The sequence below is a fragment of the Podarcis raffonei genome, chromosome 7 (assembly GCF_027172205.1).
Source record: "Podarcis raffonei isolate rPodRaf1 chromosome 7, rPodRaf1.pri, whole genome shotgun sequence".
NCBI classification, from domain to species: domain Eukaryota; kingdom Metazoa; phylum Chordata; class Lepidosauria; order Squamata; family Lacertidae; genus Podarcis; species Podarcis raffonei.
The window spans coordinates 45,967,259-46,039,347 of record NC_070608.1 but is presented as its reverse complement, the minus strand read 5'-3'; the positions used below and the strand labels follow the sequence as shown (position 1 = coordinate 46,039,347).

General features: G+C 40.1%; 2 protein-coding genes across 4 annotated transcripts in view; one reads left to right on the top strand and one right to left on the bottom strand.

Moving 5' to 3' along the window:
- The window catches only part of ABHD3 (abhydrolase domain containing 3, phospholipase), a 14,112-nt gene extending 842 nt beyond the window's left edge, over positions 1 to 13,270 (bottom strand). The window contains exons 1-8 of one of the 2 annotated variants that reach the window (XM_053396412.1): positions 12,324 to 13,270; positions 10,891 to 11,054; positions 8,621 to 8,803; positions 7,416 to 7,461; positions 2,964 to 3,076; positions 1,135 to 1,308; positions 907 to 955; positions 653 to 818 (exon numbers count right to left, since the gene is read on the bottom strand). In XM_053396412.1, coding sequence (XP_053252387.1) covers positions 653 to 818; positions 907 to 955; positions 1,135 to 1,308; positions 2,964 to 3,076; positions 7,416 to 7,461; positions 8,621 to 8,803; positions 10,891 to 11,054; positions 12,324 to 12,470 — 1,042 coding nt within the window. In that variant the 5' untranslated portion in view covers positions 12,471 to 13,270. Of the gene's footprint in view, positions 1 to 652; positions 819 to 906; positions 956 to 1,134; positions 1,309 to 2,963; positions 3,077 to 7,415; positions 7,462 to 8,620; positions 10,411 to 10,890; positions 11,055 to 12,323 lie in introns of those variants that run through there. The other variant, XM_053396413.1, reaches the window with a different exon arrangement.
- A 4,792-nt stretch (positions 13,271 to 18,062) lies between these two features.
- On the top strand, positions 18,063 to 60,240 carry MIB1 (MIB E3 ubiquitin protein ligase 1). 2 transcript variants are annotated; one of them, XM_053396411.1, is made up of 22 exons: positions 18,063 to 18,547; positions 21,146 to 21,317; positions 21,603 to 21,732; positions 24,557 to 24,661; positions 27,016 to 27,082; positions 27,785 to 27,989; positions 28,310 to 28,493; positions 29,846 to 29,990; positions 31,217 to 31,350; positions 32,239 to 32,346; positions 33,729 to 33,926; positions 35,705 to 35,856; positions 45,869 to 46,001; positions 47,883 to 47,969; positions 49,277 to 49,438; positions 50,690 to 50,871; positions 53,313 to 53,505; positions 54,477 to 54,555; positions 55,033 to 55,146; positions 55,333 to 55,433; positions 56,635 to 56,660; positions 57,442 to 57,595. In XM_053396411.1, the coding sequence occupies exons 1-22, from the start codon at positions 18,319 to 18,321 to the stop codon at positions 57,470 to 57,472; spliced, it is 2,937 nt and encodes a 978-aa protein (XP_053252386.1). In that variant the 5' UTR covers positions 18,063 to 18,318; the 3' UTR covers positions 57,473 to 57,595. The 2 variants fall into 2 exon arrangements, with proteins under 2 accessions (XP_053252386.1, XP_053252385.1); XM_053396410.1 differs by lacking the exon at positions 56,635 to 56,660 and having other exon boundaries at positions 57,442 to 60,240.
- Positions 60,241 to 72,089: the final 11,849 nt, after the last annotated feature.

The window sequence follows — 72,089 nt, the reverse complement described above, 5'->3', positions numbered from 1 at the left end:
CAAAGTATAAGCTCCCATCCCAACATTTCTCTCTCATAACTATCATTCAGTCTATAACACAATGAATGTTTTTGGTGAAGTACAGTTCTGCTGTCAACAGAATGCAGCTTTAAAAGATCAATTTTATGAAGACCAGTTTTGGCAATATAAGTTTTAACTGAGCTATGATGTACAAAAGTCTGGGGTTCTGGGTTGCTAAAGGTTATATTTTCATTTTACATAATTAAAAATAGAGCCAGCCAGAGATGTTACACAGTAACAAAAAATCAAGAATTATGACACATGCTTTATGTAAGGCTTCTTTTTCTGACTATGAAGTCAGAGGACCTTCTCGCTAGTGACGCCCTCCCTTCAGATGTCAAGGAGATAAAGAATTATACAACTTTTAGAAGACACCTGAAGGCAGCCCTGTATCGGGAGGTTTTTAAGGCTTGATGTTTTTATTACATTTTTAGATATTTTGTAAGCCACCCATAATTATTATTATATACCCTTTATTGGTGCAATATTTGGCGACTTGTGCATTGAGTGGAACACCATAAGAAAATTACACTCCACACCCAGTTCTGTACTAACTTCTCATTCTGTTTCGGACACAACTCAATCGCAGAGGTCAACCAACAGCATCTTCTTAAAAGGGGAAAAAACTTACCATGGTTTGGTGAGAAGACATCATCCATAGCATTTAAGCACAACACTGGAATTCCAATTCTCTTCAGTCTACGGCATGGACTAGCATCTGCATAGTAATCCTCAATTGTAGGGTAGCCAAACATGACTGAGGTGAACTGCTTATCAAATTCCCTAATGGTCTTAGCCTGAAGTACAGAATTCAAGTAAAGGATTTATGTAAGTGTTAGTAAAAATAAAAACACGAAGTGAAATACAAATGGCTAACCCTCATACCTTCATGACAAGGTTCATATTGAACAGCTTATCAAACATTTCCCGGTGTCTGTAAAATAAATAGAGATCTGAGAGTAACCACATGAGCAAAAATAGCCGAAGATGACAGCTTTCACTTGGGTACTGCTTCCTTCAACACACCATAACATATTTGACATGACTGGCAATGAACCTGAATTGCATGCTAATATATTATGGTCTTTCACAATGGATGTGAGGTTGACTCACCTAATAATTGAAGATTGTAGACAGCTGGTTAAGTAGTAATTAAAGAGAAACCAGTTCACTGGCTTTTCCAGTGAGTCTGCAGATTCAAAAACATTCCATCCTGCTGAAAAAATTGCAGCTGCCTTCAGTGGTGTTTCTCTGCCAGTTTTGCCCAAATAATTTAAAAGGAGCATGCTACAAACAAGAGATAAACAAATAGGTAAAAAGAATAAATCACAAATGAAAATACCTCAGTCCTAAACATTTGTAGTAGGAGATGAAGCGCTGAAACTAGTCAAGGCAATACTAGCCATCATGTGCATGGCATTGTGGGGCCAAACATTTTAATATGCTTCCATCATGGCTTATGATAAGGATAATAACCTTGAAACTTTCAACCAACTAAATGAAAAGTTTACCTGAACTCACTGGATTGATATCTGACTCAATCTGAAGAAAGCTGTCGTGGGTATTAGCGTATGTGTGTTTTTCCCTGAGTGCTTTGGATATATTATTGCAGTATTTCTTGCCCAAACTCTGTTTGGTAGTCAACAATATTATACCCACAAGTAGGGACCTATGGAAAAAACCTCATGGAAATGGAGATGCAATTTCTGCCTACTTCCTGCTCCTCCCACAGTTTGCCACACTATACTCCACACTCTCCCCAATATCTCCACCACCTCAGGATCAATTTTTCAAAGGCACTGGGGTTACAGTGTAAAGGAACAGGAAGGACAGCCCATTCTACAGGCAAAAGATAGATCACAGCCAATCAGGGGTTTTTGTTGTTGTTGTTGCTTCTAACATTAGTGTCAGAAGCAATTTTTGTCATTCCTCTGGGGCCATTTTATGTGTAAGGTTGTGTATACAATATAGACTGTATGTGGCAAACATTTTTGCTTCCCTATGATGTCTGAAAAGGTCTTGTAAAAGTTTTTAGTGTTAGCTGGGCTGGTGCCGCTCTTTTGAAGAACGACAAAGACTGGATAAGGATAAATGTGTTCCAGTTTACAGCTGATGGTTCATATCCACAATAAAACAGATAAAAATGGAGGGGAAGAAAACATTTCTTTGCTGCCTCCCTTTTATACAAATCTTTTATACAAGTTTTATACAAATTCTTTAATAAACAAACAGACTAGTGTACAAGGCTTTTGATTATGTGTTTATGTCTTAGAAGTCTCCTACTAACAATAACCAAATCCCTAAGGAATATAAACAGTTACACAGAGCTGACTGCCTCAGGTAAGCAGCAAAGCATCTCTCCCTCATGGTACTATAACCCTATGAAAATGACTTGTAAACCAACTGCCATAATCAAACCCAGACAAGAAGGAATGTGACTGGCCCAATACAATAAACGGTATCACAAAATGTAGGTCACATCCCATGATTCTGAAGACTGGTTACATTAATCATATTAATCATATCCTACAATCACACAAGACGTATATAATAATAAAATACTGATTACTATCCTGCAGATGCCTTTAATTCAGGTCTGAGGTTTATAAATAAAATGCTGCTTAAATGTTCAAACATAGCTCCCACTAGTCATATGTGCCAATTATTATCACTTGTTTTCTGAGAGCTACCATCAGTTCCAGCAAATAAACTTGTTATGGTAAACAAAAGCATATGATGTGGAAGGTTCAATGAGAAAAATCACTCTTCCCCTGTAAAACTCTCTTTCAAGAAGAAGTAGAAACATGATGGAAAATTAGACTTAGTACATTTCCCATGGAGTCTGTGCTGTGTATGCAGAATCTTTATTGAGGGCCTTTGCAAATTGGTTTCTAATGACCACAGAGTTACACTACTGGGATTTATGTTGCATAAATACTTACCCTCCCATAGAAACACCTGCTGCCATCAACGGAGCTGAGGAGTACAAGTTGTGTACATAATGAATAACGGTTTCCAAATCCTCTGTATTAGCAGCACAGTAAGTCCTTGGGGTCTGTAAGAAACCAAAAGTGGGAAAGAGTACAATAAACATTTGTTTTGCCTTTCAGCCAAGGCCAACGCAGCACCAGGTTGGTTGATACAGCAATATAATACAAAAAGATTAACACACGAGCCAATGACATTTGTAGAAGTTATGATATTCAATGAGGTAAGATTTCAAGTGCATTCACTTTTAGTATTAATAGCAGCACTACTAAAATTTTACAAACTCCCTCTCCCCGCTACACTATAACTTTTGCAAAGCAATTAAATCCTACTAAGCTCACAATATGTTAAGGAAATGTATTCTACAAAAGATGTGCATTTGTAATTAGGCTTAGGAGCCCAGTTACAAATCAGTGCACACAGTTAGATGCAATAACTGTTGCACTGGTGTCCAAAGTTGATTGAGAGTACCGTAACAGCGTACAGAAGCATAGCAACACTGGCAAGAGCCATCTTCACTAAAACCATTGTGCACAAAGTTCTTGCACAGTGCGGAATTGTACAGAAAAGGAGCATGTGGGTAACTCATCTGTACCACTTCCTAAAGGCACTTTGTACCACAACCTAGGATAAACCAATAAAAGCTTTCAGCTGGATCGCTGCTGCCATAGCAAGGTAGCATAGACCTGCCCCACTTGACCTGTGGAACAATGAAGTTGTAAGGGTGCTGACGCCTACTGCTTGATATCCCATGATGACTTATTATAATGGTCATATAACATGATTTAATATTTAAACAATGTGCTTTTTTCTTTAAAGCTCAAAATATTGCAAACAGTCCTCTTTAGGCAAACTTTTAAAGCAAGCCACCATTATTATTCTTACTATGCAGATGGCGGGGTGAAGCTTAAGAGGTATTAGATCCTAAAATAACAAAGAATCTTGTGGCATCTGAAAGGCAAGCAAGTTTATTATGCTGTGTTTTCAAAGAATTTAGAGCTTAGACATTAAGAGGGAAACACAGGCTTCCATACACTACAGGAGGCACTTGAACATCCGGGGGGAATAGAGCATGGATACCCCTTCCACACCCACAAATTCTCCCCTATAAATGCCAGAAGTGTTTAATTTTTGGGCTCTGCCTGAAACAAACAAACAAACAAAAAATGAGTCAAGCTGAAGCGAAGCCGATAGGAGAGGTGCATGCAGGTGGATAATATGCAGATTCAGGGCTGATTAACTGCCTCTTCCTCTTTAGTTTAGCAAATGCTGGGTTGGGACACTCAAGCCTAAGCAGTGAGTCCACGGCTTAGCTGAAAATTGAAATGAAGACCTACTGCTAATAATTGGCATTCGATGGGTTAAACCCACACCACTACTTGTTGTCTCCATTGCTCTGCCTTCTTTTCCCTCTGACTCCATCCATCACAGTCCATTTCAAGATGAACTACAAAATCAACAAAATTTGGAATATTTCGGCACAGCATTTTCTTTTTAAGGGTAGTTTACGTACAATCTATCTAAAAGGGAACTGTGCTCAGTGCAGATGTGTGCGCAGAACAGCCTCTGACTCCTAAGTAAAAGGGAGGAACCTTGATTTTCAATGCAATGACTCTTCAGACTGGCCCCATTAGATGTTTTAGGCTGAACTCTACACTTGCAATTTAATACTCGCTTACTGAACTCAATGGGAGTTCTGCCTGCCGGATAACATTAATAAAACAGCAAGGCTTACTTCTGAGTACACATGTATATGATGGCACTGCTGTTTTCTTCCACAAGCTAAACTCCCAGGTAGCAGAGATGTTAAAATTTCAGCTTCCTTTAAATTATTTAATTAGAAAAAAACTCTTAATTTGCTTGGCAATATGCAGTGCAATTCTAAGCATGTTACCCCAGAATTTCCATTTGGTTAAATGGGGTTGATCACCAGGAAAGTGTGCCTTAAGCCACAGTCCTCTGCATGCTTAACTAGAAGCAAGCCACACTGAACAGAGTAAACGTGAGTAGCATTGCACCATTAATCTTCTGGTATTTTATTTGTAATTTGGTTCTTTAAAAATGCATTGTTTGCCAAAAGGAGGGAGTTTATTTGTGCTCTGAGGATTAAGATAACTTACTTGCATGTGCCTGTGCTTGTCTTAACTCATTTCTTGTTTATCGCTTCAGAACCATTATGACTGGATTTTATATCATTATGCTAAAAATTCTACACTGGACGAGTTACAACTGCAGCTGTTTATAGGGGAAAACAGCCTTTTATTGCTAAAACAGGCAAAGCCGATTACATGGCATTTCACAAAGTACAGCTAAACAAAAGATCTTTTCACTTCATCTGAAATATAATCAAAAAGGGCTTGGTGTGCCACAAAACTGCTTTGTACATTCATCTCCAGAAGTATGCTGAAAATGGATTCTCACATTTCTTTCATTAAGAGAATGTATTATTCATACTTTGAAACTAGCACGTTAAATGTGTAAAACTCTACACTGTGTTTCACATGCAGAAATCCTCTCCAGAGGCTGGCAACAGCTGTTATATGACAAGACCAAGACCTTAATCATTTATATAATTTCTCACTGACTCCTCATTTTTTGGGGGGGAAACTTCTCCATCTTCTTAGTTGCTACTGGGGGAAAGATAAATAAATTTATTTCACTTTATTTATTAAATTGCTATACCACTCTTCATCTGAGAATCACAGGGCTGTTTACAGTATATCAAGCCCGCATCTTAAGTGCATTTAACTTGTGCACATTCAGCTTTACACACATGGCAAAAAAGGGATGGAAAAGAAGTTCTGGGGGGAATGACTTTGGCAATCTCATCCACCATTGAACCATTGAACCCAATGGGTTTGGACTAGACACAATTTTGGCTTTAGGCGCAATCCCCAGAACATAACTCCCACATAAATTGTGGGTTTATTGTATGAAAACACAAAAATACATAAATCTGAGGTGGTAGTAAAAGAGACATCTTTCAAAAAGGATATGGAGCAGCAATGGTACGTGAGCTTGACCCTTTTATCATCCCCCTCTACAACCTCAGCCCACAGCACCTTGTAGCTTGCAGGGATAGGAAGGATGCACTGAATGTGCATCTCCACGCCTTCTGGGGAGGCAGATTAAATGAAGGAAGGAAGAAGGACCGTGTGGACTTATAGGGTACCTTAAATCCTCGCAAACCCTAAAATTGTTTGGTCACTGATCCGAACAAGTAGGGAAGGCTGCTTCTGCATCTCCACATGCTGCCTTCAAACCTACTTCCAGAGCTGGCTTTAGGTTTTGGGGTGTTGCAAAAGTTGCCCTTGATGAGCTTCTCCTTACGCTTGAGTGAGTATCTCATCTCTTAGAAAGCCAATGGGTAAGTGAACATGTAGGCCATAGTGAGGAGCAGCAGTCTCTGTTTGTTCACCCACCTGCCCTCTCCCCCTCTGGAGAGAAGTGGGATTGGGTCCACTGGCCCGTTCGTCACCAACAGTGACCAAGGAGCTGCTCCCTGTTGTCACCACTACTTGCACACTTTGGGTGTGTGAGTGAGTGAGGAGCGATGGAAGCAAGAATGTGCGGACTGGCCCTCCGTACAGCTGCCTTGAGGAGAGAAAGCAAGCAACAGCAGTAGCTCCTCCTCCTCTTTCCTACCATCACCATTTAAGTAAGCAAGCAATCAAGCAACAAGAGAAAGTGACAAGGAGCAGCTTCCATCCTCTCCTTCTGTGAAGCGAGCAGGAAGAGTGGCAAGGTCAGGGATCAACTTTGGGCCCTTTTCAGCATAGATCTGAAGCCTGGCAGCTGCCTGAACATGCCAGACCTTGACACTAGCCTCATCTTGCCCCCAGCAAAACAACCACCAGGCCTTACAACTCAACACCACCTATTGCAGTAAGTGATAGGTAGAAGTGCTTCTACATTCCGCTTCTTCCTCCTCCTGTCAAGACTCTCGCAAAGGGCCAGCCTGGAACTAGTGTCTCCTTTGGCAGCTGTCCATGCCTACTTATGGGGGTTCGCTGCACAAACCTCCAGTAATGTTTCAATTGAATCTACAAATCTGGAAGTCCTTATTTTGTTTTCCAAGTTAGATAAATTTCTATGTAGGTAAATCATTTAGTAGATTAATTAAACGCAATTAAAACATGAAAAATTACTGATTAATTTAATGAATGAGTGAATGAATGAATGTAGATTCCTTATTTATATGACATTTACTTACTGTTTTATTTTCTTATTTTTGCATTGTATGAGATAAAGAGGCACAATTGTCAATGAGGAACAAACCCTCCCAGAGATGGAATTAACCATAAATTGCTTATGAAGTGTTGCATGCTTGCAGGTATTCGCACCCATGCTATATGCTAACATTATGGTTGCTCAGTATTCTTACTTAATTTAAGAGCAATTCTTACCAAGAGATTTTCACCAGCAATTCCTCGATAGTTTAAAACCACACACCTTTAAAAAAACAGAAGAGCACCGTTTACCAGAACTGTTAACCTGTGTGTTTTTGGATGTGAAGATCCGTACATTTCAAAGCTGCTCCAGTTTAAAAATATAGAGTTGCCAATTATTCAAAACAGGGACATCAACATACACATTGTTTTGCACAAACGTATGACATATAAACAGGGAGTGTGTTAACGTGGCGGGAGGGTGAGTAAAATGGCAATGCTTCCTCACTGTTGAAAGGAATGTTGGTATGGAATTGGGATGTAATAGTCTCTGCCTCTACTGAAACAATCCTTTGAAACAATTCCCATCCCCAGGTGGGGAAGGGCAAGTTCCCCTCACTGGTGAAAGAAACCTTTTTCTCTCCCTCTCCCCTTTCCTTTCTCTCACTGTGATGGATTTGGCTTGGTGGACATTCATCACAGAGCTTACATCCTCTGAGACCAATTCCTTCCCTCCACATAAGCTTATGCCTGTGTGGTGATAGCTTGGACCATTGAGGGCAATGTGAATACACCACCCTCTGCACACACACACACACACACACACACACACACACACACCTGCCCTGTCTTCCACACTCCTGTATTTAGTTTCTGGGGTGTCTGAACTACACAAGCAGAGGTATTGGTTGATACTGACCTTTCCCTAAGTGTTTCACATACATAACCTCAGTAAACCTTGCCAAGCACTTTATTATTATGATGATGATGCTCTTGGTGCCAATGTGTTGGCAGACTGAAGCTAAGTAACAGTAACTTGCCTAGGTCCACTAACAGAGTTCATGAATGGTCAGATTTCAGCCAGGGACTTCACAGCTCATATTCTTTGCCAACATGCTAAAGGTAGTCACCAGTTCTTTACCCTAGTCAAGCTAAGTCTGCATGGATCCCTGATTGAAGTCTCCCAACACATCAGGAACCATCTCTGAGATGGTCTGCTGTAGTGGTGGTGGAGACTGGAAGTAGGTCACGGAGACAGCTACCAAAGGAGCCTCTGGCAGATCTGGTGGGTGGAAAGTCAGGGCCAACAAAGGGATGGAAAGTGTCTCCAAGTGCTCTCTGTGCTACTCCTCTACCCGCTACATATGACTGTGGCTTCCTGCATGTGCAAATTTAATCCGAGTGGTTAAAACAGAAACATTAACAAGCCAAACTGCTTTTACCTGTAGCCCAGTGTTTTGCTCTCCTGAATCATATGGAGAATGTAGGATTCCTTGCTAGTTCCCGTGAGGCCAGGCAGCAAGAGGATAGTGGGTCTGGTGCTGGAATCTGGGTAATGAATGCTATCATGATTGTCAAACCAGTCCAGTGAAATCTGCCCTCCATCGGTTGCTGTAATAAGCTCACTGGAAAAACCAACAATGATTAGCTTTGCAAAAACAACAATAAAGAAAAAAATCACTCTACCGCCTTCACTCCCATTCATTAATCAGATGTTTCACGGGTGGACATAGGGAGTAGGAGAATGGGAGAAAAGAGAGGCCCCACCTTAGGACAACTCCTCAAGGTATGCAAGAAAGTTGTGCTGTTGCTTAAAAAAATGGGGGGGGGAGGTCAGGGCTGTCATTCACACTGCTTTCATGCTGTCTCAAAACATTGGCAGCAGAAAATAGCAGGCAGGCATGAGGCCTCAACCAGCTGGCTGAAAGACAAGGCACAGCTGGCTACTTGCTTCCTTCAGCTTGGGTCTTAAAATGGGGAATGAACCGGTCCGGGATAATATGCAGCTAAGAGCCCAATTCTCTTTGCCAGATCCTTTAAACTATGGCGTGGAATGCCCCTTGCAATGTCAATAATGGCTCAAGTCAGGAGTTAGCCTCAAGCCATGCCCGTAGGTGCACGATGTCACAGCCCAATCTCCACAGGAAACCTGCTGAAGCTCTTCTCAAGTTGTCAGAAGGATCAGTGGCAGTTGTTAGAGTAGCAGGTGCTTCCTGGTTTCCTGAAACTGCATGTGCTGTCATTAGAACTGGCCTCATGGAGTCAGCCAACCTGATCAAATCCACACAAGGAAACAGGTTTCCATGCATAGATCATTGGCTAGATCAAGAACAGTAGGCCTAAATCAGATGTGCTCTAACTGGATTACACTGCTTTTTGTGGAAGATGCGTTCAGATGCACTTTCAAACATGCTTCCCTCTCCAGAACATGAATCCAAATGCACATTCAGCTGAAAACCATGAAGTGCAGACAGAGAGCATCTGCATTCAAGCATGCATGTGGATGTGTATCCAGTTCACGCATGCAGGTCAAGGTCCATCAAGTGGACTCCTTGGTTAGACTAAGGTGAGTAAGCACATATAGGGATGGAGAGGGAGGTAAAAAAAAATCTGCTTTGCTTCTCTGTCTGCAATTCTTTAAAAAATGATTGAACATCTTTCTATATGCATTAATTTAATGTACAGTAGCAAAAAAGGGCAACCAAGGTGAAACTATTAAGTCAGTTCTAAAAACTTACTGCTGCATAAGCAGAACAGTGTGAGCAAACACATGACTAAGATACCAAAATAAAAACATCTGTGCTGCTTCTGTCTAGCAGCTGCTGTGTACCACTACTGAGGAGCAAACATCTGACCAATTTGCTTAAGTGCAAAAGCTCTGAAAAGGAAACTTAGTAGCCAGTTTTAGGTCTGCTTTCTCCAACAGAATACTGTATGAACTAAGTGTGTGGGAAAAACTTCTGTTGCCAAGTGGGCTCTTGATACATAGCTCTTTTGCACCCACATCCCCATTAACAATGGAAGAGCCACTTATTCCCATGCTAAATAAATATCAGAGACCCCTTAAATAGAAAGTAAAACTTCCCACTTAACTGGAATTACAGCAAATTCTCAGGGATCCTTAGAAAATAGACGGCCTTCCACCAGTCTGGTGCCTTTTCCGAGCCCAGAGGTTTGTCATGTGCATACAGCCTAGCTCTTCAGGATACTGGAATTGCCTCAAAGACACTATCTACAATAACATATGATGCTCAGAAGTGTGGCCAGTTCTCATATATGTATGAATACACTTGCTCCTTCAGAAGTTACCTTCCACATGTTCCATAATGGTGTGAAGAGGGGTGGGGCAGGGCAATATGTGCTGCCCCCATCCCAATGACTCCACTTGTACCAGCTTTGCCGTCAGACTTCCATGCACCCCCATGGGCATTTTGGTTGAATGCACACAGGCTCGTCTATGCAATGTGGAACCTGTGTGATTGTGAATCCTGACTGTGCACATTCAGCTAAATGTGCATAGGTTTTCCCCTTCAAGCTGACCTTCCACCCAACACATGTGGAAGGCAACTTGTGAAGGGGCCTAACGTAGCACAGTACACCACACTAAGATCTTATGTTAGAGGTAACAGTACAGAACCAATCTATAAAGAATATGATTGAACCTTCATAAATAATTCACAGAAGAAAGGTTTCGAAGGACAGAGGCACTTACTTCCGGTATTGCACAGATGGTCGAGATGTGATGAAAGGGCGAAGGAGAGTCTGAATACGGCCCTCCCAGCACCACACAGTGGGATAGTATGTTTCTGTCACCACGGGGCAATGGTCCTGTAGGAAACAGGATAAGCCTTTGCTGCCAGTCACCAGCTGAGGTTTCTAAAGCGAGAAAAAGGCAAGTGTGTTGGCACTGTGTTCAATGTGACTTGCTCCTAGGTAAGTGAACATCGTACTCCAGTCTTACATTTATTCATGGCTTTGGTGGAGCAAGATCCATTCTTTGCTCAAGCTATTCCCCTCCTTCAGGTTCTTCCTAACAACTTATTTTCACAGAACGTTCTTCCTAATTTACTGCAGCCTCACTTTACATGCCCCTTCAACACTTCCTAATTATACAGAAACCCATCCCGCCAATTGTATTATTACAGACATGGTGTGGGCCACCTGGGTAAAGCTCAAGCCATGGTTTGGGGCTCTGATCTAGAATGTGGCAATGAGAGAGGACCTTTTCTGGGCTGCAGCCTGGAAACACACTGCCCCTTTGGGTTCAAATAGTCCACACTTACCATTTTCTGCCAGTGTAGTTTTCTATGCTGACAGCCTTTTGCTGCACTCAGTTGAATTGTGAATCCTGAAAAACGCCTGTACGACTCATGAGTTTGTCACCATGAAATGTACTTTTACACAAACTATTTGAGGTGTTGTGAAAGGATAGGTCTATCAATGTCTACTAGTCATGCAGCATACAGATGCAACCCCAGGTTCAAAGACAGTATACCTCTGAGTATTCCTTGCAGAGGAACAAGAAGAGGAGAGGAGCTACTGCCTCCCTGCCCTGCAAATGGAGGTTCCCTGAGGCACTGGGTTGGCAAAACAAGGTCCCTAACTAGCTAGACCTCTTGTCTGTCTGCTCCAGCTGGGTTCTTCTTGGGAGGCAAAAGTAAAACTATGCACATCCTGAAGGAGACGTCAACTCCTCATGTAAAGTGTGATTGTTTGTATAAAATAGTGTATATAATTCTACATGTTTTACCCCAGGTTTGAGATTTCACTTTTTGTTCCCTTCCACCTTGCTTTTCACCTGCAATATGCGCTGCGCAATCCCGAAGCACCAGGTTGCCCAGCCAGCAGGGAACTCAAAATCAAACTGACCTGCATTTCACTCCTTCCCAGTGAAAACGAAAAGGGACCCCCCCCGCCCCTCAAACTAGCCCAGCAGCCATCGGCCTGCAATAGGGCGCCGCGCGCTGCAAAGGCTTCCTCCGCCGCCTCTGCACCCGAGGCGAGCCAAGGACAATAGCCCTGCTTATTTCAAAGATGGGCTTAGCCTGGCGCTGACCTCGGCTGGCCTTTTCCGCTTCCTGCGGCTCCCTTCTCCATTGGCCGGGGTCGGGCCCGCTTCCCCAGGGACGCGAGAAGCCCCCCTACCTTGGCGATGCTGCTGAGGTAATAGCAGGCGTAAGCGGCCCCGAAGCACAGCACCAGGGACCACCCGACGCCGGAAGCCAGCAGCCCCTCCCGGACGCGGCTCTCCAGATAGAAGGACACCCCGCGGGTCAGCCCTTGCAGGTTCATCTCTCCAGATGTCGCCGCCGAGCTGCGCGGCCGCAGCTTACATCACAGCCCCGGGGAAGCGCGCGGCACGCCTAGGATGCTGGTGGTCTTGCTGCTGCTGCTGCCGTCGAGGCTGAGCCCAAGCAGGATAGCGCCCCCTCCGGAAGGATCCGAGAAAAGCAGCCACCTGCAGCGGCTGCAGCAGCACCAGCAGCAGCAAGAAGCTCTCCGCCTCCGTCGCTGCTTCGCCACAGGGCATAGCAGGACACTCTGCTCCGCCCTCGCTCCCCCTTCTCTCCCTGGGGAGGATGGGTGGGCATTGAGGCTGGAGCCGGCCTTCTGGCAATCGGCAGGACGGGGGAATTGATTGGCCCTCCTTCCTCTCTGTGCAGACCGACCTTTATCCCGATTGCAAACGTTGAAGCTGAATTGGGGGTAAGCTGCTCGTGGCAACCAGGCCGTGACGCTCGTTATCCGGACACTATCCGTTTCCTGGTGACGTGGCTCGATCGGCCTTTGTTGCGGAGGCCACACGCTAAAAAAACCCCCGATATTGGCAGCTACTGGAAAGACCTCTGTCCAAATATTAGCTTTGATGCTTTTGGTTATTCTGAACATTGAAATCAACGTGTCTGCAAGAAGTTGCAGGGTTGCATGGCTGATCTCTTCACGGATTAATGATTTTCAAATCCCATTTTCAGTACTGTCCGTACCTTTCAGCTATCAGGATTTGTGGCAGTCTCACTGAAAGTACCATATGCCTAACTATTTAATGCCTCATTTATCCATTTAGTCCAGGACTCAGATTTTTACAGAAGCAAACCAGATGGCTGCAGGAATCCCCCAAGCACGTAGGAACATGGAAAACGCCTTATTTAGAGTCAAATTTAACTCCATAGGCATCCACTGTAGGTATGGTCCATCTGGCTCAGTATTGTCCACAGGGCCAATTGGCCAGAGCCAACTGTGGCCAACTCTCAGGTGGGTAGGGCTGTCAACATGGAGTCCTCCACACATTGTGGCTCAACACCCATCAATTCCAGACAGAATGGGAAATACAGTACAGTGGTACCTCGGGTTACATACGCTTCAGGTTACACACTCCACTAACCCAGAAATAGTGCTTCAGGTTCAGAACTTTGCCTCAGGATGAGAACAGAAATTGTGCTCCGGCGGCGCAGCAGCAGCAGGAGGCCCCATTAGCTAAAGTGGTGCTTCAGGTTAAGAACAGTTTCAGGTTAAGTACGGACCTCCGGAACGAATTAAGTACTTAACCTGAGGTACCACTGTAATCATGTTAGCTCCCCCTGCTGGAGACAATGAACCACTTTGAAGTTTGTTTGCTATTTTTTTCAATCAAGCAGTATATAAATTTTATGAAATAAATAGAAAAAATAAAAATAGCAGGTCAGGCTATTTGTTTACCCAGACCAGTATGTTCTACAGCAGAGACAGCTAATCTGGTGTCTTCCAGACTACATCTCTCATCACAATTATTCTCCCTGGAACTTATGGGGAGTTCTTCCACATTTGGAGGGCTGATTTTGGCTACCCCTGGTCTACAGACTGGCAGGATCTCTCCAAGGTCTCAGGCAGAGGTCTTTACCACCACTTGCTATTAGATATCTTTTTAAACTGGAGATTGCACCTGGGACATTTTGTATGCCAAGAATGTGCTCTTGTCAAGGCAGGGGTCGGGAGCTGGTCAGCAATAACTCACATGGTGTCAGTAAAGTTAATTATTTATCCAAAGAAAGAAAACAGATCAGGCCTAAAGAGCACAGCAGCTCTTCCCAGTAGGTCTTGCTGCAACGAGGACTGAAGGTCCACTGCACTCTAAGGCTCCTCCTCCCCTGGGTCCCTGCTCAGCAACCAGAGGCACCTTCATCTTGTCCCTCTTTGTTCTGCCCTCTTCATTTCTCTTCAAGTTCTGGGAGACTAGCGGGGAGGGGAGCTGGTTGCAACAGTGGGGGGGGGAGGGAAACCCCTTGATTCTTCAGCAGCCTGCCTCTTGGCAACCCTCTTCTCCTGCTTCTGCCTCTGATTCTGGACTGCCCTCTGCCACAGCCTCTTCCTGCTCACTAAACCCTGTTATATCTTCAGTTTTTGACACCTCCTCCCAATCTGCTCCCTCTTCTTCCTCTGACCACTTGTCATCACCCCACTACTGGTCCCCTAGCTTTGAGCCCTGTTCCCTTGGGGGTTATTCAGCTGGTGCCTCCCACCACTTCTATGCATCCAGCCAGTCCATGACAGCTCTACATTGTTATCCCTCTACATTTAGTTATCAGGCAAAATAACTATTGATACTAGTCTCTTCCATCAATTAGTCTAATATCCCTTTAAACCATTTCAGGATAATAATGGACTAGAGTCCCCCAATTTCCCAGAGTTTCAGCAGCTTTCACAATCCACTCCCTTCCTAGAGAAAGTTGTTGTTGTTGTTTAGTCGTTTAGTCGTGTCCGACTCTTCGTGACCCCATGGACCAGAGCACGCCAGGCACTCCTGTCTTCCACTGCCTCCCGCAGTTTGGTCAAACTCATGCTGGTAGCTTCGAGAACACTATCCAACCATCTCATCCTCTGTCGTTCCCTTCTCCTTGTGCCCTCAATCTTTCCCAACGTCAGGGTCTTTTCCAGGGAGCCTTCTCTTCTCTTCTCATGAGGTGGCCAAAGTATTGGAGCCTCAGCTTCAGCATCTGTCCTTCCAGTGAGCAATCAGGGCTGATTTCCTTAAGAATGGATGCATTTGATATTCTTGCAGTCCATGGGACTCTCAGGAGTCTCCTCCAGCACCATAATTCAAAAGCATCAATTCTTCGGCAATCAGCCTTCTTTATGGTCCAGCTCTCACTTCCATACATCACTACTGGGAAAACCATAGCTTTAACTATACGGACCTTTGTTGGCAAGGTGATGTCTCTGCTTTTTAAGATGCCGTCTAGGCCTAGATAAAGTACTAGAATCATAACAGGTTTCACAGAACTCTGTTGTTGTTTTTAAATTAGGGTTACAGGTTGAAGATGAATTGCTTGTATCATAATTGCATTTACAAGGATCATGGTGATTGAGTGGGGAGGTGAGTGAAGGCTTATTTTATGCTACTTTAATAGCTCCAGGCTGTGCTGTGCTTTATAAATTTATGAACTATTGACAATAATATCTTCCATCAGGACCAATCTGGGTTAAAAATGCAGACTCAACCTTTTGAGTTCCACAGAACTTTTCATCAGACTAAATGTTAAAGGCAAATGGTGCCTCTAGGAGTGGCCAGGGGTTGCTTCCCAGGCCCCTGTGGGGCAGTGTGAGGAGGCAAAGCTTAAAGGCTTGGGTAGCAATTGCAGCTGCCCAGAGGACTCCCAAGGAGAGGGGAGAGGAGGCTGAGGGAATGCTCCAACAGGGTGGGTGTTTGAAAAAGGGTGAGAGGCTGCCAGCTCTGCAGGCAAGGGGTGACATAACTGGGCTCCTGATCCCCACAGGGGTGCCGCAGAAAGAATGTAGTTGGTCAAGGGAGCCATCAACCCAAAAAGCTTGAAAAACCTTAAGGGAACAAAAAGCACAATGACTATGAGCCAAGAAAGTAAAAGGCAAGAAAAACGTAAAATCTATAAAAGTGTTTTGCTCTGGTAAACAAATTTATTCATTTATACTGTATATGCTATCACATAAACAGATTTCTCTGGGCAACATAATAAAAATGTTACAATCCAATCCAGAGTGTACTGTCTTTCATAGTAACTTACCCTTCTTTGTAAAAGGCAAAAGTAAAGGACCCCTGACAGTTAAGTGCCAATCGGAAGGTCGGCGGTTTAAATCCCTACGACGGGATGAGCTCCCATTGCTCGGACCCTTCTTTGTAGTTCATTATAAATGTTCAGTGTACATCTGGTCTTGCTGTACAACCCTGCTCCTGTCACATGATGTCTCATCTTCAGCCACCCACCCCACCCCAGCCCACCCCAAAGAAACTCAGTCTCAGAAGCTAAGCCACCAGTTGGTGCATGGAACGCACCTGCAAAGCAAAAGAAAATTCCATCATGTATAGAAATCAAAAGTTGAGACCAGCACATTTGAATAGTGGCTAGCTGTAATAGGCTTGGAATGGAATGCTAGGAAGGCACCATCAAGCAATAAGGAAAAACAACAAAGGCACCATTAAAAGGAAATTGTTAGCTAGGTAATCAGAATGAAAATGGAAGCTGGACATGTGTTGCATGAAGGGTGCTGTTACGTACCAGGAAATGTATTGTATGCACACAGCTGGGAAAGCTACCATACACTGACGCAGCTTTGTATCCAGTTATTCTTTAAAGAGGCAGAAGGGGTATAACAATAGAGTTCCCTAATTAATACTCAGGACACATTGCATCGGGCTTCCTCAGGGAATCAGTGAAGCCCAAGACCTGAAAGAAAACAATGGGGGTTGCCACCTGCAGTTTTCTCACTTTAAAATAATCCCCCCACTCCTGCTGCCCCAACTTTAGATGACTAGTATCTGCCATCTATTGGGTGGAATTTGAATTGTACTTGTTTTTTGTTTTCAGTGGTAAGGGAAAAGTAATGAATTTGGTTTGACAGTTTCTAAGGCTGCCAGCTGGTGCGACACATGCAATCAAAAGCTTGTGGACCTTAGTACAAAAAAAGGCATATATGTCATAATAAAAGCTTGCTTTTTGCACCAACAGACTCACACAGCTAGTCCTATGGAAGTTATCACCAGGCTATTATTAGTAAGGATATCTGCAAGGATGACATCTTTCAATGCAATTCCAGTGGATGAAATAGTAAAATCTCCAAAGCGTTTGTAAAAACAAAACAAAAACAAGTTAATGAACACATTATTATTTGTAAAGCATGCCTGTAATACCAGGTTTCTTGAGGTTATATATTTTTGTCTTAATAAAAACTTTGCTGGCATCAAGTACTTTGCCCATACAGTATCATTTTCCCAATACGTACAGGCTGTAATCCTGGACAGAGTTTTGTGTACCAAGAACCCATAAATTTTATGGAACTAGCATCTGTCTCTATTAAGCACATAAGAGTGGTGTGTAATAGTCTTGTTTTATAGCCAACATCTTTAAATGACTTTTACTACTATCAAGACATTTGGACATTTTTACTACTATCAAAAAACAGTTGGACGCTTTGGATGAAAGATCTTGGTCGCGTTCGGTGTGATGAGATGATACCGGTTAAAAGGGGCAGCAGTGTTATGGGGATCCTGGCATCTATAGCCCTCATGGACAGCAGCAGAAAATCTATACGTGTGTACTTAACAGTCCTAAACACTTTCCAATTCAGACAAGCTCCCTGTTTACCTTTTTGGAAAGTTTTCAAGGAAAAGCGGAAACAGAAAACGCCTTTAGAAAACGCAGTACACGTCTCGGCTCCCTAGGTGGCGCTGAGGAGCCTCTCCTCTTTGTTCCGAGTGGGGCCATTCCCTCCCCCGGCCGCTAAAATGGCAGAACCGGGGCATGCGCAGGAGGGCCCGTCGCCCTTCCTCCATTCGCCAGGCCGTGGTGGCGCTGCCGCCATGGTGCCCGGATGGATCAGCTGAAGCGCCGGGTTCGCCCCTGCATTTGGAACCTGTAGGGAGCGGCGCGAGGGAGAGACCATCGCGGGGAGGAAAGGGGGTGCCAGCCGGCCAGTAAAGCTGCAGGCGTCGCGCTCCGCTGGCGGAGGCCGCGTCCGACCCCACCCCTTTCCAGTGAGAGAGACCGGCCGGCCCGGCTCTGGCTCGCCGCCTTTGTTGCCCCCCGGCGTCGAAGTGGACGCAGCCTTCGGGCCCTCCTCCCACCTCCCTCTTTTTCCGTTACTGGCCTTAACGGCCCGCGAGGCCGCGGTCGGGCGAAAGCGCTGAGGCAGGATGAGCAACTCGAGGAATAACCGCGTGATGGTGGAGGGCGTCGGGGCCCGGGTCGTGAGGGGGCCTGACTGGAAGTGGGGGAAGCAGGACGGCGGCGAGGGCCACGTGGGCACCGTGCGCAGCTTCGAGAGCCCCGAGGAGGTGGTCGTGGTGTGGGACAACGGCACGGCCGCCAACTACCGCTGCTCGGGAGCCTACGACCTGCGCATCCTCGACAGCGCGCCCACCGGTGAGGGGGAGGCAGGGGACGGGCGGGGAGTGTGGGGCGGGGGTCGCTTCCCAGCGAGGCTCGAGAGAGAGGGCTTATTGTTCTTCGTGGAGGAATGTCGCTTCGCCCTGCCCGTCGCTGGCGTCGCGTCGTCGGGGCGCCGGCTTGGGTAGTCGGTAGACTTCCAGGCGGCCCTCGGGTGCCTGCGATGGGCTTGCCCGCCCTCGGGCTCCTCACTGTGATGGAAACTCTGTTTCCTACAACACGCCCCCCCCCCAGCTGTGACTCGGGGATGGGGGGAACGGACGGGTGGGGATGCCACGCAGCGCAGAAGGGGCGACAAGCGCGACCCTGGGCTCGTTCTGCTAGGAAGTCAGCTTCATTGACTGCAGGTGGGCTTGCTCACAGGCAAGAAGGCGTAGAACTATTGCTTCTGTTGAGTATAGGCCCTTGGTATAAGTGTTTGTTTGTTAAATGCACAAATAAAATTTATATTTATAAAACTGCAATAAGCACAGTGGGGACGACTGTCTTCTTGAAAATGGGGACCTACAAATTTAACCTTGTCGTTCGTTGCTGAAAGGAAGTCTTCCATTTCCTTGCAACTTTTTCCCAGTTGGTGTTAAGTCTGGGATTTTATAGGGCGATCCTTGGCTGCTTTAACCAAAAAGAGCCAACCCCCCCCTGGGTCTTTAGGGGTGCTTACTTCTAAGTAAGCGTGCACTGGATTGTAGTCTTTGACTGTGATAACTTTGAAAGAGGAGTTCTTTGAAAGTGAATGCAGCTGTGTTGAGCATCTTCCTTCTAGCTGTAAACTTGCAAGTGAATGTTAATGGCAGATGTTCCTATTTTGACAGATACAAAGTGGTTTTTAGTGCCTGTGGTACAATTGACATTTCAAAACTGCTAACAAACTACATTCCTCTCAGTAAACAGTAACAAGCAAAACCAGGTGGTTTGTCCATTTTCCTGCTCAATTTTTTAATTAAAATACTCAGCCTTTTTTCTCAGATTATGCATATTAACTAATAATGGAGCCCAATTCTATGTATATTTACTCTGAAGCCCCTTTTGAACATAATGTGACTCCCAAGTAAATGTGCATAAGAGTGTAGTCTTTGTTATAGGGGATTCCACATTTTATGCATCCCATGCAAAGTGTAAAGGGCATGCATATGTATATATTCATATTGCCTTGGGGGTTTTCAGTGCTGATTACAAACATCACCTAACATTTTATCAGTACTGTCACACTTGCCCATTAGGCAAGAAGTTGGGCAGAAAATAAAGTTTGTGCCTCGTGATGAGGGACAGATACTTTCCCATTGCTATATTTTTCTGTGAAAAGGCTAGCTAAAAGTTTTTTTAATTAATTTAATTGGTAGTGTAATAAATGGATACTAAAATGTTATCAGACAAATTGGGTAGTTTCAGAATTGTAAATATACATGACAGTTGCTTTTTGGACATGCTAAAATGAGTATGTTAAGCATCCTTAGTAGTTTCATAAGTTTTTCTTAACACTTAAGCGGTCCAAGGGAAGTCATTGCTGTTGAATTATAGCTTTAAAATATGTGCAAGTATTTTAATAGAATTTCAAAATAGAGTTTTGAATAGTTTGAAAATTACATTTACAGTGGAATGTATACTTAGAAGTAAGCTTGTTGAGTTTGGTGGGACTTAATCTTGGATAAGTTTTGGGATTGCAGCTGAGGCCCAGGGATCCAAGATGGCCTCTGTATCTGACCAACACTCGCACACCTGTTGTCAGCCTTGATCTGCAACCTCCCTGAATGTTTTTGCCTGGCTAGAATGTACTTTTGGCCTGTGATAAATGTTTGGGGCTGCGATGTGTTGGGGGTATAGAGAGAACTGATTTTTGTGTGGCTGGAATGTAACTTGTACAAAGGTAAGACATCGGTTGCTTTTGTCCACCTTTGTTTCAGGTCCTGCCCATCACAGATGCATGGCCACTAGAAGGTTTGCTATGAGGGAATATGATCCTTGAGCTGAAGAAGTTTTCCTACCCTTGCCATACATAGTTATCTGAGAGTACTTAATGCAGGCTTCCTCAAACTTGGCCCTCCAGATGTTTTGAGACTACAGTTCCCATCATCCCTGACCACTGGTCCTGCTAGCTAGGGATCATGGGAGTTGTAGGCCAAAAAACATCAGGAGGGCCGAGTTTGAGGAAGCCTGACTTAATGCATACTTACCTGATCTCAGTGAGGTTTACTTCTGAGTAGACACGCTTGGGAGTGCACTGTTAAAATGCTTTGTCCCCTTCCTTTCAAATAAGTTCATTTCTAGCGATTAAAATTTTTCTGATATATTGAGATACCACATTTAGATAATATATTACTGTCTCCATTGTATCGTAGAGTAGCTAACGTGGTGAGTGGTTTAATGCTATCTACATCTGAGTATTGGAGCCTTCAGTGACCAGTTGTGATGCTTTTTCAGCGTTCTCAGTTACATGGAGCAGTGGTGGGGAAAGCTTGGCTGTTTAGCAAGCTGTTTTGTGTATGCATATGCTATTGATGCATGTGCTCTTGTATATTGCATATGCTTGCATGTATGCATTTCAAAATACTGTTCTAACGCTATTCCTTTCCACAGGAATTAAACATGATGGAACAATGTGTGATACATGTCGCCAACAACCAATAATTGGTATTCGATGGAAATGTGCAGAATGCACCAATTATGACTTATGCACTGTGTGTTATCATGGGGATAAACATCACCTTAGACATCGCTTTTACAGAATAACCACACCAGGAAGTGAAAGGTACGTTTTAAATGCTCATTTTCATTAAAATGCCTCATTATGAGACTGTGTTGGATATAGAAGGGACTTGTCACCACCTCAGATAATGAGATGTCCAATGTATTGAAATTTAAGACATGTTAAAATTTATTTTTATTTAATTTCTATCCCATACATTCTTGCAAAGGAGCCCATGGTTTTAATCAAAACAGTTCCTTTTGATTCTTGAAAATTAAAGATTTGCTATTGAACAACTAGTTTTTAATCTGATATTTCTTGTAACTTACCATTGATATTAAATTTTAGAGTGTTGCTGGAGTCTCGCCGTAAATCAAAGAAAATCACTGCAAGAGGAATCTTCACAGGTGCCAGGGTGGTACGAGGAGTTGATTGGCAATGGGAAGATCAGGATGGCGGCAATGGACGTCGAGGCAAAGTAAGAGTTCAGAATATGACAACTCCCTTGTCGTGCACAGTTCAATATCTGGTTAGGTTTTTAATACAGGCCACAAAATAATTCTTCAGAATTGGTGGACCTGTTGCATTGATGCACCTGTGGGCATTTACAGATTCAAATGTATTCTTGGTGTCTGGGGGATTTTTCTGCTGAGGTATTTGACAATCCTGCCGAGGCCCTCACCCCCCTCTGGAAGAGGGGCTGTCAATACATTTTGCAGGTCAAGTTGCTAGTATCTGTACCAACTTGGATCTCATCATAGTAGCAGAGCCAAATATGGATATAGTGAGTGTACCATCTAGTCATGTTATAGTGATTACTTTTCCACTGTTACATGTCTAGATGATACACTAGGTACACTGAGGACATGGACAGTCTACGTATATATTCTTGTATTCTTGATCCTGGTCCTTCATTGTTAAGTAGAGCCCGCCCATGGACTACCTGGACCACAGAAGTGACTCGTGCTTCTCTAAGGGAAATGCAGTAAATGAAGACATATTGAGACCCATTGGGGGGACGGACTGACTGACCCTTAACTACCACCCAGTTTCTAACTTGCCTTTAAACTTGCTATTGAAATGCTTGGTGGTTTCTCCAATTAGTACTGAATAATGCCAATTGCTTGAATCCATCCTAATATGTTTTTTGGCCTGGTTCCAAGAAAATATCTTTATTGTCCTTTGAGGGATAGATTTGGGTGTGTGGTATGTGTGTACCTACTGATTCTCCTGGATCAGCCTTGGTCTTGTGTCTGGTTTGGCTTGCTGACTTGCTTGGAACTTGAGGACACTTGTGTTGCAGCCACTCTAGTCCTTTCTGGAAGGTTGATGCCAGAAGGCAGTGCTGGGGGAAGGCTGCTCTGCCCCATGGTTTTGGTGAGTAGAGTACTACAGGGTTCCTTTTTGTCCCTCAAGCTTTTTAACATCTCTAGGAAGCCATTGGGTGAGATCATCCAGAGGTTTGACCTGAAGTGCTGTTAATGTCAGTAGCAGCTCCGCTTATACATTTCTACCAGATAATTCCAGGGCGGTGGTAGACACCCCAAGCCATTGTTAGGCAATACTGGAATAGATGGGGGCAAACAAATGGAAGCATAATCCAGACAAGGTAGAGGTACTGTTAGTGGGGAATTCTATTGAACAGGATAGAATTATGCTCCCTCTGACAGAGCCAAGTTTTCAGCTTTTGCATTCTGGGTCCCTGCTCCTGCCAACCTGGCATTTCCAAAGCATGTCAAAGTGCAAGTAGATAAATAGGTACCGCTCTGGCAGGAAGGTAAAGGGCATTTCTGTGCGCTGCTCTGGTTCACCAGAAGCGGCTTAGTCATGCTGGCCACATAACCCGGAAGCTGTACGCCGGCCCCCTCGGCCAATAAAGTGAGATGAGCACCGCAACCCCATAGTTGTCTGCGACTGGACCTAGCGGTCAGGGGCCCCTTTACCTTTTATGCTCATATGAACCTCTCCAACTGGATTTGGGATCTTCATTCTAGACTCTGACCTTTCACTAAATCAGACCTCAGACTAAATGAGTACAGAAACTGCTTTTTTTGTAGTGGCACACAGATACATAATTTAGAACTGTACACTGGCTCACGCTGAATCCCAGACCAATTTGGGTTGACCTGGCATTTAGCTAGAGTAGGTTGAGGCCGTCCCATGTTGGATTGTGCTTGCCCAGAGCATCCAGGGCCCATCCAAAGGGGGTGGGGGAGTCAAGGGGTTGAAGGAGATGCATACATCACCTACTCCCCATGATTGCATGTTTAATTAGTGTTTTAAACCCTGATTAAAGTCAGCAAGTCTCTTGATTTAGCTCTGGTCTAGATGTGTGCTGGATTGAGGCTGCTTTGAAGTGTCAGATTGGGCCCTGAATGGGATCCGGGTATGTGTGCATGGGGTGTACACATTCTTAATGAAGTTCTCTTTGTGTTAAAGCCTTTCCTAAATAAAATCATGCTTATCTTGATATGCTAGGTTTTTAAGACCAATTAAGCTGTTTTATGTTTTGCTATGTTGTGAATTTATTGGTTGTCCAGTGTTTTTATATTTTGTGTAAGCTTACTTCACTAATGTTTAAATTGAAGGAAAGCTCCACTTTTGTTACTTGGTTAAAAACATAAAATGGAGGTTTGTCTGTTTTCTTGTGTCTAAGGAAAGACATGGTACTTATAGCTGATTTTAGTTTGAAAATTAAGACTCTTCCTCTAAATGTGTGTAAATATTGAGGCATAACTTGGCTTGCTGCTTTGCTGATATGCAAGCATTCAGTCACCAACAGAGACCCTCCTGTGTGTTCCAAAATTTTGTAAGAGCAGAGAAGAGGGCTTTGGGGGGACAGTGCCCAGGCTTTGGAACTCCTTTCCCAGAGAGAGAGCCGCCTTGGCCATTCCCTAATGCCGTGTGAGGAGCTTCCTTTTTGAAAACCTTTGGCTGTTAAGGGGTTTATCTTTCCATTTTTTGATGCTGCCTTAATGTATTTTTAAATAATGATGTAGGGTTTTTTTGGGTTTTCGTATTTTTATTTATATAGTATAACTTTGTTTCTTGGCTGTCTTGAACTTTTTCAACAGGTAGCACATAAATGTCTTAAATTAGGACGCGGTAACCTTTGGCCTTCCATTCCTATCAGCCCTAGCAAGCACATCCTATGGTCAGAGATGGTGGGAGTTGTTGTTCAGCAACATCTGGGAAGTCAAACGTGCTGCACAACTGTTTTAAGCAAATGATCTATATGTTGTGGATAAAGATTATTGACGTTTTTGGCAACATACTCCCATTCCTCTTCTTTACTTTGCTAGGTCACTGAAATCCAAGACTGGAGTGCATCAAGTCCACACAGTGCAGCATATGTTTTATGGGACAATGGCGCTAAAAACCTTTACAGAGTTGGCTTTGAGGGCATGGTAAGGAGTAAAGCAATACAAAGAGTAAAATTGCTTCATGCGGGAACAGTAAAAATGGCTTGCGCTGTGCTATTATCTTCTTTTGTTATATCCTTCTGTCAGTTTGCATGCTATTAGCCACTTCATTGTTCCTACAGCTGTAGGGACAACTCATGCATATGCATAAGTCTGGTCTCAGTTCATTAAACATGCAAACTACTTACAACTTATGAGTTAGCTTCTATTCCAATCAGAGGCATTTAGTTTTGTAAATAAGATACTTATTTACAACAAAATAAATGAGAAAATTGTTAAAAAGAGTTTAGTTCCCTAATATAATGTTAATTTATTTACATCCTAGGCTGTAGTAAATATTTGGATAGTTTCATAGTATTTTAGTGCTCTTTGAAGTTTGACTAAATTTCAAGTTTTAGAAGTGAACTTCCCATGTGATTCCAATAATACTACAGAATCTTTGGCAAAACTGGGACAGTTTTTACTTTTCTCCAGTTTGACACAATGCTATGTAGCAAACTGAGAAATACTATGTTTCAGCAGAATAAAGTAATGTGTTAAATGGGACTCATTAAACATGACCATACCTGCTATAATAGTATGTCAAATGTATTTCTTCACATTAGTGAAGTCATTATTCCCTTTTTTAAAATCTCAGTTTACTGTTACTGCGTTTAGTAGTCTTAGTACTTTACACAAATATTGTCTAATCAAACTTCACCCCTCCTTTTCTATTTGGAAACAGTGATTTACTACTTTTCAGTTGTCCCTTACTTGAGATTTATTTCGTATGCAGGAAAAGTTTCCTATATGCCAGTGCCAAAATTTTGTAACTAATGTGTAAATATGATTATACTTTTATTCCTGATGTGTTGGCTGTTGTATTTAAATTCACCTTTCTCCTAAATTCTGAAGGAAATAGTTTTATTTTGAAACAATTGTTTCTGAATAGAAAGTATCATTTGAGTCTAGAATCCTCTTTTGCAAGGTTTTTTTTTGCTTCCTTCCTATTTAAGCAAAGACATGTCTAGCTATTGGAAGCAGCTCAGTCATTTGTTTTTCATGTACATGCTTTGATTCTTTCTGATCACACTGAATTAGTGAGAGGAGTGAAAAAAGAGCAGTGCATTTCAATGAATCCTTAGAAATATAGGGTCAGATTATAACAAGCATATTTGTAACATCGCAGTGTGCTGTGTGAATGAATGAATGCATATGTGTTTTGCCTTGTACTTGAGGTATTTTTTTTATAAAGGTTCTGGTTCTGAGGTAATCTGTTAGCAGCCTTTCATTTTTTTAGGATCATTCTGGTGTGTGTTCATATAACTTGGTGGATGACATATTCTTTTCATGATGCAATCTGCCAGTACCTCAAGTTTAGTACTTGGGACCTTTTTTTCTCAAGTAAGAAAGAGAAAGATTTTTGAACAGCACATGGCTGGCCTATACACCACCTGTTCCTTTGTTTACTCCTCTAGTTCCAGATGATACAGATTAGAAGACTCTTCCTGTTCGCTTCACACTTTAGTGTACATGCGTTGAATGACCTTTACCCAATGGGAATTGCTTCAGAGATAGCACCAGATGGCTGCTATTTGGATTAGGAATAGTGAAAGCAAGAGTTAGGGAAGAAGAAACATACTAGAATTTGCTGCTATCTACGGTATATTCAGTAGTGATTACTTTTTAAAATAAGTTGCTTATGTATCCTGTAAAGGATAAAATAGCACCCAGAATACTTCAGTGTGCTTGTTCAAAATTCTAGAAACCATAAATTTTGGTAAAACTATTTAACTACAGTGCATAGAAAGTTTATTTTCACTTTTAAAAATACAAGTTAAGCTTTTGCAGACTATTTTGGGAAACTTTAATACAACATGGTACTATTAGACTGGTGAAACAAAGGATGATAGTGTTGGACAAAGCCTTCTGTGAGTTGACTCTGATTGAGAGGGCGCATGACATGAACAGGATTATTGATGAAAGCATTAATTTATTTTCATATATTTTATTCATAAAATATATCAGTGGTTTACAACAATACTACATAAAACCACACAAAAATGCCATATAAAATTTAAAATTACATCCAAATCAACAGGACTAGCATTTCCCTTTATAGTGCTCTTGAATTAGCACTTGAAACAGTATCTCTCACAAAGCACAGTCATCTATTTTTCAAATTTCCATAGGCCACAGAAGGAAGGATATAACGTAAGGAACATTAGGGGGAAGCATGTTGCAAAAATGGTCTAGATACTTGATTACTACTGTGATACAAATTCTGGCTCAGTATTTAAGTATTCAGATACTTAAAGCTAAAGATGTGTGTCTCTGTCTCTGCATTTGTTTTATTTTAGTCAGACCTTAAATGTGTTCAGGATGCGAAAGGAGGGTCCTTCTACAGAGACCACTGTCCTGTGCTTGGTGAGTTAAATGTAACATAATTTGAATTTTGCTCTGTGATTATTTTGACCTAAGTCTTTGTGTTGTATCCAATACTGGAGCTCCAGTGATGCAGTGGAATTCTGTGCGTGCAATGGAATGTCTCCTCTAGCTTCCCACAAATCCTCAGAAACAGTTATGAAGGGTTGAGTGGACCCCCTTCCACAGATTTAGAGTTGGGATTGGGGTGAGGAGGAGAAACATAAATCCCATTGTACCAGTGGAACCCTGCTGGTGCAGCATTCGATACAACCCTGTGTGTGTGCATAACCTAGTAGGGAATTGACACCACTCAAGGTAAAAATACTTTTTTGTCTAGTATTTATCATAGTTAACAATTCCTAGCTGTATGCTACTTCTGTTAGCTGTAATGGTGATACTATTATCTATATTGCTTAGTGAGTTGACTTCTACATACATTTCACCGCTTGCTGGTTACACTACCTCTTCTCCTTGCCCTGCTCCTTCCCAAATCTCCTCTGCAGGGTTGTGAGGGAGCTCCCAGATTTACTGGGTGCACAAGAAAGAGAAGGGGAGGGAATTCTGCTCTGTCAAGGTTAAATCATTGCACTACCAGAATGAGAACTTTAGCACTGCAACGGATCCAGTTGGTAGTTTTGTTATTTGTGAGAGTGAATGAGGATTCCTAAACATTACCTTGTCTTTTTAAAATTCTAACTTTAGGTGAACAAAACGGTAACCGAAATCCTGGTGGACTGCAGATCGGTGATCTAGTAAACATTGATCTTGACTTGGAGATTGTTCAGTCTTTACAGCATGGCCACGGAGGATGGACTGATGGAATGTTTGAAACTTTAACTACTACTGGCACAGTTTGTGGCATAGATGAAGATCATGACATTGTTGTTCAGTATCCAAGTGGCAATAGGTACATTCTGCCATTATTTCTTGCCTGGGATACTTAATGGGAGTCAGCCTTGGGAGTCCGTTATCAAATTGAATTAGCATGTGGGGCCAGTAATTTATTACAGAAATGTGACTACATTAATCCATTTCATTTTACTTTAAACATTTGAGGGATACTCTTAAACTACAAGATACAACCATGGAGACATATTGGATTCTTGCAAAATCAACCAGTTGTAGACTGGCAGATGTGGGTTAAGATTGGTTAGTAATGTAGCTATACAGTTAATATAAACACTAAACACTTCATCATAATGTTTCATGGCCATTGATACTTTTCAGGTGGACTTTTAACCCTGCTGTTCTCACCAAAGCCAACGTTGTCCGAAGTGGAGATGCTGCTCAAGGTGCTGAAGGCGGTACCTCACAATTTCAAGTGGGTGATCTTGTCCAAGTTTGTTATGACCTAGAAAGAATTAAGCTGCTTCAAAGAGGACATGGCGAATGGGCTGAAGCAATGCTTCCTGTAAGTTTAAGCTAAGTTTGGTTTCTTCTAAATGAGGAACTGTTCAATGCTGAAGGGAAACCTTTCATTTTTGTGCTAATAGTATGGTGCAAAAACCCTTATACATTCTTGCTGTGGCAGTTGGGCAGAAATCTGTGCACCAGTACAGATGTTGGCTCATGTACACAATTGGCTGGTGTCAATTGTGCCATTGTATTAGTGTCAGGATGCTGGTGTCCACTCATGTCTTGTGGTGCTGGTATGGGAATTCCTAGTATAATGCTATAATTCTGTCTCTTAATGCTTGGAAATAGAAGAATTTGATAGTGAAATGTTAGTCTTGATACCTCATTAAATCAACATGTGAAGAAGACGTGTCATTTCCCTCTTTCTGGACAATTGTTCTAGTTGTTCTTTTACAACCACAGCTTATCCCAGAACATAATTAATTTCTGTTAACAACACCTTCAATGAGATTTTATGGATATTTGTGATACCCTTTGAAATAAAAGTGTGGCAGGTCTTTTTCCTATGCAAATTGAGACCACCATCCCCATATAAATAGCCCAGTGGAAGGAGAATACAGTATGTGTCTTTTGCTGGATGTATTTTCAAGCTATTTACTTACATTTGCCATTGTGATGCGAGTAAGGGACAAGTTGGTGGGAAAGCATGTCCTTTTTTTAGAGGAGCACTGACAGTTGTCATTCTCATTCTCTGGCCTCTCCCCATTTATCAAGTTTATGCTAAGGATTGGATAACTACACAATGCTGTAACAATTGATTTTCTAAGGTATTTGAAACAAAAAATTCCAACAGTAGGCGCTTGAATAGCTATAATGGTCTGGAAGATGTAGGACCACATAAGTAACACCTGGAATTATTGGAAAATAACATGTCTTTCTGAACAACTTCATAACAGAAATTAACTAGATTTTAATTTAATGATTATTCTGCACATTTCTAGCTTTCATCTTTGCCTATTGTTACGATTCAAGCAATAGTGGTGCCTTTTCCCACATGGTACTATCAAAGTTTTGGACTATAACTCCCATCAGCTGCAAACAGCATGGCCAGTAGTCAGGGATGATGGGAGTTGTAGGGGGGGGGTTGTTTTTGTTTTAAAAACTCAGTTTCAATTAATTTCATGAGTCTACTACCCTAAGTTAGTCATGTTCATTAATTTCAGTGCATCTACTCTGAGTTGGGCTTGCATTAGATACAACTCATAGTCCAAACCTTCTGGAAGACAGTAGACTGGGGGAGGCTAGGGTATATTCAGCTTGATTGAAAATATAGTATGGGATGTGACAATCTGTACTTACAAAGCTGTAACATAATAAATGTGTTTGACTGTCTTGTCTTCAATGTAGACTTTAGGTAAAGTTGGAAGGGTCCAGCAGATCTATTCAGATAGTGACTTAAAAGTAGAGGTTTGTGGAACTTCTTGGACATACAATCCAGCTGCTGTGTCAAAGGTAGCATCAGCAGGCTCCGCTATAAGCAATGCATCTGGGGGTAAGTTAGAAAGTTAGTGTCTACCCGATGTGAAATTATGAAAGGTGTGTTATCTAAGAGAAAAATATTTAGTGAAAGTACTACATTAACTTTCAGGGAAATAAAATTTTCTTAATGTAAAACAGTTCTGTCAATTATTCTGTTTCCAGAGGAGAGTGGGAGGATAATTGGGTGCTTTTACTTTATACATGAATTGATTTTAGAAGATATTTTTGTTGTATGGTGTTCTAAATTGCTTCAGAAGAATAAAAAAGCAGGTTGTGGATATAAATAACATGCCTCCTTAGAAAAAGCCCTGTTGAAGTCAGTGGGGTTTACTTCCAGGTAATCATTTGTAGGACTGCAACCTTACTAGGTCAGATGCACCTAAAATGTTCCATCAGTAGTAAGCACTAGACAGTCCACAAGATGGTGCAAGAAAGCTTGTAGGCAGTTTCAGTGGAAGTAATTCCTTGCATGTTCTCAGTCAGGCTAATTGAAGGCCAATAAACTGAAATTTAATCTTGGTAAGACAAATTCTGTGGGTGAACCACTGGCAGCTCAGACAAGTCAGGTGCCATTTCATGTCTCAGCTGCGCTCAGCTATACACCTATTTCTAAACTCTCACAGTCTGCTCAACTTTAGGTTCCTTTAGAACCTTCCTTTTCTTTTCTTTGGGGAGTAGAAGTGAATGCTGTCCATAGAAAAGAATAGAGAAATCCATAATTTTAGAGTTAAGTGGGAGGAAACATACTGTGCTGCTGTCCAGCCACACCTAAAGGTAGGAGCCAAAGGCAGAATTCTCTGCCTTTGCCATTCATTCTGAACACTCAATGAAATGAGTGTTTTCTTATCTCTATTTCCTCAACATTCTGTAAGTCATGGAATCTCACAGGGCTATATGTGTTTTTAAATGTACAGTCCTATAGTTCTGTATGCCATATGAATACCCTCAGTATATAGAAGTGCTGCTGTATTGTTTGCTGGCCATGTTTTACTTCTAAATGGATAGGCACTTGACCCACCCATGTTCACTACTAGAGGGAATGATTCTTAATATTTAAGTTATGTAGTGGTGGATCTGTTTTTGCCGCTATTTTTTCTGGAGCAATTTGCAACATTTTAAGTAGATAATTTGTTTGGTTTACGTGTTTTTGAGTTATAAATACACAGAAGTTCATTCAAGTGCAACACAACATTCAGATATTGTGATTTGTATTAAAATAAATTGTTGCAATATTCACAGAGCGCTTGTCCCAGTTATTGAAGAAATTGTTTGAAACTCAAGAGTCTGGGGATCTTAATGAAGAGCTGGTTAAAGCAGCTGCTAATGGAGATGTAGCCAAAGTGGAAGATTTGCTTAAGAGACCAGATGTGGATGTGAGTACTTTATGTTTTAACTGTTAATGCAAAAAGATACTTCCAATTCCTTTCTAGGTTTTTCTTTTTTAAATGGCACTTCTCAATGGTCAAAACAAAGATAGGCCTTTCTTTCATGATCTTTGCAGCTAGAGCTATAATGGCATTGAGTGAAAGGAAGAAGTTTAATTGTACAGTGCTTAAAAGGGAAAATCAGTCCAACTCTGGTGTTCTTCAGCTTGTGGCTTTCATTAGTTACCTGTACACTGTATTGTTGTCAAAAGCTTTTTTATATTGTTTCAACTCACCCAAAGAGGAAGTTTTATCCTGAAATATTTGTTATAATTATCCCTTCAAGTAGCTAGGATTTGGGTGGAATGCCCTGGTTCATCCAAGAGAAGAAATAGGGAATTATGACATGTAGCCTTCACCTGATTGTATCGCTTTGGATTTCCCTGTAACTTGGGATCTACAGATACACATTTAAAATGTCTTGAAAAAGTAGTTGTATTGGTACTGTTTTAATAGATAATAATTTGTCAGAATTTGATTCGAGCTAGCCAAATGACTTTAAGGATGATCATTGATACCCCATTCCATAATCCTTTGGAATTTTTAAAATTTTAATTTAAACCTTAAATTCTTTAGTAGATTTAAAGGTCTTTATAGTGCATTACTTTAGCTAAGCTGGTAAGTGAAAGAGATACTGGAATTTGAAGAGACAATTCATCAAATGACAGGTATTAAAATGTGTTCAATACATTTTTTGTAAAGTATGCTAGATTATTTACCTGTCATTCAATATTGAATTTGTTCTCTAGTTTGGTGCAGTTCTTGAGCATATGCACATATAATAAATGTATGCTGTATTTGTAAGCTGCCTTGACTTGATTTCTCATGTATTTCCAGGTGAATGGGCAGTGTGCAGGACACACAGCTATGCAAGCTGCTAGTCAGAATGGGCATGTTGATATTTTGAAATTGCTTCTGAAGCAGAATGTGGATGTAGAAGCTGAGGTATTTAAATCTTTAATTTGTCAACTAAATGCTACTAATAGAAGTCACTTAGTTTTACATAATGATTTTAAACTTTCAGATCAGTCATTTATAAATGTTTCTGGCTAAAGAATATTTTTACTTTTTATGACTCCTTCTTTTATTGCAATCTGTTTAATTTGATTGTTTCCAGTCTTTTTAAGCAAAAACACCATAGCCTTGAGGCATCTTAAAAGACTAACAGACATATTAATTAAACTTTTGTGGACTACTATCCACTTCCTCTGATGTATTCAGTATTATCCTGAGTTGCAGGTATGTACATATATGCCTGTACCTTGGGGAGAGAATTGTAAACAGTGAGGTCAGAAGGAAATGAAATGCAGAATAATACAAATTGTGATAATTACATAGTTTAACAGTGGCCATTCCATATTGTGATAGGGACTGCACTTTCAAGTGAAAAGGCACGAAACCTGTGTCCTGCCGCTTGTGCTACCCTACTAAACCCTAGAATTCTGCCCTAGTCTTTGCATTGTAGCTTCACTAGACTATTACATGGAATAGTTGTACATTTTAACAGCAAAATAACTGGTGTTATGCAGAAGTAGTGCAATTTGTGTTGTTTACATCTTGCCAAAATGTCACATGGACTGTACTTTATACAGTATTCTCATTTATTCTTTCTCTAACTGTTAGGATAATTGTGATGTTTTATGCCATTGCAGCATTTTGCTTTGTGGCTATTTATTTATTTAATGAAATATTTATAAACCTCTCTTTCAGAAGAAATATATAGGCAGCATACAACCTGTACGATATAATAAAAACAGTAAAAGTATCCATAAAACATAAATAAAATATCAGTAGATATTGGTTGGTTCAGTAACGAAATTCATGTTGTGAAGACCTGTATAAGACAGTTTTGCTATTGGTATAAAGGTAAAGGTAAAGGTACCCCTGCCCGTACGGGCCAGTCGTGTCCGACTCTAGGGTTGTGCGCCCATCTCACTTAAGAGGCCAGGGGCCAGTGCTGTCCGGAGACACTTCCGGGTCACGTGGCCAATGTGACGAAGCTGCTCTGGCGAGCCGGCACCAGCGCAGCACACGGAAACGCCGTTTACCTTCCCGCTATAAAGCGGTACCTATTTATCTACTTGCACTTAGGGGTGCTTTCGAACTGCTAGGTGGGCAGGAGCTGGGACCGAAAGACGGGAGCTCACCCCGCCGCGGGGATTCGAACCGCCGACCATGCGATCGGCAAGTCCTAGGCACTGAGGTTTTACCCACAGCGCCACCCGCGTCCCTTTTGCTATTGGTATAGAAAGTGCTTAATCATGAGCCAGAGTTATTGTCCAGTGCAAGAGTAATATGACTAATTCCACTGAATGTTGATCATTTAGGACAAAGATGGAGACAGGGCTGTTCACCATGCAGCTTTTGGTGATGAAGGAGCTGTAATAGAAGTTTTGCACAGAGGCAGTGCAGATCTCAATGCTCGCAATAAACGTAGACAGACACCACTTCATATTGCTGTTAATAAAGGTCATCTCCAAGTAGTAAAGACATTACTGGACTTTGGTTGCCACCCCAGCCTCCAGGTAATTTAAGCTCCTGTTTATTATTTGTTTTGATACAATAAAATGTATGTAAACGTGGAGTTTTTGAATGTACATAAATAACATTAAAGTTATAAAATGGGATCTGCCTCCAAATTTCCATATAATTGTTGGATTTGAGCAGTTTTTCTTGCTGTATACATTGATATGTATATGGAAATATATGCAATTATGACCTTAAACATGCATTATAACATTGATCTATGCAATCATAACCTTGATTTGTTGCCATTATTTCTTCGATTTGACTTGAACATGTTACTATCAGTTCAGTTGTTGATCTTCTGTGGTGTTTAATAGTTTAGATCATAGACAGACAACTTTTGTAATCTCGGGGATCTTCTGCTATTGATTGAAACAGTATGTCTCAAATTTCAATGAAGTTGGTTTCCTCTGATAGTAAGGGCTTCATCGTTAATAGAGTGCATGTATGTTCAGTGATAGCATGGTGTGTGTTGATGTATTACATTGCAAGATGTTATCTAGAAATCTGGAGTGCAATGGTGCAATCTGGAGTGCAATCATATCGGTATACTGATGGCACCCAACGCTCTCCCATCAGATGCCAGGAAGGCAGTGGAAACTCTTAGTCAATGTTGAGAGGCTGTAATGAACTGGATGAGGGTGAACAAGCTGATCTGGAAATGGGTGTTCAACCTCTTCTGAATGGGATAGGTATCACCTTATCAGGTTTACAGTCTGGGAACACTTCCATACACAGCTATGCTCCTGCAGGCCAGTAGCGAAGCATTCTTTGGTATATGCTTTGGTTATGTCGACATTGGACTATTTCAACACACTATACAAGAGGTGTCCTTTAAATAGTGTGTGGAAACTACACTTAGTATTTACAGATACTACAGATACAATTTCCAAACAAATGACAAAATAACTATTGGAATTCCTCAAACATGATGGAAATGTATTAGACATTTTCATCATACCTGGTGTTCTTTTAATATATGGTTGGTCTCTACTTACATTTTTTATATACAGTGGAACCTTGGTTCTTGAACTGCCTAGTTGACGAACAAATTGGCTCCCAAACACTGCAAACTTGGAAGTAAGTGCTTTGGTTTGCGAACCAAATGTCCGACACAGCTTCCACCTGAGTGCTTTTGAGTGCAGCCAATCAAAAGCCACGCCTTGGTTTTCGAATGGTTTCAAGAGTCGAATTGACTCCCGGAACAGATTAAGTTTGAGAACCAAGGTTCCACTGTAATACATGTTGCTATTCAGATGAACCTTACAAAGCGGTTTACATAGAAACAGTAAGCATAAATTAAAATTGTAGAATGAAGCAGCAAAAAGAAGCTACAAAGGGGAAAAGTTATATTGAAAGTTGTATTTCTCCTCCCCTCAGGTCTAAGATAGGTATTGAGTAGTCTACTGGAATAGTTTAGGAGAAGTCAGGACCACTTCAGCTGAAATATAGGGAGCTAGATGCTAGATGATGGACTGCTCTCCAGTCTTTTCTATCTTTTCCTCCTCCCCTCTGGGCATGATAGTCATTAGATAGCCCAGTGGTGGTTATTGGAGTGGGGAAAGCAACCTCAGCTGAAACATGGGGAGCCCTCTTAAAAGATCATAGTATTTTATCAAAAGTCACATTTTGCATTGATCAAGTTAACATTCGTGTTTTTATATTCTGCATAGATGTAATCTTTATATAACACAAAATACTAAATGGAACTTTTGCATCAGACGTTTTCTTTGCAAATATGCAGTATAAGCAGGAATTAACTAATGCCTATTTTTAGGATTCTGAGGGCGACACACCCCTTCATGATGCAATAAGTAAAAAACGTGATGACATCTTGGCCGTACTTTTAGAAGCTGGAGCAGATGTTACTATTACAAATAACAATGGATTTAATGCTCTCCATCATGCTGCACTAAGAGGAAATCCAAGGTACAGTAAACATTTGTTAGTTCCTAAAGTTCAGCAAGAAAAAAAAATAGATTTCATTGTGGGAAAGACTATACATTTTTTCAGATGCAAGTTTCATTTGTACATTATGGCTTTTCTGTTGCTAAGTAGTTTAAATGTTCCCAGCAGCCCAAGTGAGCACTGCAGAACTGGTTTCAGGAGTCGAATAGACTCCTGGAACGAATTAAGTTTGAGAACCAAGGTTCCACTGTAATATATACTGCTATTCAGACACAATGCAGGGCCTGTGTACATGTGTGCAGTTTATATTATGATATGTTTCATGTGTAACTGCATTTGTATTTCCATCCCACCTCAATCCTTTATTTTTATCCTGTGTTGTTAACTGCTGCCCATGTTTATCTGATTGCCACCATAATTCCTTCTTTTTGGACTCTGATAATAGCCATCATGTGGGGCTGTTTAGGCTACCAGTACATGGCTATAACATATTATTGTGTTGAGAATGAAATTGTATTCTCATTGCTTAAAAATTCAGGTAACTGAATAGGTCGAGAAGTGATATATTTGAGGCATGCTGATAGAAACCATGAAGAGGATTGATATAGAAGAGCCTTGGAATGAAATAGCTAGTAACTGATGTATCAAAACCATGACACTGGTCCTCAAAGTTAGAAATAAAGGCACATTTCCCAAGTATTAGAGTTGCATAAGAAAATGCTTCCCAGCACCTCAATCCTCCACTAATCTCTGCTGCCATAATTCTGCAGCTCTCAGAAGGCTGTAGGTACACTGTCGTTTACAGTGCCACCTGTTGGTAGATGCCACTGCAAAGTAGTGTGAAGACAGCCTAAGAAAAATATATACTAGAAGAGATTATATGGGACCTGCACTGTGCAAAACAGCATTTAGAAACTTTTATAGCTTTGGATGGCCTGCTGCCCTGCTCTTGAGCAGGAGATTCTATGCCCCTATATGGTGGCTGGTGATAGAACTACAAAGAGACCTTCCTCTGCATATCTTAAGGTCAGTAAGGATGGAGGTTGGCAGAAAGAAAGGCCCTTAAAGAAAGGCTTTAAACACTAATATGAGCACCTTGAATTGGGCGCCTGTAAATTAACTGGCAGCCACTACAGCAGTTTTAAAACAGAGGTTATAAGATAGAATCCCAGTCAGTAATCTGCTGCATTTTGGACCTATTGAAGTTTCTGAATTGTCTTCAAGGACAGCCCCAAATTGAGTGCATTGCAATAGTCCACAAGTTACAGTAGCTAAATAATTACACTAGCAAGATCCTTATATCATTAGTTATGTATTCACTGAGTTTTATGCACATCGACCCTGTAAAAATGTCATGCTTACATTATGGGCCCAGAGTTGGGATAGTTGGACCCAGTGGGCAAGAAATAATTCAGGACATTTTGCTTGGCATAGACAATCTCTGCATCTGTGTGGTGCGGCCCTCATTTTTTATTTAAAAAATATTAACCATTTGTGTATGACTTGTGTGTGTGTGTGTGCGCGCGCTACTGTTCAGAGAAAATGAAAGCAATATTTTAACTATGTTGTAAATGTATTGTTTCTTTGCTGCACAAACTCACAACAATGTATTTCAATAGAAACAATTAGTTCATTTCTCCCATTCTAATTTGGGTCCTATAATTGTATCCTAAAAAGTGATGTTTAAATAAATGCCAGGATCATGGCATTTAATATTTTTCTATAAATCTTAGCATTTCTTAGAAGTATAGCTTCGCTTTGCATGCTGGTTCCTGGAGAAGAGATTGTAGTTGCTTTGCTCCTCCTCTGGTTTTCTTCCTGCTGTGAATTTAGGCATGGTTTGGCTTAGTTCCAGACAAGTCATGAGCTGTAACAAAGTTTATCGAAGGTTTGAAGCTTGTGATTTGTCAAGAAAGAGAAACTATGAGCCTGGTTTCAGATGACATGTTAAACCAAACCACATTTTAGTTCACAGCACCAGCATGACTGGCTAGAGAAGCAAAGCAGCTACAGTCTTCGCTTCATGTGCTAAGTCTTAGTCTGTCTTAGTATTATGTGCAAACCAGGTCATAGTTAATTTAAAAGTGAATGCTCTTCATGTCTGCTCAGAACTTAAACTCATTAAGCTCAGTCGGATTTATTTCCAGAAAGAGGTACTTAAGTTTACAGTGTACTTAAGTTTGCTTAATTTGTTCCCGTTGCTTACACAATTACTTTTTATCTGGACACCGATTGCTTTCCCAAAGCTTTAGTAAAAGCTATTCTACTTACCTTGTACTTCTAGTCATGTGATAACTATAAAATTAGACTGCTTGCAATGCTTTCCCCTACTCTTCTTTGAATTTATTAACAAGCTTATCAACTCAGTCTTAGATCCTACTGCTTCATCCCTGGAGTACTGCCATTACAGTGGTACCTCGGGTTACATACGCTTCAGGTTACATATGCTTCAGGTTACAGACTCCGCTAACCCAGAAATAGTACCTCAGGTTAAAAACGTTGCTTCAGGATGAGAACAGAAATCGTGCAGCGGCGGTGCAGCAGCAGCAGGAGGCCCCATTAGCTAAAGTGGTGCTTCAGGTTAAGAACAGTTTCAGTTTAAGAACGGACCTCCGGAACGAATTAAGTACTTAACCCGAGGTACCTTTGTAGTTAGTTTCTCCAAACTATGACTTGATCTATAATAGTTGCATGTTAACCGTATCAATTTGATCTGATTTAATAGGATAGTTTTTGATCCCATAATGCCCTTGTGGAAGAGTACTACTATCACAGATTCATCTCATCTTAAGCTTTTATAGTGGTGCTTGATATCTGTATTGGCCCTTTGGTGTTGAAAAAACACTCTAGTTTCATTTTTGTAGAACACAATAGAAAAGAGGTCTTAGTGAATGCTTGCTACTCTTTAAACTTAATTTGAGTTGTACAAAGATAGTATTAAAATAGAGGAATTGTAGCACAAATATATTTACATGTATTTTGCGTTTATTTTATGAGAACTGACATACATTTACTCTTTTTTAAAAAAAAACAGTGACATAAAGAAAGAGGAACTGTTAACCTCAAATTCATATTGATATACAATAAGAATGGGCGGATGAGACACAATTTCCAATATTGTGGATTTTGGTTTGGAAGTGAGGTCCCTACTATAAGTTTGCCAGGAAACGATGCTGGTGGACAGTTTTTGATAGTTTGTTTGCATTCATGTGCTTGACTGCTTTCTAAAAGCCTTCTTTTTCTTGAATATTATTTCCATTATTAACATACCTTGTTGATGAAAGCATTTGTCCTGTAGTGATCAATACATAGCTACAGCTGGTTGAAGGGGACCAAATCCATTAAACAAGTGATTTGGTTCCATTTTACCAGCTTTAGCAAAGCATTGAAGTTTAAGAGGCATACAATTGTTTCCATGTTGTGTTCATTAAAGTGTTATTGTGTGAATACAAGAGCTGTATGCAGTATATATTCCTTTTTAAATTTACAATTTTCCAAAGTTTCCCTAAATGGCTCATCTTTCTATAATAAAAAGTTCAAAAAAAGTGAAACTCCAAATGTTAAACAATAGGAGAAAACACTTTCGTGGCTTGCAATAGTTGGTTTTGTTCTCTTTGTATGCTTTTTGTGATCGTAACTTCTAATCATAATAGAAGATTCATAAAAGAAGATTTTAAGTCATGGCCTTAAAATTGAATGTTCTTGTGAATGTTGAACTATTTAATACTAGTAATGTGTTTCTCTTGGCTATCGGGTATCATATTTATCTCCCAAGGGGATTACTTCAGTTAAAGAGAATACTATTTTTATATTAGTTTGCTACTGCCACATTTAATTACAGCAGCTGTTGACAGAGAACTGATTACGGGAAGGTGAAGAAGGAGCAATGTTAGGTTGCTGGTGGTGTTCGACAAATGCTTCTATAGTTGTACTTTGGAACAACCTTGGTTCATATTTCCGTGTTCTATTAGGCCTTTTCTGTAGTAATGTTCATTCAATATAGAACATCTGTGTGTGTGTGTGTGTGTGTGTGTGTGTGTGTTTACATAAACAGTTCTTACCTCTCCTTGTTGTTTCAATTATAATACATAACCCTTGATATCAGAGTTAAAAGTGCATACACTTTTGATTTTGAAGAAATGTCAGTACATGCAGTAAATCAATATGATATTTAAAGGCTTACACTGAGCCAGTCGAAAGGAAGGGTAATATTCAACTTATATATTAATAATGCATACATTAAATGTATCCTGCCAGCTTTGTTGCAAAGTGCCCTGGTGGTGATGTGATTTCTGTAAATATGCACTCATTCCTTGTTATTAAATATAGAAACGGCACATATTTGGCTTAAACCTTGAGCAGCAATAAAACTGGTATCTATTTTTATCAGCTATATGGAAACTGTTGTACAGGTCCAGCTGCTCGAGTGTTCTTTTGGATGGCAATAGTTTCATGTACTGGCTATATCAGGATAAAAAGTGACCATGGAAAGAAGCATGGTAGCATTTGATAATGTCAGCATCTGTTATCCTTGTCAGTCAAATGGTTGAGATGTTTGAGTTACAACTGTGTCAGCAGATGTCCAGAGTTCAGCTTGTGCTTAGCTAGAATTCAACAGCTGACCTAAGTGATGGGGATGACATTATAGTGTGGCTATGTTCTAAGAGAAACAAGACTTTACCGAGTTCTATGCGATTTTGATCTAAGGTTTGTTTTGCTGCTTGTTTACAATACTGGTGCAGGAAAAGGTGCAAAGTCTGACTCATGTTAATGCTCAATTTTAAGAATGTGAGCCTTCAGAAGTTAATCTTTAATTTGTTGCTCAGGTGCCCTATTTCTAGAAGTGAGCAGTGCTTCATAGAAATAAGCAAGGTTTGATTCCTTTGCTGCTAGTGAATTCTGCTCTTAGATTATAAATTGGTTGATTATAGTGTTAGTTATAATACCAGTGTTGCTTTACAAACTATCTTTAAATATTGGTTGCTGGCTAAAACAAAATGTGCTTCCAACATACACAAAAACCATAACTTTCAATTTCAAATCTACATAATGAGAAACATTCACATCTTTAATATAATCCAAATTTTAAAACTTTTGATATTTTTAACATTGCTCCATTTAGTAACAGCTAGAATTTGATTTTGAGAATCTGTACTACTTAGGAATTGTTTGATATATGAAATGGTAATATGAGCTGAATTAATATATGTATTATGAATGTTTCTTCAAGGCTTCAGCTCTTGTTTTTTCAGTTTTTACCTGGTTCTTGCAGGTAATAGTTTAGGGGTAGAGCAAGCATTTCATTTCTTAACTCTTCATCAAAAAACCTGTTTAACAAATAACAAGAAAATTTCATATTTTGTGGTTCAAATTTTGCCTCATGATATTCAGATTTAATCTACCATCTTTAAATTTCTCAAAACTTTAATTAGCAATCTTCTGATTTTTGAAAACAAGCCTTTGGGAACTAAAGACATCTGGTTGCTGACATATGAAAGCTTTACACATGAATTGAATGAGAATTTAGATATGGCTGCTTGCAGCATAAGCAAGTATATGGTGCCTTTTGGCCCAGATGTCCTTGTGCCATAATATCAAATCCACTTACCCTGAGTTTTCAGCTAAATAATGTTTTTTTTAAAAGGTTATGACCCTCAATTGATTAGTAGTGATCTTCTCACACCTACATGCTTACACAAGTGTCGTGTTTTTATTGTTTATTCTAGTGATGTTGTTTTTATTTTCTTAGGATAGATTTAGGGTAGAAAATAAAGTGTCTGCTTCTACAACCAATATTGTTCTGACAATGAAGATATATGCAACACTTAGACAAATGTTAATGTTTCACAAATTGTACTACTATTCACCTGATCCTTTCACCCAAATACGACTAAAGTGGATTCCTCATTCTTTGATCAGCTTAGTTCAGTTTTCTTTTAGTTGTAGTTCATACCTGCCAAAAATACATACTTCTTTACATTCCATAATATTGTATCTGCATATGGGTACATAAAGAAGTATGTGCTCTGGACAGGTTTTAACAGCTTCTAATTGCCGGTTGAAACTGAAAACATTTTTTCTTTATCCTAAAGTGCAAAATAATTATTCCCAATTAATTTCAGGAACTGGTTTTTGTTTTAATCTGCTGGTGAAGCTAAAATTCACGGTGTAGTTTACCTGCACAGTAGTTTAAAGCATATTAACAGTCATTGTTTGTCTATGAGGATTTCAAGTACTTGTCTGGACTTCCGTTGCTTCTTACTGTCAATTAAGCTTGCATATGAAGAATAATCTGCCTTCATCAAAAGTTGGCTGTACCAATTATATCCATGAAATGGGATGTTGTACTCCACTTTGAGCTTGGTTTGCTGGCTGTCTGCATCCATATTTAATTCTGTTCATTCTAGAGGTTGAAGGCAATTATCCAAATAAAATGGAAATGATTTTCTTTGTAAAAAAAATCCCAATGCTAGTAGTTTGTTGTAGCTGCCACAATTTTTTTTATCGAGTTATTGAAGATGATGCTGAGTGCAAAATTCAAAGCGGGTGACGGGAAATCTTTGGCCTATAGTTGGCTCTAGTTCACGCATTGTGAGCTGGTCCTTACTGAACATTTATGAAATAGTTAAGTTCATGCAATAGTTCCTATATTTGCAATACAGAGTCATTTGCCAGCTTACTACATTTACTATATCAGATATATTGCAATATTTAGCCATCTAATTAATTCCATCTCTTTCTATTGAATCTGTTAGTGTGGCATAGAAATTACAAGATCAGGTGGCAAAAACCTATAAAATTTGTTTGTGGGGTCAGCTATTTTTTAAGAGGTGAAATGTACAAATAACAGTTTTGAAAGATGCTTAATTGCATTTGTGACATTGATTCGTGATCTGAACAAGGAAATAGGTTCTCATAAGTATTAATTTAGAGAAAATCTTGAGTAAAACATCTAAATGGTAGTCAGGCAAGAGAAAAACCATGTATGTTCAATTTCTGCAGCCCATGACAAAAAGCTAGTGCAGCTGATAGAGAGCAAATCAGAGCCTAGCAGTAGCTAGCACAGTAATACAAGGAGGAACAGCAATGCAGCATAAGAATTATAACTTGCTTGTTTTCAGATTTGAACTGGATTGTAATCATGCTTAAGAATAAAATACCTTTAATGTTCTCTCTTAGTAAAAGTGTTGTGCAGTTAATGCATTCCCATCCTTTTTCCTTACTGTAATAAAATGGTCACAAAATGCTAGCTAGATGTGGTTTGAAAGGGAGAACGAAGTGATGCATTTCTCTAAAATTAATACTTTTAGAAATTGCTTAGATAGCAATGGATGCAATGTTCTAAAATACAGCTAAGACAAGATTTCTTGTCAAACAGGTACCTGTCTATGGTTTTTAGGTTAAATAGGATTTTTCCAAATTTACTCTTTACAGATGCTTGATACTTAAACACACTGGCAATAAGTGTTACCTACAATAGAGATTAACAAAAACAATCTATTAAATGATACATGCAGACAGGAATCTTTTAAACATGTGGAATAATTTAGGACTTCTAATGCTCTGTTACCTGTAAGCTTATCATGCAGCATTTGCAGTTGGAAGAGAGGTAGTGACCTAGAGAGAGACATCAGCAGCAGCCATCTCATCTTGAGTGTTCACTCTATTCGCTGATTCAGCTCTTCGTTATGTGGGAGGGGGAGCAGTGAGAAGGTGAAAGTGAATACATATCTCACTTTCTAAAATAGTTATATCTAAAACATAAACAGGAATTTTCATAGGTATCTGTTATGTGGATGCGTGGAAACAAGTTTCTTGTGGCTGCAAGACTGAAAGTAAAATATCCAGGGTAAGGCTGCTAGGAAACCCAAAGCAGGACAAAGTCTTCTTGTTTGTCAGTTGAAAACAACAACAAAAAATGTTCACGAAATCTTAAAAATTAAGCATGCACCTGCATCACCCCCCCTTCCCAATAAAGTATTTCCCCCTTCCTTCACTTCAGATGTTGCGCTTCGTCTCTCTTCTTCCTTGGGTTTCAGTTTCCAGCCAGATTTGTTGTAGCTATTTCCTGTCTTCAGATGTCGAATAGATGTTGTTAAGGTCAGGGCTCCCACATACATGCTATTTCGACTGGATCTATTTGCCTCTCAGAGTGAGCGAGCAAAACTGTTTCAGCTTTATAGGCAGCTAAGCATTCAAAACATCCACTCCCAGGCAAACAGACTCTCTTCTGCCTCTCTCTTCCCTGACCATATTTAGTCAACCATTGCAAAAAATAGTATCTCGGCTGTTGGTTGCAGTTCCAGGGGCAGAGCGTGCCTCTATCTTTCTTTCTCTATTGATTGTTCATCCTGCAGTCCCAACAGTGCTCAGTCATTTGTGCTGATATGTTTTTAGCAATGTCAAATAAAGTGAGGTATTCTGTTTCTACTTAGGTTTTTCTAGATTTTTTTTATCTTGAATTCACAAGCCTCGAGCATCTGTGACTCTGTTTTGAGGCATTAGACATCAAAACGAGGGGAAAGATGCTGAGAAAAAACTAAGGAATATGCAGCATTTAAATGTAATGCCATTTTAGAAATACTTCTGTGTGTGAAAACAAATTAAAATTTGAAGAATTGAACCTAAATCTGTTAATAAGCAAGATGGAAAAACTGTGCTTAGTTTTATTTTAAAATCTTTCATAGCGCAAGGGCAGTTGAGCTTAGGAAATACTGCAGTATATCTTATGAATAGTGAAAACAGCAGACAAAACAATATATTAAACGTGGCTAAAAATATGGTATTTCCTATTCATCTCTTGATAAAATACCATATTGCAAGCAATTAGGGGCGGGCTCCAATCAGATGGACCTCAAACAAGTAATTTCTATGCAGCATTCCTGTAATCACAGCTCTCCATTTATGGGAGGACTGCTGAAGGGAAGGGTGGTTATTGCTGTTGCAGGAAACTCCAACATGCAGCATTCAGAAAAGGGGGTAGAGAGGATGTGGGGGACAGCATCCCTTATTAAATGTTTTAAAATATTTGAAAGGAATAATGTGTTGGAAATACAATATGTAAGTGCAATATAAAATAATTGACAAATAAGAATTATTTAGCCTTAGCTATATCCTTGGTATTACCTGTACATGCCTTTTTCCATGTTGCAGCCTGCAAATGTCAGATGGATGATAATTAGATAGATAATGGGCATTCTCTCTGGTGGCACCCCATGTTTGGATTCTCCTGCCTAGCTCCCTCCACTGTTTAAATATATTAATTAAATATATGTAAGGTATAACACACATACATTTCCTTTCTGTACTCCCCTAGCAGCACCTTCTGTTCTAACCAAAGTACTAGGTTCCATGTATGTTCTTGGGAAATTATCATAGTTTAAAAGCTGGGGAAATTTTCTAAAGAAAAAAGCAGTGGAGCACTGTTGCTGCCATAGAATCTTGTATCTGAATTCCATTCATATAAGTTAATAGGAAGAAAATATGTAGTGTCAGTCTAGCAGATTGAAGCACACCAGGTGGTACATGAGCTGCATGAACATCATTCCTGAATGTGAAGTAACTTAATCACAAGGAAGAAGCTGAGATTGAGGGCAGGGTTGGAAGTAGACATTCTACATATGTACTTCTGTGAAAAAAGAAAGTATTTTCTTCAGGCAACCCCATATCACTGCATAATTAGGACATTGGTGCAACATCACCTTCATGATAAACGTTGGGAAGCTGTTTATAATTTATTACTTCTGGAATATAATAATGTCCTTTTTGCATAGTTCTCTTGGAGCTTGAAAGTTAGGATGAAAATTTAGTAAAATTCAAAGAATCTTGCTAAAGTGATTAAAAATAACTTACTCAGAAAAGAATCCCAACAGATTTTGGGAGTATGTGGATGCTAGAGTAGGCACAAAGAAAAACAGGAGACCTTTTGCATGAATGGATTTCCATTATGGAAACCGGTGGAATTGCCCAATATCTACAACTTGACCATTGGACCATTACAGGATAATATACAGTACTTTATATTTTATTTCAGTGCAATGAGGGTGTTACTGTCTAAGCTCCCAAGACCATGGATTGTGGATGAGAAAAAAGATGATGGCTATACAGCCTTGCATTTGGCAGCACTTAATAATCACGTGGAAGTGGCAGAACTCTTGGTGCATCAGGTAAGGTTTTTTTAAAAATATACTTTAGCAATAATTTTTAAAAAAGATATCTTCAAAACAGTTTTTCTATGCCAGTTTGGCTTTTAATGAGTTAGATCATTTGTACATCTTACCCAGTATTGTCTACTCTGTCACTGACTTTCCATGGTGTCTGGAAAAGTTCTTTTATCATTGCCTGATATTTGAGGCAGCTGTGGAAATATCAGAAGTTGAATCTAGGATCTTTTGCATGCAAAGCATGTATTCTTCTAGTGAGCTGTAAAGGAAAGGTAAAGGGACCATTAGGTCCAGTCATGACAGACTCTGGGGTTGCGGCGCTCATCTCACTTTATTGGCCGAGGGAGCTGGCATACAGCTTCTGGGTCATGTGGCCAGCATGACTAAGCCGCTTCTGGAGAACCAGAGCAGTGCACGGAAACGCCATTTACCTTCCCACCGGAGCGGTACCTATCTTTCTGCTTGCACTTTGACGTGCTTTCGAACTGCTAGGTTGGCAGGAGCAGGGACTGAACAACGGGAGTTCACCCCATGGCGGGGATTCGAACCGCCAACCTTCTGATCGGCAAGTCCTAGGCTCTGTGGTTTAACAGAGCTGTGACCATAATCCATGCAACACAGGTTTGTTTGTAGAGGTAGATCAGTGGAAAACACACATATTCTGAGGGATCTGTTTTGCCAATTCTGATATGACGAAGTCACATTTTCTACGTTATATTAGTATATTTTACGATGACCCTGATTTTTAGTGGTTAACATTTTTGTAAGAACATAAGAAGAGCCTGCTGGACCAGACCAATAACTCATCCAGTCCAGCATCCTATTCTTACAGTGGCTGGCCAGATAGATGCCTGTGAGAAACCTGAAAGCAGGATTCAAACACAAGAGCCTTCTCCCCTCCTGTGGCTTCTAGTAACTGCCATTGAGAAGCATTGCTGCCTCCAACTGTGGAGGCAGAGCATAGCCATCATGGCTTGTAGCCCTTAATAGCCCTCTCATGTTTTTGTTTAGGATTTTTTGAATCCTCTTTCAAAGCCATCCAGGCTGGTAGCCATCAGTGCCTCCTGGGGAAGCAAGTTCCAGAGTTTAACTGTGTGCTGTGTGAAGAAGTACTTTCTTTTATCCGTCTTGAGTCTTCCACTTTGAGGTTCATTGGATGTCCATGAGCTCTATAATTATAAGAGAGGGGGGAAACTTTTATCTACCCACTTTCTCCAGGCCACTGTCTCTAAACTAAAAAGTCCCAAGCACTGCAACCTTTCTTCACAAGGAAGTTGCCCAGTCGCCTTGATCATTTTGGTTACTGTTTTCTGAACCTTTTCTAACCCCTGCAATATCCTTTTTGAGGTGAGGCGACAAGAACTGTATTCCAAATGTGGTCACACCATAAATTTGTATAACTGCATAATAATGCTGGCAGTTTTAATTCCTTTCCTAATTATCCCTAGCATGGAATTTGCACTTTTCACAGCCAACACACACTAGTTAGCCTTGCTCCCCCACTCCATTTTACCAGCTAGTCCCAGTGTAGCTTAAGTTGCCTTTATTGTAAGCAAGTGGAAAAGTTACTAACTGAATGTCTAATCTAGTAAGACATTTTGAGGGTGGTTGCTTACATTAATTCCATTTGCAAGTAGTGTTATTCTCTTATGTATAAATTGGGTTTTAAAGATGACTAATGGAAAGATCTAATGCAGTTTTCATGTCACATGATCAATATTTAATGTATGCTATTATAAATAGTTAGATATTCATTTGGTTTTAGCCTCATGAACTAATATGTAGATGAAATATTTTTTGGCTTTTGGGACCAAGAAAAGGTCCAGTTCAGGATTTCTTGTTGGTTTTAATGTTAATAAGTAACAATTGAAACATCTCTTTCAGGGCAATGCTAACCTGGATATCCAGAATGTAAATCAACAAACTGCACTGCACCTTGCTGTAGAACGACAGCACACCCAAATAGTGCGGGTAAGGTACCAATAGTAGACCATAAGGCAGTTTCTCAGACTGTAGGTTACAGTTGCACAATTGGGTGCTTTTTTCTTTTACCAGGCCACAAGCACACAATTCCTGTTGTGTGGACCCTGCAATATATATGCTTGCTCATTCTCTCTAGTATATATCATTCTTAAATTCTGTTCAAACACATACTGTCTGTTGCTATATTAACATTAAAAAAATGAAATATACACTTGCTTTCGATATTCTCGCTAGTTCTATTGTAGATTGAAAAGTAGGGTACATTGATTTATTTGCACAACAACACTTCTGAATTATGCCTTGTGGCTGTCCCAGAGGAGAATTCGGGATGACATAATCCCAAGGCTTGTTGTAGCTTGTTCCTATCATGCTAAGCAATGGTGTAGTGCAATGTCTGAACTGAGCTTGTACATACATTTTCACAGCAAACTTGTCTTTTGCCTCCATTTTATCCCAACTATATTAATATTCCTGAATTTGGAAATAGGGAGGCATAAGCGGTGATGTCAGTCAAATGAAATAAATATATATTTACAATATCACTGAATTGAAGCAGCTGCTGATAGAACACTCTTTTTGTTGTGTCCCAATGGTTGCATGAATGGAAGACAGCTTGTGCCACCTATCTCTTTGCCTCTTCCCTCTCTGTAGCCCTTGTATTTCCTGATAAGCCTCACTAAATAGACTCCTGAATAGTGGGAGGTGTGGAAAATCTGAAATCAGATGGGGGAAACTTGTACAGTGCAGTCTCACTCCTCCTGTACATTGTGGCCTGCACTGTTCTGGAGCCCTGTCCCCAACCCCATGGAGAGACTTTGGAGGGGGTGTTAGGCTGCAGCGAAAGAGGAAGAACAAGTTTGGTTGTCTGAGCTGCCTTCTGGTCATGCAACTATAATAATAATATAATAATAATTTATTATTTATACCCTGCCTATCTGGCTGCATTCCCCCAGCCATTCAACTATTAGGTGCAGCCCATTCTTATCAGCTTGTTACTTAACTCTGACATATCAAATTGTATGCTAGTTATATTTCTTGAGATTAAAATTAGATTTGGTAAAAACGGAGTTTAAAGTATACAGTGGTACCTTGGGTTACAAACACCTTGGGTTACAGACTTCACTAACCCGGAAGAGGTACCACTGTATAGCGTAAAAGATACAAATAAGTCTGAACATAATTAAAGTGACTTTGCATGGCAAATTTATGTGCTATTGTGCACTTCAGAGTTTCTAATGTGTCTGTGACTCATGTGAGAAAAGAAGTGTTCAAAATGTTGAATTGTTTCTCCTCAGCTTCTAGTTCGTGCAGGTGCTAAACTGGATATTCAGGATAAAGATGGGGATACACCCCTTCATGAAGCCCTGAGGCATCATACTTTGTCACAGCTTCGTCAGCTCCAAGACATGCAAGATGTGGGCAAGGTAGATACTGCTTGGGAGCCATCGAAGAACACAGTAAATAATTTGAATTTATTTATTTCTTCTCTACTATACTTTCTCTCTGCAGTATGTTGCAAGATCCTGTTGTGTTTTGGACTGCTGTCTGTTTTCTGAAAAGCAATTATTTAAAGATAATATTCCATTATAAATGCCAATTGAGAATTAGTTTGACATATTATCATGGACAACTTTGGTAGAAAAACTTTTCTTTAAATCCCCAAATATTTCTGATTTTGGTAATCAGCTTATATTTCTTTTTTTAAAGTTCATAAGATGTCATTTGAATTAACAAGCAGTAATCCAGAACAAAAATGAGCTACATGATTCTAACTTTTCAGTTGTATGCTTTGTACTAAATGATAGAAACTGACAATAGAATTTATATTTATGTTTTAGATAGTGTTTTGAGCATATTTGTCTGTGTGGTTGTGTATACAAGGAAAGTGAGTTAATTTTTATTATTCAAGTAGTTTCATTGAGGCAGAACAATAGGAAAAAATAACTGCAGAGAAATTAGGTGATTTTTATGGCAGTAGTGTTAACAGCAGATGAGGGTTAAATTTTAACTTAAAAATATGGCAAATGCCAGAATTGTGCTGAGTTGCACATGAAGGGTTGGTATGTGGGATGAATGGCTTGGTACAAAAGAACTGTCAACATCATGCATCATATCCAACACCAGTGCTCCACTAGTGCAGTGGACTTTCCCAATGGGATTTCTTCCTCTTCTCATGTTCTCTGCAGCTCCCCATGCATACTCAAAATCAGCTCCGTGGGGTAGGAGGACTCTAAGGAGCAGATTTAGATGGTATGTGGGGAGAGGGAGAGGAAGGGCAACACTTCCTGATCCAGAAAGCATTGAGAGAGCTTTAAAACCTTGATGCCGCTGGACTGTTAGATGCCCAAATTTATCCTTTGGGCTCTCTTTGGGAGTACACATTGCCTCTGTGCTTCCCCCCCAGCTCTCACAGCAAGTGAGCTGCTCAACCGGAGCAAAACCCGCCATCCGCCATCTTCTGGGGCAACCTGGTAGTCCCACTCACTATGCCACTGGAACTCTGCACATGCAGTGTTTGATACTACCAGACGATACAGTCTTTTACTCTGTTCAAGGAACTTTGAAAAGAACTAACTGCATGACGTTACACTTCAGGGCTAGTATTTGCTCAGATCTATTAATGATACAGTTTTGTCTTGTTGGTTTTGTTTTCTCATAAAATATTATTTTTCAGGTACATCATTAGTTGCGAATTTACTTTCTTTCAGTTGATAATGGGACTGGGTACTCAGGGAGCAGAAAAGAAGAGTGCAGCATCTATTGCCTGCTTCCTGGCAGCTAACGGAGCTGACCTTGGTATTCGTAATAAGAAGGGTCAGTCGCCCCTTGACTTGTGTCCTGATCCTAGCCTCTGTAAAGCATTGGCTAAATGTCACAAAGAAAAAGTCAGGTTTGTATTGTAGCAGTGCAATAGGATTAACCCACATTTCCTTTCCAATTTTCTGTTTGCTATAGAACAGCTGATAAAGTACACACACACACACACACACACACACACACACATATGTTGTAACCTGTCCTGGGACGTTATGGGGTGAAGGGTGGGTAAGAAACCTTGTAAATAAATAAGTACGTTTATCCCAAGAGAAGCAAATAAAATTAAGGTAGATTTGCATTCTCACAATATTTATTTTCATGTGAGCTAAAATGAATAGTGGTGTTTTCATATAGGTTTCTTAATGTATACAATATTTGGTTTAGCTGACAAGCAAGGGTTTAAATCCAGCTCAGTTTGGTGGCAAAGACAGTCGGCCCTGGTGTTTTGCAGGCATTGACTGAGAGAGGGATTTCTCCTGTATACAGTCAATACTTGAAAAATTCAGGCTTCTTTCTCTGCTCCCGATCACTTGTTCAGAAGGGGAGAAAGAAGTCTTTGCTAGCCCTATGTCGAACACTTTGAGAAGCGCCAAGCATAGGGCTGACAGAGTGGGGAGAAAGGTTCCTTTTGCAAGCACTGACAATGAGAAGTTTCACTTGCTGGCAGTGCCTGCAAAATGCAGACTACTTTCTCCTTTCCCTTCCCAAAGTGCAACACATGGGGCGGCAATGCCCCTTGAGCTATGGTTCCCAAATGCTTGGGGTACACCATATGCAGGGGATTTGAATGGGCAGGCAGGACAACCATATGACATCGTAATGACATGTAATACACAGGTGAGTTATTCTGCCCACAAGTTGTCCTGCGGGATGGGGCCTGGAAAAAATCAGCCCCTGGAGCCAACATGTTTTCTCCACCCCATGGCTAGTGGAAGCCTTTTCTTCAATCATTTATTTTATTTTGCCATTGGCTTTTAATTAACATTTCACACAATGTTTTCATTTTTGAATTCACTGTCCACTGTGGCTATTCTGTGCATGCTGCCCTCAGCAACGTTTTGAAATTGGTCAAAACTTTGAGGTAGAAAATTACTTAATGCATGCTCCCTGTTCCAGATCATACAGGAGGTCAGGAATTTTGGAATATGAGCCATTATCAAAATCGGCTCTTCCATCCACATACACACTGTTGCATATATTCTCCCAGGGGCAGCACCTTGTGTGTCATGGGATATTGGTGTAGAAAGCCCCTGACCATGCAATGGATTTTTGAGCTGTCTAGGAAACTTGCCATTTGAAGGAATGAGGTAAAGGTTCCTGTGCCCAGTCTGAACTCTGTATGCAGCACTTTAGATCCCAGCTGTTGCCTCTTTATTCTTCAGTGGGCCTCACAGGTTTTTGAAATATTTAAATAATAATCCAAGGTTTTGCCAGGTTTCCAACATAAATTCGACTAAATGTCAGTCAAAAGTGCATATAGCCATGTTTTCCTGTTAAGGGAGGGGAACCTCAGAGAAGAAACTGTTCTGTAATATATTTATTAAGACCATTTGACAAGCCATAAAGGAAGGCTTTTGAGTCTGTTGGAATTCTTCATATGCTAGATATTAAAACAAGCTGGATGTTAAATCATCTTATTTGTTTGTCAGGTTTTTTTGCATAATATCTAGCCTGACTAAGTTTTGGTGAATTCAGCTTTGCATGCACACTTTGTGGCGTTTTAAGAAGTATTAATGAAGATATTATCCATTAATTCTTCTGTTATTTGTTTTCCATTTTTACTAAATGTCAGTGCCGCTCTAAGTGTTAAAACAGTCCAGGAGGAATGTAAAAAAATAAAAAATTAATATACTTACCAAGCTTAAGGTTTTTTGCCCTTGGCATGATTTTAAGCTATACAGAATAGCCACCTTTTTCTACCTAATTCTTTCTACCTTAATGGCAGGGCACATTGTTTACTATTCCCCTGAATTTCCAATGCAGATGAGTATTAATCTTGAAGCAAAAAAAAAAAGTATGATATAATGCAAAATGATTATATATACAGTCATACCTCAGGTTACAGATGCTTCAGGTTGCGCACCGCGCCAAACCCGGAAGTACCGGAACGGGTTACTTCCAGGTTTCGGCGCAGAAGCGCCAAATCATGACCCACGCGTGCGCAGACACGGTGCTGCACGTTGCGAATGTCCCTCCCGCACGGATCACGTTCACAACCAGAGCATCCACTGTATAGGGTGGAATTGAACACCCATCTTTTTCCAATCATTCAACCTGCAAAAGCATTGCAACTTGCCAGATGGAATGATGCCCCCTCTCCCCTCCCATGTACTCTCTTCTAGGGGTTCTCATCCCAAGCTAATTTTGGGGGATGCAGGAGGTGGAGAGGAGGGGAAAGCCCTGTTACGCATGTGGAAGTCATTGTACACAGCTTCCACTAACATGGCTGGTTAGGTGAACTATGCAGATTATGTTGAATATTTATATAATATCTCAATGAATATTTGTGTTTAGTGGTCAGGTTGGTTCCCGGAGCCCTTCTATGATCAGCAATGATTCAGAAACCTTAGAAGAATGCATGGTATGTTCTGATATGAAGAGAGATACTCTATTTGGTCCATGTGGGCATATTGCTACCTGTTCTCTCTGTTCACCAAGAGTCAAGAAATGCCTTATCTGCAAAGAACAAGTTCAATCCAGGACAAAGGTGTGTGCTTTTATTTCCAGCTCATTTTAGTATGACATACCTTAAAATATAAGTGTTTATGCGCCATTTTAAACTTCGAGCATTTTAAATGATGCTCTTAGAATCAAACAGCAGAAACACTTAAGCAAATGACAGTCTGGGTCATAGTCCTAAGCAGCAGACTGTTATATTCTTATGAATTACTTTTGACTGTTCTAAATCCTCTGCCAATTGTTTTCATTAGATGATCCCAAGTTCTGGTGATATGATTAAAAGAAAAGAAATCTCTCTCCACTTTCTGCATGCTTTGCAGAATTTTATAAACCTTTTCCAACTCTCACTGGTTGGCTTTTGAAGCTAAAGCCCGCCCCCAGCTTTTCACCTTCCTTTGTACAGAATGTGCTCCACCCAGATGACTATGTGGATCGACTTTCTCTGCACCTTTACTAGGTCTGCAGTTTTGGGAGACATCCTTTTGCATCTCTGCAGTTTCCTTTGGTTTTCACCACCCTGAAGAATTTGGTGTCTGCAGACTTGCCCACCTTGCTGCTCCTCTTTAACTCCAAATCATTTATGAAAAAATTAAAAACCACTGGTTGCTTAGGAGACCCTGCCTCACCTTACTCCACTGTGAGGACTGTCCATTTAGTCATTCTTTTTTTTAACCAGTTTCGAATCAGTTGCTAAGCTAACTCAGGAGTATTTGTGAGGGATTTGTGAAAAGCTTTTTTTAAAAAAAATACAAGCATATTGTGTCTATCAGATCATCCTTTCCTAAGTGCTGACACACTCAAAGAATGTTCAAATGTTGTGAGACTGGAGCCATTGTGTCTTCCTAGCAAGACGTGTTATTCTATATGCTTTATAGGGTTATATTTAATCATATTTTGAACTAATGTACCCAGAACAGACATTAAGCTGATTGAGCTACAACTGAGAAACTAAAAGCTTCTTTATGAAAAGTTGAAGAGCTATGTAATTTTTCTTTGTAGATTGAAGAATGTGTAGTATGTTCAGACAAAAAAGCAGCTGTGCTCTTTCAGCCGTGTGGACACATGTGTGCTTGTGAAAGTAAGTTCTTTTGTTGGCTAACAATTGTTCTGTGGAATAAGATGATTAAAGTCACTTACTGAAATAGATTGAGTTTATTCGAAGATGGATGTATTAAAATATAAAAGTCAGTTTCTGAGTTTGTCACACTTAAATGTATACGGGGTGTTCTGCCCACCCACTTACCAGAGAAGAGGAAAAGCTTAGTCCCAAATTAGTGTGAGATTTATCCCTTTGCTTATAAAAGTGAATAACTGATTGTAGATGCTGGTGGGAGGAGCATACCTTTTTGAAACTATATTGTGCTAGATGATAAACTGTCTCCAGTTCCTAACATGGATGAATCAATATTCACTGGTGAGGACTATGCAAAATGGGTGTGCTATGTGTTCTAGGCTCCCTACGATATTTTCTTGTTAATCTGTTCATTACGTTCCACTTTTACATTAAATAAGTAAAAAAAACCCTGCATCAATCTGAATAATTTCCCCCCTCCAGATTGTGCCAGCCTGATGAAAAAATGTGTACAGTGTCGGGCAGTGGTAGAGCGAAGAGTGCCTTTCATTATGTGTTGTGGTGGGAAAGGTACAGAAGACTCCACAGATGACATTGGTGAGTTTGTTTATTTTTCTTCTTTTAGCAGTGGTTTCAATTTGCAAACTCCTTCCTGATTCAGGAAATGGATTGCATTGGAACCATTGTTCTGATGCAATTAATGGGCTAGTAGTAATTTTTAAATTGGTTCAGCTCTTTTGTAAGTATTTCGTGTCACCATTGTCTTTTCTCTGCATTGTGTAGCAAGTGGAAACATTCCTGTTCTGCAGAAAGACAAGGACAATACCAATGTCAACGCTGATGTACAGAAATTGCAGCAGCAGTTGCAGGACATAAAGGAACAGGTAAAAGAAATAGATAACTTTTATGATCAATATCAAATGAAAGCTTTGGTTTTTTTTAAGGCATTATATGAAAGTTATCAATATAAAGGTTTATGTTATGAATATTATTATTGTTATTTTAATTTATTACCAATCCTTCATCTTAATGTCATGGGGCAAGTTACAATAATTAAAACAACAATTAAAGGAATATAGATAGTAGGCATACTGTGCACTGCAGTTATTGTCATCAACTCTAGAATATCTCCCTAAGCATCTTTTAGGTTCAGTAATAATTTTTTTTAAAAAAATGGAAAAAGATTCAGGACGTACTCTTTCTTCTATTTTTACATAAAATGTCCACAGACACAAACTGGATTTTTAAAAAATGATGCATGGACATATGTTGCAGAAAGGCAACTCATTTCATGTATGTTTAACAATTGGAATGTAGGACAAAAGCCACATCATTTGAAAGAATTACATTTCTTTTCTTCAGACTTTATGGCAGATTGAATATGGGTTTTAAACCTCTGCAAATAGTGAAACCCTGCCATGTAGAAGGGTTTTTTTTAAATAAAAAAATCCTTATTAGAAATGACATTTCTATTTGGACTTTATCGACCTTTATCTATTAGTCCACTGTTTTGTTACCCAGCCCTTATCCACAAAGCTGATGGTAAAAATAAATAACAGTGATAAAAGTAAGACAGTAATTCCAGGCAGTAGTGTTGAGTTCAGCTCCCTCTGAATCAGGGCAGCAATAAAGTGCCAGTAGGGTGCTACTGCTAAGACAATCACTGCAAAGGCACTCCCTCATCTATTCATGTCTTATTCTTTCTCCTCTCCTCTGCCCACTTTCTAGCACAAACACTGCAGAAATTATAAACAGCAATGGTTCTTACGTAAACTGCAGAGCAGATCATGGGGGTGCGTGGGGAGAGAAGAGGAAGGGGAAATCCCATTGCATGAGTGGAACTGTTTGTACAGTGCTGGATGTAATCCATAATCTCTTCTCCCCCGCCACCAGAGAACAGAACAAGAGCCAAAGAGAACAAATCCACAGGAAACTACTACTAGTCCTGCTTTCAAAAGCATTCCTAATTTTTATGCTTTTATTAAAAAGGAGGGGAGAAAGATGAATGCGCAGATAAAAAGCCAAAAGCCACCTTTAGTTTGTTCCCCTCCCCGCCCCCAAACTTATATTTAAACTTATTTTCAGGACAGCAGTGATCCTCCAACTGAGCAGTGAGTTTCCTGAATGGTCTATCCTTCCAAGGACAAATCAGCTAAGTCATCCAAACTAGACTCTGCCTTCCTTTCTGTCCTGTAGGCAGGACCAACAGTCTCCTTTCTGGCCTCCTTTGGTACAGACAGCACTTGGGCGTTCTAATAAAGTCATGGCCTCCGTTTTTATTTAATATCACATCAGACAGAGTTCTACAGACTCAAAGGGGTCATAATATCTAGAAATAGATGGAGATTTCATTTTTAGTTGCCATTAGAAATTCTGAAAGGGTTTGTGTGTTTCCAAAATTTCAGAAGTGTTTAACTGAGCTTCACAGTCTGTTTCTGTGTGACAGATTTATTTCATGTTTCACTATACCTTTTAATTGTATAAAATAGATGTCATTTACAAAGACAGTTATGTCCTTAGCAATGATGGTCATAATAATAAAAATATGAAGAATGTAGCACTGCTTCAAAACTTTGAATGTATTTAGCAAATGTGAAGTTGGCCTAAGCCCATATACAATACAAAATGATTCTGGTGTATCTTTCTGTGAGGAACGCTAAAGATGTATGTTAAGTGCTTGTGAGAATTTTTAATCGCTGAGTTAAATTTTAGCAACACTACTTTAAGTCAGGTGGTTGATGAGTATCCTTCAGAGTTTTTTATGCTATTTATTTCACCACCCTCACTTTCTGAAAATGGTATTTACATTAGGCGTAGTAAGCTAATAAGGTATAATACTGGGTTATTATTTGTCTCCAGACAGTTCTTTAGTTTCATTTTTGTCTCTTACAGACCATGTGTCCCGTGTGTTTGGACCGTCTAAAGAATATGATCTTTCTCTGTGGTCACGGAACATGTCAGCTTTGTGGCGATCGAATGAGTGAATGTCCTATTTGCCGAAAGGCTATTGAACGAAGAATCCTTTTGTATTAAAATATAAAGTGTCTTACAGTAGCTTGTCATATTATTACTACATTTTGCTCATTGAATCTTCATAAGCTTTAGTGGCAGCTAAAGTTTGTCCTGAAAACATTTCTAATGCTATGGAGTTGTTGCATTGTAAGTGCTTAGACTGACAATACAAATCAGTATTTGAGTGGTCAACCTCTCCTATCAAGAAAGCTAAACCAAGTTTAGGTTAATTAACAATGCAGTCTTTTTTATATCTTTTGCCTTTCTTTGTCTCCCCAACCCCTTTATGTTAAAGGGACAATTTCCTGTTGGTATTTTTATTTTATATGTATGAACCCTAATTTCACTGTTGATTTTTATACTGTCAGCTGCTTTCATGTATAAATATTTTTAATTCTCTAAATTGTATTTGTTTTAAATATGTTTTCATAGTAGTGTCAGTAATAAATTGCAAAAGCAAGCTAAGCCTCGGAGCTAGGTACAGGAATTTTTAAAAATCAGCACAATAAATGAATAGTGTTTCAGTATTACAAAATGCCTCTAAAATCTGAAAGCCTATAATTTTGTATGGTTTTCTTATTGTCCCACATTAGTTTAAAGGAGAATGAGGATTATTACAAAAGTTGCTGATTTTAAAGGGCTGCTTGTAGCCTCCATATACATAGCAGGGGTGCCTTCTAGAATTGGCCTCCTGAAAAGCCGCCTCCACAAATGGGGAAAACTCCCAATGTGATGGTGCTGAAGATAGTACAGGCTGTTGCTAGTAATAAAAGGAAAATGCACTGCATAATATAGCAAACCCTTCTTTCTGCCTGAGAGGCTTTCAGGATCTCGGCCATAATCCCTTTAACTGAGAGAACAGTTTTTAGAATGGTGACAGACATTATTATTTGTATACTTGCAAAGGAAAACCGTTCTATCTGTAGGCTAGAATTTAACATTTTAAGTCTAGTCATTGGACTTAAATGCCACCTTGCGAAAAGGGAATATACAGCAGAGAGTTTTAAGATAAATAGGAACAATAGCTTCTGTAATATGAATATTACTCATTTTGGTGCAGACTTCGCAGTATGCATGAACTTTTCTTTTGTGAAACTTCATTGGGACCATTCAGTTAATAACCAAGACAGTGCTTGATATGTGTGTGAGATTTCTATAAATTGGGGGGGGGGCTGTTTAGGGAGGACAAGGCAATGATGGATTAATATAAATGCTATCCAAGGATATGGAAAGGCATCTTGCTCTGAATGTTCTGCAGTAGGCTATAGTCTCCCAAAGATTAAATCACATATTTTAGATGGTGCATGATTGCAGAGAATAAGTTAATTTTTGGATTTATAATTAACAGATACACCATTTATTTGTGTTTAACTCCAATACAGACAAATTCTTATAAGCATGTCGTGAAACATTAGATTAGAAAGAAAATTGCCTTTAACAATTTGATTCCTGTTAAATTTACTCAAAAGGGAATTACTTGCAGGAATATACTATATTTGGTAAATATAATATGTGTCATATAATTTGGGTTGAGATTTTTATTTTATTTTATGCAGAAGTTTGCAAATTGCCTGGAACAAAGTTAATCATGTCTTAGGAATGGTTTGTGATGAAAGAAGGTACAGAAACATTGCATACATAAAAATATCCATGGTATATAGGATTGTGCTGCAATTCCTAAGCATAGCCATCAGGAAGTTCCATAAAAGCAAACGGGTCTTGGATCCCTTACATTTATCTTTCAAAAAAAAGATGCATATGATTGTGTATTAGAACAAAGTATAAATTTGTTAAATAAGTGTGAGCTGCTTGACTTCTTAGACAAGCTTGCTTACATTTATAAAATACTTGTTTCTGTTCTGATTTAGAAATTGCTGGCTATTTAATTGTATAGTTGCTGCAGTATTTCAAAAGTGAAATAGCTAGTTCCAAGAACAATTTGGATAACTATTTCCACAAACGGTCTTCTGAAACTGTGCATGCATATGCACGGAAAAAAGATCTTAGAGAGTTTATTAATAGTAACATAATTAATAAAATAATGTGGCACTTGAGCTAGATTTTTTTTCAGGAGTTTGCCATCAAAGAACTTTTCATTGATTTTGAACACCCAGTTTATATAAGGAACTAAAACAAACGAGGCATTTTATGCCGAAAAGTAAAGGAAGAATGTTGTATGTCATAGGTAGGGCAAATGTCAATGCTTTGGTGACAAAGGAGTTTCTGGTATACAATGGTGTAATTCTGTGTTCTATTATTTTAGCACAGCTGGAAAAGTTGAATGATAAAGTTATTAAATCATTTTGTATCCTCTGTCCCTTTTCTCCGTTCTACAAAACACGTTCATAGCATGACTAGTCTTATAAGCAGGTCAATTAAGTTATTCATTGTCTAAGAGAATGGACGCGAGGTGCTGCACTGACCTCAAATCTAGTAGAAGGAAGTAGGGCACTTGTATTAGCAAATCTTACTTTTTGTTGCTTTGATGCTATTTTATGTCATTCTGTTCACAATGTAGAGAACAAAATTATTTTAACGTCCCTTAGCCAACAGAAAACTACATTTGTTTAAACCTTTCTTAATTTATTTAATAAGTAGTTTGTTAAACCTTTATAGTATAGAAGACAGATGTTGAGACTTGAATTTATACTTTTATTAAACTGTAAATATAAACCTGAAGTGTATGACTGTGTCAAACTATATTCTAATCTGCACTATATTAGAAACAGTACTTGCAGTCCTGATCAGAGAACTACGCATAGGGCCCAACACCTATGGTAACCGGGTTCCTACGGATAGTGTTCCAGTAATTAGCTGCCTAAACTAGCCGTGTGCTCCCTTCTGGCTGTGCAGCCAGTGCCCTAACTCCAATGTTCTGCACTGTGCCTGTGCTATATAGCAGCTGGGGGTGAGGAGGGTTGCCAAGGGCCACCGGAAGTAGGTCACTACAGTGGTACCTCGGGTTAAGTACTTAATTCGTTCCGGAGGTCCGTTCTTAACCTGAAACTGTTCTTAACCTGAAGCACCACTTTAGCTAATGGGGCCTCCTGCTGCTGCCACACCGCCACTGCATGATTTCTGTTCTCATCCTGAAGCAAAGTTCTTAACCCGAGTTACTATTTCTGGGTTAGCGGATTCTGTAACCTGAAGCGTATGTAACCCGAGGTACTACTGTACTTCACAGCCAATAGGTGAAAAGAGCAGCTGTGCAATACAGCAGCAGGAAACTACCGTATTTTTTGCCCTATAAGATGCACCTAGTTTTTAGAGGTGGGAAACAAGAAACAAGAATGCAACGCAAAGCCTCTTGAGCGAATCGCTGCGCACCGATCCCTCTTGCTCTTCTGGCTTCAGTGATAGCTGCGCAGCCTGCATTCGCTCCATAAGAGGACACACATTTCCCCTTACTTTTTAGGAGGGGAAAAGTGTGTCTTATAGAGCAAAAAATACGGTACATTTCTCACATGGGCCCTAAAACTACCAAGTCAGCTGTAGTCATCCTGTTGCTTGAAGATAGGAAAATGTCATCACTGCCAACAGAATCTTTGACACACTCCTTCCTTGGAGTCAGTTTGGCTTCTAACCAGATGTAGAAGAATACCTAATACTCAAGGAATTACAATGCAACATCCATAAAAGCACAATAACACAAATACATATGTGCACTGGCTGCACTCTAGACATTTGGGTCTTCAATTATTGCATGTATGTTGGTCAGCAGTGGGATGGGGGTGGAGTCCTGGTTTTGTCCTAGTGCTCACTCAGAAACACCCTTCAAGTGAGGAGAGTGGTCCCTTCTTGAGTGGGCCCTAGGACAACAGCAGTGTTCTTAAGCTGCTTATATTGACTTAAGTGAGTACCAGCTAAATTAAGTACATATTTGAAATAACCTGCTGGAGGAGACACCTCTGAAGCACAACCTCTGAAAAAGAGTACAAATCTATTTTGCAATATTTTGTGAATATACCGTATTTGGGTTCAGCCAAGTAGCTACCTGACACACATGTTGCAATGGTGCATTTGTTGAAAATGCCTACACTTGTGGCCACTTGAGTAGACTTGAGTTGTGTCATTAGGAGGCACCAAATTCAGAGAACTGTAAACTCAACAAATGCAAGCACTGAGCAACCTAGCAAGAGAAGACCCAGACATTCTGCCCAACAAAAGTGAACGAAATGACCCAAGGATTCTGTTTTGCAGAAGGATTTAGTATGATGTATATAAACAATGTCCTATGAACATCTAGAGATGCATTCTAAGATGGGTTAATTGGAGATGGTCACAAAGTGGATAACATCAATTATTTCAGCTTGTGGAAAACTGAATTTATCTCTTGCAGAGTTCAGCAGAATGTGCTGGTTTCTCATGCCTCTGATCTTAAACTTTCTGTAGCATGGATTCCAAGTGTCTAGATGTGGGGATTCCAGAATCCAGAGGTTGGCAATCACACTTCAGTGGTCAAATTGTGAAACTACTAAGAATGAAAGGGTAGGGGAAAGCAGGCAAGAGGTCAAAACAGATTACAAAATAAACTCTAATGTGGCTCTAAAACTGGACTAATTCCAACTTACCAACTAACAGTATAGTATTTCTAGACTGTAAAACAGTATAGTATAGTATTTCTAGACTCAGTGTTACTATTGAGTACTGAGGGTGGTCAGTTTCTGGTGGTATGGAAGATGCAGTAGTGGGGCATACTGAATTTTTCAACTTTCAAATTCCAAAAATGAGTGCTCAAAAGTTGTAACATGTTTTGGGAATTCAAAAGTATTTTGGTTAGATTAAAATAATTCAGTTTTTGCTTGGTAAGTAAAATGGGTGTGATGATAACTTTTGTTGGCTTCAATATTTCTAGGTCAGTACATGTCCTCTTTCAAAGTGTCAAGGACTGGCAGGGCTCCAAAGAACGTGTGACTGAGGAAGGGGACCAGGGACCAGGGGAGTGACTCAGAAGAGGTAACCACTGATTTATGGGGTCTGGCTGCCCGCAAGGCAGGAGCCAGGAGAGAAGGGCAGGCTGAGACAGGAAGGCATGTCAGATGTGGAGGAAGAAGAGGAGGCTGTTCAGCTGACCTTCCCCTGTTCCTCTTGTCTCCTCGAACCAGGAGGATCTTGAGGTGGGAAGAAAAGTGGCGCCTTACATGCAGGAAAAGTCTCAGGTTGTGGGCATGCAACCCGACTGGGGAGGGTTTATAAGCCAGCAGCAGAGTAGGGTCTCCCTGTTGCTGCAACTGCTCCATAGGGCCCAGATCTGTGGACAGATGCCTGGAGACTAGAAGTGTGTGTGTGTCCAGAGCACTGTGGTAGCTGCTTGTAAGTGTTTCTCTTGCAAATAAAGAGTTCAGTATTAGACGTGTGCCTTTTTTTAAATATCTAGGACAGCCCTATGACAGAAAGGAAGGCTTGAAAATGAAAGCAGAGCTAGGTGTTCTGTCACAGCAAGAAAGCGTTTTCTGACTGATGCTTTATCTGAGCATTTCTAAAAAGTGCACATTTTTAAAACAATAAAATTTGAATAAAGATGAATCTCAAATAAAGGTTATGCACCCCATCTCCGAAGTCTAAAAGCACTTAAGGATTAGGTGACATTTTAAACAAGGAAAGAAATAACAGTACAGTAGTTGAAATGAAACCTGGAACACTTTGATAGCTCTCTCTCTCTCTGTGGGGAGAGAGAGAGTCCACTAGGGGGCAGTAATGTACTTTACTGCTGAGAAGATCATATCATAATGCAAAGTTATTAGTTAAATCTTATCTGTGCATAAATGAGAGTGAGCTAGAAGACTTCCGTTCTTTCTCTCCAAGTCTGCTTTAAGGTGGATGACTACTAACGCTAATTGAACTTGCAACATAAACTGAGAGCAGAGCTGCAATGGACTTTCCATACAATTGGAAATACTGCACCAAGGATCTTTAAAAAAGAAGATAATTTTGCAAAGATAATTTTGCAATAAGTATTTATTCATTTAAGCACGATGTCCATAATTACCTATGGAATGTGAGAAGAAGAAGAGGAACAAACACGAGTCCTTAATGTTTTGGATCAAAAGTGCAAGACTGAAAGTATTTACCGTAATGGGGGGGGGGGGACACAATTAGCTAAAATGGTGGTGGGAATGGTGGAGCTAGGATATTCATAGCACTATGAAGGAAGACTACAGAGCCTGCGAAAATCTACAGTATTAACATTTTTGTAGCCTGGCAATCACAGGAATGATAACCCACAATACAAAGGTTTCCAAAAGTTTAGAAGAGCCAGAACATTTCTATACTGTGGTTGGACTTCTATTATTTTTACCAACGGGTTATTTACTAGCGGCGCAATTGACTTCGGACAAGCACACACAGTGTGAACAAGACTGGGGGGGGGGGCTCGTTTAATTTCACTGCACACAGGTGGTGTAGTGACAATAAAGGTTTATTATTATTTCTTATTCAGTACCAGAACTCTTTGTTGCTGCAAGCACAGAAAATGCAGAGCTCTTAATGGTTTCATTAACTGGTGTCTCCTCATATCTTCAGATTTTGTTGACCAATTACAATAATTAATTCGTGGCTCCCTTAGTTATTTCTGATATTTTTGTATTATTACATTTCTTGTTTTGTTTCTGTTTTATGTATGATGGAAGAAAATTAATTTATAATAATAAAATGGTGGTGACCATTCGGATTGTTTTAATTTACCATATAGGACCATAGAAATATAATACTCTTTCATTTAAGCAGTTTTTCACTAATATTTTAAAAGGGTTATCACTCCAAAAGCTTTTAAGCGCTAAATGCAGATAAAATGTATATGTAACTGAGCTATAAAATGGTGTCCCATGTAAAGCTTATGTAATGAAAGTGTGCTGAATTGCAATATCTTCACATGTCCAATACATCACTGTCCACATCAAAACCAAGCCTCCACTGCAAAAGGAAATTGCTTATGTGTTACCCTTCCATTCAGATGCTGTTCCTGTCTATTCCAATATTCTCCATTTGAAAAAGATTTGGAATTTATTATGGTATCTGTTGACTGGGGCTTTGCCTTCTTAGTACCATTGGGTGTCACTGTTGCCACTGGTTTTGGGAAACTGGGAACATTTAAATATTCCCAGGGCACAGATGACAAGAATGAGATTATAAAAAAGAAAGAAAAAGACAACAATTTACTGGAGTTGGAATTAGTACGACCAGTTGCATTTTTAAAAGAAAATTAAAAGTGTCAAGGCTCTTCATTCCACAAAATTTTTCTGTCACTTCCTTCCATTCACGGGACTTGAAATAGTCTGCCATGCATATTAGGTTATTTTCATAGGCTGTGTGTTAGCATTGATGATGATAATGATGGTGATTAAAACGAGAGGCCTTTCTCCTTCAGAAAGCCCTGTGAAATTGTCTCTATTTGCAGATCTAAGTGCTGAAGGTCATTCTGGCTCAAAGGACCCAGCCCTCTCAGGCTATTCACCTTTTACCAAAGCCAGACTTCTTCGGAAGAAAATAGCCTTTAAAGCTGGTGCCACAAAAATGTATATACACACTTGACAACCCCCACCTTTTAGCCACCCATAATCGCACACACAGAACAGCCACAGAAGCTTTGAACTGTTTATATGATATACATCACACAACGGGGCCTGCACTTTCCAGAGCGGCCTCTTTTACACAGGTCATTGCTAAGGCTCAAGTTGGCTCTGTGTGTGTTATTGTGAAGATGACATTTTAAACAGACCTTATCACTGTGTGTTCAATCAAGGTTTATGAGGACCGATAAAGTTGCTTTTGTATGTTTATTAAAACACTCGTTCATGGTAGGGAAAATAATATCATTAATACACGCTACTTTCTACCCATCTCTTGCTGTTCAGGAGGAAATAAAAATGAGATGTTTTGTTTATCTAATTAACTGCTTCAGCTCAATTGACAAGCATAATTATCTTTAATATCACAGCCTATCATAACTGCTTACTTAACAATGCAGTGACAGGTTTCATATGGCAGTAAAATTATGTTTGTTTTCTCCAAACGACGAAGGGTAATAACACTGATATTAGTTGGAAGGGTTTCACAAATGTTTCTCTGTGCTGGTTCTGTGTGCTGTAATTCACCCAACTGATTGGAAGTTCCCTCCTTCCCGTAAAAAAACTCCCGAACAACCAAGTATCTTTCCAATCTATTATTTTAATAGTTTACTTATGCAAAGCCAGACCATTGGTCTAACTCTATCAGGTTCTATCTGGTATTTTCTACACTGACTCGCAGTTTCAGATAAGGAGGTTTTCCCTGCTTCATGTGGAGGTTCCTGTGCTATTACTTCCATCCAATCGTCGGGGAGGGCTGTCACTCACTGGCAGAACACATGTGTTGCATGCAAAATGTCCTGGATTCAATCCTTGGCTTCTTCAGGTAGGGCTGGGGGGGGGGGGAATTCTGTATTGAGAATCACTGCCAGATGGAGGCCAACAGTCCACTTTTTGCATATGACAGCTTTCTGCATTCCATATTACTCTTGTCTTGCATTGCATTGCTGTTGTTTGAGGGATTGATCAAACACTGATTTTAACCTTGAAAGCCTTTGGGGTCCAGGTCACATCTGAGGCTCTGATCATGGTCCTGCCCATACATGAAATCTGATGGGCAAGTACCCATGACAACTTTTCGGTGGTGACAGTACGATTTTCAAATTCCTTTCTCTCAGCGGATACACCAAACTCCTCTTCTTTTGACATCTAGACATTTTGGTTCTTGAGTTTTTAGCGATTGCTATGTCTGGCTTTTTAATCTGGTGCTTCTGATTTTCTTTTATCTGCTGCTGTTTTATAGCTTCTTTTGTTACTTTTAATGTCATGTTTTTACTTTGTGTAACTTACACAAGGTTAAAAGCAATCACTCAATGTTTGTGTTCTATGCACTATTTTTCAATATATAGACTTGCACCATTGCAAATTTGAATCAGCTCTAAAATTGACTGATATATTATTTGTTTTAAAATGTTTTTATACCCAGTGCTTTTTTCTGGGGGTACGCAGGGGTATGCATACCCTTAAACATTTTGTGAATCTAACAGGAGAAGAAACTACTTTTTTAAAAAGTTTCTTCTCTAGCACGCTGAATCATCAGTTCTGTTGTTACCCCGATGTCCATTTACTATATTTATTTCCCCCAATTTGAACTATAAAATGGTGATTTTCTTGAGTCAAAATGAGAATAACCCTAAACATTTTTTATTAAAAAAAAGCACTGTTTAAACCACTTTGTATATAACAATCACAATGTGGTATACATCACAATGTAAAAATCACAATAAGTATACAATCCTTATCATCTATGGAGAATAATTTTCCATGCTTGCTCTTTGTAAGGGTATATGCATGCTATCTGAACTTAAGCGCACTGTTGGTATAATTACCTTCCAGGAAATTAATTTACCTATTGTAAAAATTTGTGCGACAAAGTAGATAGTTGGTGTGCAGTATTGAGGCTGCAATATTAAGCACACTTACCAGGAAGTAAGTTCCACAGAATTCAGTGAGACTTACTTCTGAATAAAAATTAATAAGATTGCACTATTAAACCTAGAGAAGTTTGGTGTAAGTTCTGATGCAGATAAAATTAGAAACTTCCATGTACAGTGGTACCTCAGGTTAAATACTTAATTCGTTCCGGAGGTCTGTTCTTAACCTGAAACTGTTCTTAACCTGAAGCACCACTTTAGCTAATGGGGCCTCCTGCTGTCGCTGCGCCGCCGGAGCACAATTTCTGTTCTCATCCTGAAGCAAATTCTTAACCTGAAGCACTATTTCTGGGTTAGCGGAGTCTGTAACCTGAAGCATATGTAACCCAATGTACCACTGTATCTATCTCTGTCTATGACTAGAATAAGCCCACTTCAAAAGTTGTAAATATAAAAGTACAATTGTGAGATGTGATGTTTGTTTGCCACATATACATAACACAGAGAGATTGGATTTCACCAGGTATTGCCTTTTGTATTTCAAGCATGCCATGGAATGTCCTATCCTGGGAGGTGCATATGGCTTCCTCCTTGGCAGTCTTAAGACACTAGCTGAAAATTCCCTATTAGCCCTTGGCTTTTAGCTTGAAGTTTTTGCTGTTTTTTTGTTTTTTAAAAAAAGTATTTTTATGATTGACGTGGTATTGTATAATGTAAGCTGAACTGGGCATTTTGGATATGAAATGGAAAAGTGGGACAGAAATAACACACAAAGCCACCATCTGCAAAGCACGCTGAGAGAATCATTCCAACTTCTTCCTTGCACAGAATTAATGTGCTCTATGGAAGAAAAACACAGAGCCTAGGACTTGCCGATCAGAAGGTCAGCGGTTCGAATCCCCACAACGGGGTGAGCTCCCGTTGCTCAGTCCCTGCTCCTGCCAACCTAGCAGTTTGAAAGCACGTCAAAGTGCAAGTAGATAAATAGGTACCACTCCAGCGGGAAGGTAAACGGCGTTTCCGTGCGCTCCTCTGGTTCGCCAGAAGCGGCTTAGTCATGCTGGCCACATGACCTGGAAGCTGTACGCCGGCTCCCTTGGCCAATAAAGCAAGATGAGCACCGCAACCCCAGAGTCGGCCACGACTGGTCAGGGGTCCCTTTACCTTTACAATAACTCAAGATTTGATCCAAGAAGCCTTAGTCTAGAATTACAAATCAGCAACAAGGTATTATTCCTGCTGTTGAAACAATTCATCTGGGTGGGTCAATTAATGTCTGTTTTGCACATGTTTGGAGAGTAATGCAACTGTTTTGACGAAAAGTGTGAATTCTTAATCTGTAGGAAATGGTTTTCAGTTGTTTGACTTTCATGTGACTATATAGTTTGAGTATAATACTGTATATGTTATCAGTGCTTGCACACTAATGGTGCTTATTATCTTGTATTACATGATGATTACATTACAGAAAGCCATGTATTGCTTCCAGTGTCTCTCTCCATGTTTACAAAAGTAAACATTTATATAAGTAGACTTTGTTATTAATTCTGCTATTATCTATCTAGGGGAGCGTTATTGTATGGTTCTTCAGAGGCCAAGGAAAGCCAGATAAAATGGTTTTATTAAAATTATTTTAGTAGCAGCACGTATATAGTATGAGGTCTACCAGGAATCATTCACAGCAAGTTAGCTTTTATAGGGAGTGTGAGTCCTGACTGAAACAAGAGTTTGGATCTGTTCCAGATTATGCAGTGTTAGAACTACTAGAAAAATATGGAGTGGACTTCTAAACATTGCAGCTGCCAGAATCAAAATTGCAGAACGCTACATCTCCGAATGTTGCAGGAGGTAAGATAGCAATGGCTACTGCCTGCCTTCTTTCTCACTGGCTCTCTGTGTGGCATACTCAGAGCTCTGATCAATTCCAGGATGCTGGGGAGAGGGGGAACAGAACCAAAGAGGAAATGGGCAGGAGAAGTCACAGTTGCTTTATTTTTGGTTGCTGGAAGAGATTATGTTCTCCAACTTGGATCCTGGCAGCCCAAATGGCAGCTTCTCGTGCTTGGGTAGAATAGTCCATAACTTGGGAACACAGAAAATATCCTGGCAGGGAGGTGGATATAAATCCACTGGATTATGAACTGGATATAAATAAAAAGCCGGATAAAATAAATACAGTAAGTAATAAATAATCAATAGTCCTGCTCTTGTACTCAAGAAGAAATAAATAGGAATAACATTTAATAAACTGAGCAGCACCAATTGCATGTCTAGATGTCAAGCAGATGAATAAACATCAAGACAATGGACCTTGGCTAATTTGTTTTGCAATTTCCCTTTTTATCATAACCTAAGGAGGCAGCTATAATGACTGCTTTTGGTTAACAATAGGTGCATTATCCATTATGTTTTACTTGTAAAGTGGCATATAAAGGAGTGCAATGGGCTTAGGTCACCTGCCTCTACAGGGGATTAAAAAGGGTAAAAAAATCTGTCTTTAATCCTTTCGTTCTCCTAGATGCTCACTTGGCAAAAGATGCATTTCATCAGATGCTGAAAGCCATTCCAAGGTGTCTTGCCAAATATTGGCCATGGTAGAGTTACTAAAAGATGTGTAGTAACAATAAAGCCAGTGTGTCTCCAGTGAGGGCAGTGTGGATGTGTCACTCCCAGGGCTGAATTCACGCCAGTATTTTAACCTGATTATCTGCTGGAAAAACTAGGGCAGGGGGAGCCTCTGTACTGGGGTGTTGTTAGGGTTTTTTGGGGGGGATTGTTGTTGCTGTTATTGGCTTTTTTGTATTTTTATATTTAGATCTTGTGATCTATGTGGAAATGGTTCAGCTTGGTTGTGTGTTTTTCGATGTTTTATTTATGACTACTTTTGTTACGTTGTGGTCATGTGTTTTTCATGTTGTAAGCTGCCTGGAGCATGGTTTGAACCACAGAAAGTTGGTGCAGAAATAAAATTAGGTGTGCATGTATGTATGTACCACTTGGCAGTGGGGTTTGTCCTTATAGGAGTTCAGTGTTAAATCTTTTTTGGGTGGAAGTTCATTAGAAGTGTGTGTTTCAGGTACCAGAGGAAGGAAACGTCACCATCCAGTTGATCACGGTTAACATTAGTTCCATGTACGTCTAGTAAACATGAAGGTAGACCCTCCTAGAAAACCATAAAACTGTTCTGCCAAGATGGTACCAGGAAGCCCACCTCTCTTGTCTCTCTCCGTTTAAAAGGTCCATCTGGTCCCGATTAATTGCTGATCAGGTAGCAGTTTCATTGTTATAGCTTAGAAGGGTGTTAAGAGATCTGGAAGTGGGTGCTCATGAATTATTACCCCAGACTAGGCTTTATGCTCAACAGTCCTCATACAGGTAATGACTGGGGGTGGCTAATTAATTGATCTGTCTCTCACTGCTGCAGACTTTGTTAGCTCAGCAGCCAAATTGCTCTGCATGGAGTGTATCAGGGAATCTGTGTCTGCAACCTCTCTCCCTGTTTTAAAATAACAGCTAGCAATGGCCTTCCATTCACTTGCAAATTCCTCATTAGGTCTTTAGTAAGAGGTGTGGAGTAAAAACCCCTCCCCCAATCCCCAGACCTCCCACTCTGAGAACAGTGAATTAATTACAATAATGTTATGAATTACATTATCTATCCTGGCATAGCAAGCAGTGTTTTAAAACACAATCTGTTGCACATGGATTGGGACCAGATGGTTACAAAGACCGCTGCAACAACAACAAAAAAGTTCGGCTCAAAATGCCCCATTTGCGGCAAAGATATGGTACCTCTCTTGCTATTTATACCCAGATGTGCCAATTTTTAAAATAAACTTCAGGAGTCGTCCCTGCCCCTGCCCCCAGCTCTATTTGCTTGCAATGGCATTTGCTGTCTGATGCTTCTTGTTACTTGTGGACCACCCCAGCTTTCCATGAAGACAGTGGAACATCCTATAATTACTTGGGAAGGAGGCATCTCTATCTTGTGATTTTGTTGATGGCTGTACTTGACTGGTGTTTTGATGAACACAAGGAACAGATTGTTTTCACTAAGCTGTGATGGGGGGCAGGTTCACTGCAAAAGAACAAAACCAAAACAAAACTGAGAGAATTAAGACAGAACTACAGAAGTTTTCTTTACCAGAGTAGTTATTCCTCATAAAATATCAGTAGCAGTAGCATTCTTTAGCAACCAAAAGTGCATTGGACCAGCCTTATGGTTCTGCATGTGAGGAAGAGTACATGTGGCCCTTGGAAAGGTACACACAGAAATAATAATTAGGAGGAGTATTGTTTTTGTTTGTAATTATGGTATGCAACAACAACAACTGCCAAATTATATTCAGTGTGTAACCAGTATGGAGCTCTGCAATTTATCGTACTGGTAGGAACAGCTATCCTTTGCAATAGTAATGTGATTTTTCTGTGAGCTGAACTTGGTGTGTTCCTTCCATATCATCTTCCAAAATAAGATTTGCCTATTCTAGTTTGAAAATGAGACCCTTCCCTCCTCACCTCCCTTTGGGGAAGGGCCGGAGCTAAGTGGTAGAGCAAGGTCTTTGCATGCAGAGGGTCCCTGGCTCAATCCTAAATATCTACATGTAAAGGCTAGGAGAGATTCTTGCCTGAAACCTTGGAAAGTCACTACTAGTCACTGTAGAAGGAGCTAGGCTGACCAAAGGTCAGACTTAAAATAAAGCAGCAGCTTCCTATGTTCCTTTCATATTCTGTGCAATTGATGAGTTTGAAAGAGACAGAAAGGTAGCTTTAAAAAACAGGTGCTTAGATGTAAGCATGTAGAATGCTAGTGAAGAGAGGTGTGCAAAAAACCCGAAATATCTAAAGCTGTGAGGAACAGTGCAATCTTTCTATGAGAGCATGCAAAGCCAAAAGCACTAGATGCAAATACAGCATAAGCAATGCTAAGCAACCCTCACTAAGAGAGAAGCAGATGACTGCCTTAGTCATATTTCTTGCAAGGGCAGCGAGCAAAAATGCACATCCTTGGAAGCCTTAGGCGGTATGTTTGGGATTTCCTCCCTCTTCCACTGGTGTAGGAAACAATACTTTACATGAAAGCAGAATA

Coding starts and splice junctions, on each gene's coding strand:
- MIB1 (XM_053396410.1), top strand. CDS start 18,319: ATGAGCAACTCGAGGAATAACCGCGTGATGGTGGAGGGCGTCGGGGCC. Junction 27,083..27,784: donor AGACCACTGTCCTGTGCTTG/GTGAGTTAAATG, acceptor TTCTAACTTTAG/GTGAACAAAACGGTAACCGA. Junction 28,494..29,845: donor GGGCTGAAGCAATGCTTCCT/GTAAGTTTAAGC, acceptor TCTTCAATGTAG/ACTTTAGGTAAAGTTGGAAG.